The sequence below is a fragment of the Macadamia integrifolia genome, chromosome 8 (assembly GCF_013358625.1).
Source record: "Macadamia integrifolia cultivar HAES 741 chromosome 8, SCU_Mint_v3, whole genome shotgun sequence".
NCBI classification, from domain to species: domain Eukaryota; kingdom Viridiplantae; phylum Streptophyta; class Magnoliopsida; order Proteales; family Proteaceae; genus Macadamia; species Macadamia integrifolia.
The window spans coordinates 12,281,236-12,343,322 of NC_056564.1; the positions used below are offsets into that span (position 1 = coordinate 12,281,236).

Below are 62,087 nucleotides of genomic sequence, written 5' to 3' on the forward strand. Positions count from 1 at the left end.
ATCTGTGAAACGATCAGAATCCGAGCTGTTCACAACACTCGAACAGGGCATTTCCAGCCAATCCTCGAAAGGATCGGAAATAAGATGGCGTCACCTTCTCTTATTCGCGGCTGCAACACCTCATCCCCCTATGTTCCTCCCTCAACCCCTGCTTTCACGCCCTCCGATGCAACCCAACCGTACCCACCGCCCTTGCTCCCTCCTACTTGCTCCTACAACTCGGTTTGGTTCGGGGGTTCTTGCAGAACCGCATGGATCACCCCCTTGCCGCTGCTACTCCCCACAAACCCAACCCCTTAAGAAGTGGTCATAACATAGGTGATGAATAGCAGAAAACCCACAAAGATTATGTAATGATTTGTCAACCATTATCTAATGCTATGTCAAAGGCTTTTGGGACTTAAGGGTTCAAATGCTGCTATTGTTCTTAATGCTTTCATAATTTTGTGCTCGGCCGGGTGTGAACTCTAACACCTTGAAATCTTATCCGGGAGCATTTTTATCTTTTGACCATTATAGGATTAGGGTGACTTAAAAGTGGAGATACTAGATCATGGAGGATGCATAAATATTTGATAAGTGCTAAAAACCATTCATTAGATATAACTATATTGTAGAATAACTTTAGAAATTTTTGCCCTGAGAATTACCATTTTACTGTTGGATCCTGATTTATCATTTTGCCAGTGCATCATAATTTAAGTTCTCTTTTTTATTTTTTGATTTTAATCTTCAACCTAATATTGACTTATTTAGTTAAGAATAAGATTTTATATCAATTCTAGTGGGTCACCGTTAGATTTTGATTAAAACATCCTTGGAGCGCAAGCTTTAGGATTTCCGGCGAGTGTGTCCTGTTGTTCTCTTGGTTTCCAATTGTTCGTCCTTTTTCTTCCGTTCTCTAGTCCTCTTTTTTTGTCTGGCTATACTAAGGGTGTTTCCGGACGTCCTTTTCGCTCCTCTTTTGGAGTCCTATCTGGTTTATTCCCCTTTCTCGTGTTCCTTTTTGCTTGTTCTTCTGTCTCCCTTCTCTGCTTCCTTCTCAGCGCCTCCCCAGGCCATTCAGGTTTGAAAATTTCTGGTTATTGGAACGATCCTTTCAAAACATTGTTTCTCAAGCTTGATCAATTTCATCATTTGGCTCGCCATCCTCAGTTCTATGTAATAAGCTTCTTTTTCTTAGTAGTGCGTTATATCACATTGGAATAAGCACGCGGTTGGAAATTTACATTTGAGAATCAAGAATTTATGTCTTCAATTGGATTCTCTTCTTGATGTTCCTACTTATCTTAGAGACGAACATTGGTATACAAATGAGAGTTACTTATCTTCTTCTCTTCGACGAGCAATTCAACAGGAAGAGATTCTTTGGGAACAAAAATCCCACAGCAATTGGGTGACATATGGTGATTCCAAAACTCGATTTTTTCATCTCACAACGGTGAAAAGGAGAACTCGCAACCAAATCCGCTTTCCTAATCATAATGGGACATAGCATTTTAAGGAGATCTATACAGCTTCTGTGTCCAACTGGGACAATGAGTATTTTATCCCTATCAGGAACGGAGTGTCTCTTGATGATAATAATGCTCTTCTTCCTCCAGTTACGGATTTGGAAATCAAGAACACTGTCTTCAGTATGTCACCCAACAAGTCTCCTGGTCCAGATGGATTTTCAGGAGCATTTTTTCACAAGGTATGGGATTCAATTGGCCACTATTATTTCAACTGTTAAATCTTTTTTCACTTCTGGGATCTTCAGTAGGAAACTGAATCATACTTTCATTAGCCTCATTCCTAAGTTGAGTTGCCTTCTATCGATAGGTGATTTTAGACTTATAAACCTATGTAATTTTGTCTATAAGATCATTTCCCGTATGTCAATCGTTTGCGGCCATTGATTCATAAATTAGTCTCATTAAACCAAAATGGCTTTATAAAAGACCGTCATATTCAAGATAATGTGCTTATCTCACATGAATTATTCCATTATATGAAACAAAAGAAGAAAAGGAAGTTTAGTTGGATGGCCATTAAATTGGATATGTCTAAAGATTATGACTGGTTGGAATGGGGTTTTCTTCAACGGGTCTTAGCCAATTTTGGTTTTGCTTCTAGTTGGATTGATCTTGTCATGTTTTGTGTCAAAACTTCACAATACTCTGTTCTCTTGAATGGTTCTTCCTTATCTTTTTTCACACCCCTCAAGTGGTATTCGACAGGGTGATCCTTTATCGTCTTACCTTTTTGTATTATGTGCTGAGGTCCTCTGTTCCCATTTGACTCTTGCACAAACTCAAAAAAGATTAAGGGGATCAAAATTTCATGTAGGAGTGAAGCAATATCTCATATAGCCTTTGCCGATGACTTAATCTTATTTAGTAAAGCTAACTCCAAAGAAACTAGAGCTTTTCAGTTAATCCTTGGTAAATGCTGTCAATTTTCAGGTCAATCTATCAATTTATCCAAGTCCTGTGTTCATTTCATCCCAAATGTCCCTTCTTTCGAACGGCAGATGAAATCCCACTTTGGCCTTTTCTCCCATTTCTTCAGTTGACACTTATTTGGGGATTCCTCTTCAAGGCAGCTGCCTCAACAATATTCAATGTCAGAATCTTCTTGTTAGAGTCAATGCCAAAGTGGGTGGAAATCAACACTGTTGAGTATTGCAGGAAAACATACTCTCATCCAATCCACTTTAGCATCGAAGCCACAATATTACATGTCTTGTTTTAGGTTTCCCCACTCCATCCACAAAGACCTTGATTCTGCTAGTCGCAATTTTTATTGGGAAAATGGTGATAAGAATCTTGTTCATACTATTAGTTGGAATTCTATTTGTCGTTCAAAGAAATCTGGTGGTTTAAATCTTAAGCTTTCCTCACTTATGAATGAAGCACTTCTACGTAAGAAAGCATGGGAACTGCTAAATCACCAAAACTCGTTATGGGGAACGATGATTAAGTCCAAGTATTTTCCTAATATTGATTTCCTCCATGCCACATGCCCTTCTAATGCATCTTGGGGTTGGAAATCCATGTTCCAAGCACGTTCTACTCTATTGAAAGCACTTTTTTTCTTTTTTATCAAAGTTGGACATGGTCGATCTATCAATCCTTGGACAAATCCGTGGATTCCAGGATTTCCTCCTTCAAGTTCACCATTTCCTCTTACTCAAGGTGCGCCTCTAAGGGTTGCTGAACTTGTCGATTCACATGGTCATTGTTGGAAGTCTGATCACATATTTTTAGCTGAAGCAATTTTATCTATTCCCTTGCCGCTATTCCCTACTGAAGACACATATATATATATGGGCTCCTACAGCTAAGGGCAATTTCACTGTCTCTTTGGCCTATCGACTTGTTCTTCTGAGTCACGTTTCCAACTTCAACACTATTTGGCAGAAGACATGGCATATAAAAATGGCTCCTAAAGCAAGATTTCTTATTTGGAAACTAATGCTTGATAGAGTGCCACAGTTGGGTTTGCTCACGAGTTGGGGCTTTCATTTGGATGGTCTATGCCCATTATGTTCTTATACTCATCTAGTCACAACAGATCATTTATTTCTTCGTTGCCCTCTTGCACTAGCCCTTTGGATGGCTTATAGTTTTCAGTTGAGCAGTTCTTTTAACAAGATTCAGGATTGGGTGGCTTTTATATTAAGTCTTCAAGAAATTCCACCAAAACAAAGATGTGTGGAATCATGGCGAGCTTATTATGGCATATTTGGACCTCTTATACTACTGCATCGTTTCGCCAATCCATTCCTGATGCTTCTGCCCTCTTGAGACTAATGAATACATTTATGGCTACATATCTATCTTCCCAAAATTCGCCTTCACGATCTAGTAGGACGATCCACATTTCTTGGAATCCACCACCATTTAACTTCATCAAAGTGAATATAGATGGTTCTTGTCTAGTTTCCCTTGGTCCTGCTAGCATTGGTGGATTTTCAGAGACTCTAATGGACGGTTCATCTCATGCTTATCAGAATTTATTGGCTTTTCATTTGCCTATGTGGCTGAAGCTCTAGCAATATGACAAGCTATTTTTATTGCAGTCTCTAGGAACTTCACTCATCTAATTATAGAAAGTGATAATTTAGGAGTTATTTCTTTATTGTGACCGACCGCTTCTACACCTCCTTGGAGAATATTAGTAATTATTGATGATTGTTACAGATTAGCCTCACAACTCCAGTCAGTTATCTACGCCCATGTTTACCGGCAAGGCAATCAAGTGGCTGATGCTTTAGCTTCTTTTGGTTCTTCTAATCATCTTTTTGTAATTTGGGATAACTCCCCACCTGCATCCCTCTCTTCTTTATCATCTTTGGATTTTTGTTATACTTTTTTTCCCAGAATTGTATCTTTCCCTCCTGTAACATAAGTTTATATCTACTACCAAAAAAAAAAAAAAAAATTATATCACAAGTACAATTAACTAACAAGTGGATAAGACTTAATTAACTGACAACCTTAATTGACTAATTGTTGTGAATTAATAATAAACAGAAGATGGCTGTCCTAATAAAATCATAGACCTTCATTTTGAAATTTAGACAGCCTTGAGCATCAACGGAGATAAAGTAGAAAAATCGTGGACCTCCTAAAACTTTCATTAAATTCGGAGTTAATTTGATACACCAAAAAATGCATGTACTCGGATAGGTCACTATCAGGAAGTTTTCTATACTCGAGAATGAGGATGGTGGTAGAGGAATATAGATTTGATTTTTTATATGATTTTTTTATTATAACAACTTTTATGAGTCCTTTAAATTCGTAAAAAGTTAGAAGTGATTTGAGTTCAGGAAAAATGGGTTAATGAGTTTTTAAAATTTGTTGGACAAAATCTGTTATAGTGTGAAGACCATTTTTTAGGGGGATTGATACCTAACCTAAGAAGGTTTTTATTTTATTTTATTTTCATATGAGTCTTATATATATGAGTTAGGTTTCAATAGGATCTAATTTCAACTTATTTGGAATTTCAGAGATATTTATTTTCTATTTTTCTATGTCAATAGGCAGAATAGGTTAAGGTAGAATTTTAATGAAATTGCATAGGAAGATACAAAGATTTTTCTATCTTGAATGATAAATGAAATCGATATTTAAAACGACATCAAGGTGAGTGGAACCTCTACCCTAACTTGCTTATGTTTATATTATTATTCAAAATAGAATCTTATAAACACTAGATCTATTCTAAACCTTTGATTTCATGGTGTTTTGTAATAATAAAAAATATGATTTTTCATAAGAGAATGAAATTTTGTTCCATGATTTGCATTATGTGTACAAAATCGAATTTTTCAAATTGAGCATTGATTACATGATGTTAATTACTAATATTATGTGTTAAGTTGTGATTATGATTACATTGAGCAAAGTACTATGTGCATCACATGATTTTTATACCACATGAGTTTTTGTTTGTGTCTGTGCTCTTTTAAATTTAGTTTACATAATTTTACTATTTTCATATATGAAATGCGTTGTTTGTTATGATAATAATGCTTTACATTGCCGACTTTGATTGAGGAGAGATGTGAGACTTCTTTGATCATTGATTTGTTATTTATAGTTGTTGTTTAGATGATTTTTAACAAAAATTGAAGCTGATTTCATGTTCACATAGGCTATGTCTGGTAGCCAAGAGAAGAAAAGAAAAAAGAATCTAGAAAAGAAAAGAAAAGAAAGGAAAAGAAAAGAGAAGAAAAGAAATAAAAAGATGAGAAAATAAAAAGAGTATGTATGTTTGGTTACTATTAGAAGAGAAGAAAAGAAAAGAAAAGTTTTCATATTTTCTCATGTTTTCTTGTGTTATTAGCAAGATTTTTTCTTGGGTAGTAAAAGAAAACTTCACAATTCCCAAGAGAAATTTTAAAATTTTAAAACTGAATTGTCTCTTGGTTGAAGACATACCAAGTGCAAAAAGAAATTTTTAAACCAAGAAACAAGTACAATTTTTTTTATTTTTTTCTTTTCTTCTCTTGGCTACCAAACATAGCCATAGAGATCGATTAGGATGGAATGAGAGTATTAATCATACTTGAATTCTAAATTTATTTGTATTTGAATATATGTTCCTTCTTGGATGACTTTATTGTTATTTGTCTTACCTTATCATTATTGGCGTTATAATGTTGTGGTGAGGATTGGTTTATTGAGCTTTTTCTTACTGGAACTATGGATTACTAGATGGTATAACCCACCCTGGATAGGATCTACCAATTGTTACTTAACTTTCAATTGGTATGACTTAGTCTTTGGGAGGTTAGATACTAGATAGTTTTTATGAATTCCTGTATGTTGAGTGGAGGCAATGTGGTACTATGATGCATTGACCATTTGTGGATGATATTGTCAATTCATTGTTTAGTTTTTTTTTTTTTTGAATTATTATGTGTACTTATGCGGTGATATAAATATAGCAATGTAAATATGTGGTGTGCTTTTTTTCTTGAAATTTTTTATATTATATTATGTATGTCTTTCTCGGTATTGGTTGTATGATCGTGATTTCAAATCTGTTTAGTATGGTGGTTCTATTTACTAAGTTTCTTTTCAGAGACTTACCCTCATAACTTATAGATGACGTTGGTGTGGGCTATTGTGGAGAGGATGTAAATGTTGAACCTATTGTTGATCAGCAAGAGAACATTGCTTATGGATTCGAAGAAGGCAGTGATTTTTTACTTTTAGATGATGTAAACTTTGATTAGACTTTGATGACGTAATTTAATTCAACATTATTTTAAGTTTAAAATTTGAAATTTATAGTTAAACTTTGAATTTTAATATTATATTAGTTTAGTTATCTCTTTCTTGCACTTATGTTGTGTGTGTATGCTACTCTAATTTATTATTGCCTAGAACTTAAAGATCCTGTGGACTGTTGATGTCTGAAAACCCTAGGTTGAGTTTGGAGTTGTCACATGAACTATTTATTATAGTTGATGGTTTCTAATAATATGAAATGTTTTCCAATAACTTGAAATGCCTTTTACGGTCTATATTGTGTTATACAATTGCTTTGTGGATTTTATAGTGAATCTTTATCTAATTCTTCAAAGCTATAGTGATGTTGATTATTGGTTGGCATTTGTTACGTCTTATTGTTCTTCCAAATGCTCAATCATGGCTCTTCTCTAATTTGATTTATTTCATCCTTTATGTCAAACCTGTTTAACAGTTCTACCTAGGAACCTTAGCAAAACCATTTGTGGTTGGTGCTACCTGATGCTCTGATAATTGTTCTTAGTGTCACATTACCATTTATATTATTGTGTTTATATTGTTGCAATTCCATTGATATAGAAACTGAAATGACAAGGAAGGGAAAGAACAATACCGAGTATGTGACATATTAACGGATTTGGCTCTTTTATAGCGTGGGGGTGAGCCATATATCATTTTGCTCACTACAGTAGTGCGAGACTTGGAATTTATTGATCCTGTAGTGTGGTTGGCTCAAACCTTAAGGAAAAACATATGTTGACGATACACCTTATCATCTTTTATAACCAAATCCCTTTTGGATCGATGCAAGTTTTTTATTTTTTATTTTACGAGAGGGATTGATATGCCACCAGTATCAAGTATGCTAGTGGATAGCACCAATAGGATCATATGATGGAGTATCATTCAGGAAGGATATGAGAGTCATTTCAGAAAAGGAAGAGAGATAGACACAATGGGTGCTAGCATACTTGATATCGGTGACATACCCAACCTTTTCCTTTTTTTTTTTTTTTAAACAAAATAGGGTTTGTCTGTGCGTGGGAATTTCTTCTCTACCTTTGGCATTCATCCCACCATTTCCAATAGACCATTAGTTCATCTCGTTGTCTCTAATAGGCCGCCGGTGACTTCTCCTTTCTTTGTGCGATTTTCATCTAAACTAGTGGTTCTCTGCTTTATTTATGGAGAAAATTTAACTCCCCTTCCTTGGCTATTTCATTTATTACACTCCCATTCCCTGGGAAGTTTAAAATTACAACCGTGCCTAGTAGTTTTAATACTGTTAGAGTTATCTGTTAAATGTCATTTTTATCCCACCCCCTTTGTTTTAACCTAGTCATCTTCTTCCCAAGACACCAGAAAAAGCTCTGGTTTAACCTAGTTCTATTCTTCCATATGGCCATACCTGATTTTTTTCTTCCCTTATTATGTTCTTTCCTCCCTTACCTGATTCTGATTTTCCATCTCTCACCTGATTCGGTTCCTCCCTCCATCCCCTTGGTTTGTCAAGAAAAATTGGAAAAAAAGCAACTAACATGAGTTTATCAGATACACCATATTACCAAAGGAAAACATATCTCTTTGTATTGTTGGTTCCAACCTGTTGATGATGATGTGAGGTGCCTTCGTCCTCTGTGAGCTTCGCATCCATCCTCATGTATTTATAGAGAACTATTGGGAAATTGGATCGAATATTGTCATTGTTGGCAACTATTTTGGAACTATTGGTTCAATGGTTCAATGGTTAATTGAAGAGAGTTGATGTGGTTCGATTGGTTTAATTTCAAAGTGGAACCGGTCTGGTTTAATTTAGTTAGATCAATATAGCCAATTACATGGTGATGATGTCAACATGCACTATAGTCCAAGTCTTATATGGAATCAATATTTCAGTAGCCTAATTAGTGTAGAAGTTGTCACACCCCGTTCACACAGAACCGGACCAGTGATAGGGTTAACTCCGGTTAACCCAAACCTGCCAGGATCATTTGACACAGTATCCAACCACAACACAGACACAACTAAGAAAATGTTCAACAGTTCAGTGGAAGACTTAATTTACCTGTAAATATCCCCAATATACTTGATACCCAAATTGTAATACATAGTTAAATACATGTGGGCCCACAGGCATGATATTTACATAAAAAGAATACAATTTACATATCAAGTACACAAAAGGGATCATCAAAAGAATAAAAAAGTAACCCTATATGGAGTCACTGCTGTGGTCCCACAGCACAACCCTCGCACGTGGGATGAGTTCACTAGCTAAAAGAGGTGCACACGTGGGATGAGCTCACTAGCTCAGTAAGTGAAAAGGAGGACCACACAACAGTCCACACAACAATCACAATCATATGCACTACATGCTATGTAATCCATTTTTCATCACATCCACCTAAACCACATTACTAAGTCTTTGGTTTAGTGCTACTACAACCACAGTGCGCGTATACTCCAGGTACGAGCCACGAACTCCATCCCGCAATACGCCCATAGCGCTGTCGGAGAAGGCCCACCATGAGTACTTAGAAAAGTAAAACATGCCTACCACCGGCTCTCAACATGAAAGTAAATGATAGAAAATAAAGGTGCTGACTCCAGCAATTTAAAAGCAGTACGATTGACCCTCTTGAATATACCACTGGGGTTACCGACTGTCCTAATGACCAGCCGGGCATATGTCTAACCGCCACAGTGACCCGACAACCACGACCACTGCTTCCCCCCAAATGGTAACCCAACACCTCAACCCCTGTTGGGAAGGGTCGTAGCACGGGAAGATGATAATCCTACACTGCATGCTTCTATATGACATAATACGATTGCATAGTGCCACCGCGTCCCATTCCACGGGCCACCATTGCACTCATTTCCAAACCGACTACGGCATCTAGTCTATTAATGCATTATGCACAATGATGTCAACATTCATCATATAAGCACATCACCATTTGATATTGAGAAAATAAACACAACACGAATGGCATAAAAATATGAGGATGGCTAAGCTACATAGCATTCGCATGATGACATGGCTCGTCTATATACAATTAAATGAATGCCAAACAAGCCTTGAAACAAGGTCAAACGTCCTCTCCCCACTTACCTGTTGTGTACAAAGATTCGCGCCCGGTACGGGTGAGATCCAGTGCGAGAAGCGTAAGTTTTGGTGAACCTATCATAAGTGAACGGGGTTAGCATTTTGCCACTTTGGGGTCAAAACTAACAAGATTTAATGACAAAATCATGTTTAGAATCCTAAAAGAAGGTCGCACGTCCATTTTGGGTCCGTTCGGACGTAAAAATCACGTTGGGAGTCTCTCAGGTGGGTCGGACAGCCCACCTGTCTTGACCCACGAACCTGCAGGTAGGTCGACCCACCGGTCCTAACCCACCGATTATGACCAGCGGGTAGGTCGGCCCGTCGATTGGTCCCGAGGGCCTGCTAAGACCGACGGGCAGGTTGGCCCACCGGTCGGCCCGTCGATAGGGCCCGTCAGTTGGCCCTGCTAAGACCGACGAGTAGGTTGGCCCGCCGGTCGGCCCACCAGTTGGGCCCGTCGGTTGGCCCTGAGGGCCTGCCCTCTCAGGCAGGTGCCCTCAGGCGGGCCATTTGGCCCACCGGTCTTGGCGGGAAAATGTAATTTTTTCCTAAAACCTTACCCAACCTTTGGGGAATCAAATGGGGCTGTTCCAAACCCATTCTCCACACATTCAAGATCTAGGTTAGATTTAAGGAATGGAAGCCATCTTACCTTCTTTGCTCAAGAACTCGTTCAAAAACCCCAAAATCACTTCAAATCACCAATGCTCCTCCAACCGTGGAAACACTTCTTCCAATCCTTCAAAATCAACACATAAACCATCTATTAAACCTTAGATTCATCATCTCAAGGGGGATTACAAGACCTCAAGAAACACTACCCCAAATCAAGGGTTTTACTTGGGTATGGTAAAAGTTTAGGGAATATAACCTTCGCTCACCTCTAAACGCAGATCTCGCATTGGGGATCACTCTTCCGGCGTCGGAATGAGAAGATCAAGCCTTGGCACTGCTTAAATCCATTCCTTCTTCCTCTTCCTCCCCTTTCTTCTTCTCCATTCTCTTTTCTCCCTCCTTTTCTCTCTCCTCTTTACTCTTTTCACCAACCACCCGAATGTCATAAATGAGAAAATAAAAAACTGATAAATGCTATTTATACTTTCTAAAATAACTAAGTAATCACATGGGTGGGTCATTTTGGTGGGCGGGCGCGCCCACCTGTGACCGCCCACCCGAGGGCCGAAAATTGGCCAATAAGTGAGATTTTGATGGAATTCGACTCTCGGCACGAATCTCACTCTCGGCATAAGGTATATTATACGTATACGCTTTAAGATACGGCTACATACTTGCTTTATCCATACATGGCCTTATGATATGTGCATGTACACGGCTTAGGTACACCCATCTCCTCTGGCACTGACTCGGACTTATCTGGCCAACCGGTGTTCAAGGTCACCCTTGCCATCATGGTCCATAAGGAGCCCACCTTAACCCTCTCCGGTTCGGGTCCTGCATGGTTAGACCGGTTCAACCGTGTAATCAGACCGGGTTTAAGAAGTAGGGTATCACATTTACCCAACTCTTTCTGAAAATTTCATCCTCGAAATTGGCAAACTTGGTTGTTAGAAAAGATGAGGGTACTTGGCTTGGATTTCAGCCTCTTTCTCCCAAGATGCTTCTTCAAGTGAATGATTAGCCCATCGCACCTTTACGAAAGAAATGGAGTGGTTGCGAAGGGTTTTCACCTTTCGGTCCAAGATTTCAGCTGGCTGCTCTGTATAGGTCATATCAGCTTCTAGATACTCTGGTTCCACGGGTAATACATGAGATGGATCATGAACGTATCGCTTCAGCATGGATACATGAAATACGTTATGAACATTCCCGAGTGAAGGTGGCAGAGTAAGCATGTAGGCTACTGAGCCAACCCGAGCTAAGATCTCAAATGGGCCAATGTATCTCGAGCTCAACTTTCCTTTTCTATGAAATCTTTGCAACCCTTTAGTCGGAGAGATCTTGAGAAATACCTTTTCTCCTGGCTGAAATTCAATGTCTCTCCTGCGGTTGTCCGCATAGCTCTTTTGACGAGACTGAGCTGCTTTAATCTGCTCTCGAATAACATCGACCTTGTCACATGTCATCTGTATCATTTCAGGTCCTAACATTCAGCGTTCGCCTACCTCATCCCAATACAAAGGAGTCCTGGACTTCCTACCATATAATGCCTCATACGGAGCCATCCCAATTGTAGCTTGGTAACTGTTGTTATAGGCAAACTCCATAAGGGGTATATAATCTTCCCAACTACCACACATTTCCATTGCATATGCCCTGAGCATGTCTTCCAATATCTGTATGGTTCGCTCCGATTGACCATCCGTCTGTGGGTGGAAAGCAGTACTCAAATTCAATTGTGATCCCAAGGCATGCTAGAAGCTTTTCCAAAATCTAGAAGTGAACCTCGGGTCCCTATCTGATACAATGCTCACTGGCACTCCATGCAAGCGCACTATGTTATCCATATAAATTTATGCTAATTTGGCCATAGAGAACTTGGTCTAGATGGGAATGAAATGAGCAGTCTTAGTAAGCCGATCAATGATCACCCATATCGCATCCATCCCCTTAGGTGTGCATGGTAATCCGGTGACAAAGTCCATTGTAATCCTGTCCCACTTCCAGTCTGGTACTGGGAGTGGATGAAGGGTACCATAAGGTCGATGCCTCTCAGCTTTTACTTTCTGGCATGTAAGACAAGTCACCACATACAGAGCTATCGTGACTCTCATGCTTGGCCACCAGTAATTTTGTTTGAGGTCTTTGTACATCTTTGTACTTCCTGGGTGGAGTGAGTACTCGGAGCTATGTGCTTCTCGCACTATCTTGTCTTGTATATCCAAATCATCGGGCACACACAACTTACCTCGAAACATCAATGCCTCATACCTGGCTAAAACAAAATCAGGGTCGTTCATTGTTTGATCTTGAACCTTAACTCTGATCCGCTGCAATTCAGGATCCAAAGGTTGTTTCATTATCACCTATTGTCTAATAGTCGGATGCATATGTAGAGCCGCTAGGGATACAATCAACCATTTAAGGTTTTCTGGTTGACGTTCAGGCTCTAAGGTTGCTCCTTCATATAAGAGGGCTTCATCCATTAGCGTTGCCTCCTGCACAAGTGATGGGCTGACTGCTAAGTATGAGAGTGACACAGTCTGTGCCTTCCGACTCAACGCATCTGTCACTACATTAGCCTTTCCAGGATGATACTGGATGTCGCAGTCATAATCCTTCATGAGCTCAAGCCATCTCCTCTGCCTCATGTTCAAATCTTTCTGGGTGAAAAAGTACTTAAGGCTTTTGTGATCACTGCATATCTCGCACTTCTCCCCATACAAATAGTGTCTCCAAATCTTTAGGGAAAAAATGACTGCAGCTAGTTCCAAGTCATGAGTGGGGTAGTTCTTCTCATATTCCTTTAGTTGTTGGGATGCATACGCTATCACCTTACCGCGTTGCATGAGAACACAACCCAACCCCACCTTAGAAGCGTCAGTATAGACTGTCATTCCACCTGTGCCTTTGGGGATGGTCAACACAGGGGACACCAATCTTTTCTTCAATTCTTGAAAACTCTTGTCACACTCCTCTACCCATTCAAATTTCACACCCTTCTTGGTTAACTTGGTCATTGGTGTTGAGATCTGAGCAAAATTCTCAATGAAGCGCCGGTAGTACCCAGCCAAACCCAAGAAACTTCGAATCTCAGTAACATTCCTAGGGCTTTTCCATTCTACTACCGCTTTCACCTTGTTAGGATCCACCTCGATTCCGGCCTTAGACACTACGTGTCCCAGGAATCCAACTTGCTCAAGCCAAAACTCACATTTACTATATTTGGCAAACAATTATTGTTCTCTCAGCCTCTGTAACACCATCCTCAAGTGTTGAGTGTGCTCCTCTTCTGTCTTAGAGTAGATCAAGATGTCATCAATAAAAATAATTACCTATTTGTCAAGGACATCGTGAAATACTTGATTCATTAAATCCATGAACGCTGCCAGTGCATTGGTTAACCCAAAAGATAACACTAGGAACTCATAGTGACCATACCGAGTCCTAAATGCTGTCTTGGGTATGTCGCTGCTCTTTATCTTGAGCTGATAATAGCCTGATCTAAGGTCTATCTTTGAAAATACCCTTGCACCCTGCAGTTGGTCAAACAAATCATCAATGCGTGGCAATGGGTACCAGTTCTTAATGGTTAGCTTATTCAATCCCTGTAATCAATGCACATACGCAAGCTGCCATCCTTCTTTTTTACAAATAATACTGGGGCACCCCAAGGTGAAACACTTGGGCGAATAAACCCCTTCTCCAACAATTCTTGCAACTGCATCTGTAACTCCTTCAGTTCGGCTGGTGCCATCCGGTATGGGGCTTTAGACACTGGAGCTGCTCCAGGAACCAAGTCTATGGCAAACTCCAACTCTCTATCAGGCGGTATATGCATCAGATCATCTGGAAAGACGTCGAGAAACTCTTTAACCACCTTTACCTCTTCTAGAGGTGTAACCCTTGCATCAACATCAAGTACCAATGCTAAGTAACCCTGACATCCACTTTCCAACAACTTTACCGCTTGAAGAGCGGAGATGAGGACCTTTCTCACCCGTTTCATTTTATCTGCTCGGTAAACCAATTCTTTTCCTTCATCATCTGTCACCCTAATAAATTTTTCAGCACACATCACATTAGCCTGATGAGCCGACAACCAATCCATGCCTAGTATAACATCGAAATTCTGTATATTGAACTTAATGAGTTGTGCATCCAATTTCTTCCCACTGATTTCCACTGGGCACGACCCATACACCTCCTTCAACTGTGTAACTTTACTAGTAGGCATACTAACAATCATCCCATGATATAGGGTCCTTGGTGACATACCAAGTTTCCCAGCAAATCTCTTAGATACGAATGAATGTGTAGCTCCTGAATCGAATAAGACATAGGCTGGTATGCCCGATATAGGTAGAACACCTAGTGTAACAATGCATATAAGTACAGCAGGTTATCAATAGGTAACATAAGGAATTTCTTAAATTTAAAATGTACCTACTACCACCTTCATGCTAGCCTCGGCTTCCTCAGCTGATAGGGTATACATCCTTCCCTGCGGTTGATTCCCCCGAGTTAAGGGAGGTCGGTACGCAGAGGGCGGACTGGAGGGCAAGGCTGGTCTGACCCAACAGTCCTTAGTATAGTGCCCATAGGAATGGCAGTTAAAGCAACGGATCTGAGATGTCGAAACTGGGGCAGGGCCCCTTTGCACTTGACCCGCTGTAGATGGAGGTCGGGGCGGCCTTGGGCCTGTAGGCACCGTACTAGTGTTCGGGCGAAAAGATGTAGAGCCCGAACCACCGACTGGTCGAGGAAGGTAGCCAGATGGCCTATAGGGCTGCCTATATGTAGGCCCAGAACTGTACGACCCACGGTATGCCTTGGAGCAGTTGCCCATGTCTGAAAATGGATTTGATCTCTTCCACAACCCTAGTGTGAGGGACTGTTCTCCCTTCTGCTTATCTTCCATGGTCTTGGCCTTTTGCACAATCTGGCCATAGTCTGTCAAATCTAAGACCTCAAGTACAGACCCAATGAACACCTTTAGTCCCTTCAGAAATATTGCAGCCTTTTCTTCAGCTGTCCGCATATGCCTAGGGGCAAAATGGAACAAGCTCTCAAACTGCTGCTAATACTCAAGGATAGTCTTACTCCCTTGAGTTAAGGCCATAAATTCGGTCTCCTTACAATCTCTGAAACTACGGGGGTAATGATTGGCCAAGAACAACTCCTTGAACTGTTCCCAGGTGGGTTCCAGATGTGCGGCCAACAATATGGGCTTGGAGGCTTGCCACCAAGAGTTGGCCTCCTTCTTGAGTTGCAACCCCGCACAAATAAGTTTCTGTGCATCAGTGCACTCAATCACCTCAAATATTTTCTCCAGCTCTTGGATCCACTGGTCCGGCTCCAGAGGATCACTCCCCACCTTAGAGAATACAGGTGGCAAGTTCCTCTTGAACGACTCCACTACCCTCGACGTATTATTCGCCGATGGGTAATTGGGAGCATATGCCAGATAGTAAGGGCATGGAGGGGGCACCACATACGGAGGAATGCTGAAGGGTGGAATTGGAGGTGTACCTCCCACTTGTGGCCCAGTACCAGACCCTACAGGTGGGTCCTGTGGAGTAAGTATCCGAGGAGGTTGACCCGTTTGTGAAAGGTCTAGCTGTTACTGTATAGCAGCCATAAATGCTTGCTGCTGTTGAAGCATTTGTTGCTGGAAAGTCTGCTGTGACTACTGGATTATGGTAGCAACATCCCCCGGAGTAATGACCGGTGGAGGGTCAGAAAGTGTAGTCATAGGTGGGTCCCCTGGTGCCCCACCCTGACCAAAGGTCTCTGGGGGTTGTGGAAGTGGGGTTTACCCCACAGAGCGGGACCTCTTGGGATTCGGTGGTCGACCGACCGGACGAGGACCGCGCGGGGTACCTCGTGCATTGCTACCTGATCTAGTACGTACCATCGTATCCCTGTACCTGGAACATATCATACACCACATTGGTTAAACACCATAGAATTGATATCGGCACATAATTATATGCCAACACGCAGGGTATTATAGTGTATGATAGTTTGCAACTAACCATAACTTAATTCCGAAAATATAGGGCTAGTGCTTCAACAAGTAGGACGATGGTCCCACTCGACCATATATATATTATTGTACCGCCACCTTTCCCTTTTTATTATTATATATATATTTTTCAAGTTTTCTCTCAACCGACGGGCTGCCACCGACGGGCAGGTTGGTCCGCCAGTCGGCCGGCCGGTCCGACCCGAGCGGAATTATGAACAGGGCTTTTAAGGCCTTATTCCTCATTTATTTTATTCCTTCCCCCATTCTCTCTCTCTCAAGCGATTTTTAAGGGTCCCTTGACACTTCCACTCGTGATCCCACTCAACGATCCGACGGTTTTGGGAAGATTCAACTCCTCTACTTACAAGTAAGTCTCTTCCCCATCTTTTCTTCTCAAAACGTGTACTTTGGAGGTAGAAACCAAGTGTATTCTTTAATCTCGATTCTTTTCCGTGTTTCTTTCCATAGAACAGTGATTTCATGTGAATGTGATGTTTTCTCTGTGATTTATTTCTAGTTTTAGGATTTACTTCTCAATTTTTTGAGAGAAAACCCCAACCGTGCCCTAGTTTTCTCAAATTTGGGGATTTCTTCAATCTCTGCTCTTTTCTTCCCAATTAATAACTCAAATGCAATGCCTTATATTTGATTTATACTTGACATGTTGTAGAGATCATAGAAAGTCACGTATGCTTGAAATCCCATTTCTTCCCATGAAAATCCATCTCTTTGTGTTGGGTTTCTTTGATTCTCTTTCCATCCCTTCATACTTGTGGATTCCTTTCACCTCAATATCATAATAGTAGATGTTTTTGCATATTCAAGATTGTACTACGATGGCATTTCAATCTTAGACATGTAGCTTCAAGCTTTACTCTATTGTGAGTCTTTTAAATTTTTCTTAGATTGAACTTGCACATTGAGAATTGGGGTCTTTCCATTCCTTAGTTGCGATGCTTTATATGCCTTTTGTCACTTTTCTATTTTGCCATAATTTCTATCTTGTCACTAGCCATGCATTCCATCCCTAGACCTTTTTATCATTCCTCGCTTGTCACATTTTTTTGATTTGCAAGACTTGGGTTTTGGGGCTTCCTCTTATTGCTCACCCATTCTTTCTCCTCTTCTCTCGCCAGGATGTCTTCTAGCAAAGGCAAAGAGCCCGCATCTTCTTCCACTCGGCGTAAGACTACCGCTTCCAAACGGAAGAGTACGGAGACTAGTTCCCCAGCCACTCGCACAGGGCGAGCCGGACCTGCCCCTATTGATCCTTCCAACTATGACGAGGAACTCTTCCGCTGTTCAGAGGAAGCAACCAATTGGCAGGCCTTCCTGAAGAGGTCTGTGATGATGGAGAAGACTGTGGTAGTTGACGACTTCCACAAGGTTCAACTTCAGGAGAGGTTCACCGCACTGGGTTGGCAGTCTATCCTCCACATAGACTGTCCGTGCTACGAGCAGCTAGTTCATAGATTCTACTGTAACCTGGAGGTTTACTACCAGTACGGAGAGTATGCGATAACTAGTATGGTGAAGGGGGTGGACATTCAGCTGACCGTGGACACCCTGGCTAGTATTTTGGGTATGTCTTCAGCTGGGCACCGTTTCTACAGTCCTCCCAAGAGTAAGCCCATGGGCCCGTTCTTGAGTTCGAAGACACCGGACCACATTTATGAGACCATCTGTGGCAGCAGGGAGCGTCCGGATTTTGAGACATCATTTTTCCCAGAGGTTCGTGTGTTTTCCCGTTTGGTCCAGTTCAACTTGCTCCCCAGAGGAGGTCACCGGAACCAGGTGGGCTTCATGGCGGCCTTCTTAGCCTTCTGCATTTATAAGGCTTTAGAGGGGGTGACGAGCACTTGTGCTTGCCTTACATCATCCTCAAGACCATGGAGCACCATACTTCTCACCCCGAGGATGGAGGATTTCCATATGGCAGGATCCTCACCAGGATCTTTGAGTTCTTTGGGGTGGACCTGAGTGGTGAGGAGGGGAAGATGCCAGTAGATAATTTTGACAGGGGAAATCTATTGAGGATGGGTCTCCACACTCTCATGGATGTACCTCAGAGAGCAGGAGCTCAGAGAGGTAGGGATAGGAGGGTTGCCCATAGGGAGGATGTTCCCATGGAGGAGGAGACCAGTGGGAGGATGAGGACTATGTTCCTCCGTGCGAGGAGGATTTTGTAAATGAGGATATCCTCGAGGAGGAGCCTCTTGAGTCGAGAGGTGCTGACCCTGGCTTCACAAGGGTTGCAGGCCCACAGCATAGAGCCCCACCACCTCAGAGCAGTACCTTTGATTTTGAGGGCATGATGACTACCATGAGGGCCTTGAAGGAAGGGTAAGATCAGCTGCTAAGAAGACTGGATGATAGTGCTTCTAGGGAGGAGAACATCCTGGAGAGGCAGGCTACCTTAGAGAGTTCCTTCCTCAGGTTGGGCCAGGACTTGGATACGACAGCCAATGCCATATCAGTAGATTTTGCCCGACTTTAGAGGGATGTACAGCTGGTGAACTCGAGATTTGATTACTACGACCGTCGACTCAACGTTAACTCTAGACCTCAAGTGAACGGAGTAGTAGTATTGGACGATGACGATGATCAGTGAGGACTTAGCTCGTCCGTCCACACCAGCTTCTCACCTGTTTCATGTTGTTGATCTTATTATATTTTTCTTTCTTTTCTCATTCTTTGTACTTTCTCTGTAACTGGACTTATTTGTGGGGTGATGTGTTTTGATGGTGGCTTTGTGGTGAATTTGTTAATTATGATCATTGATATATATATATATATATATTCTTTATCAGATGTTTGTGTGAAAAATTTTTGGAAATCTCATTTTACGCCGTTATGCTACCAAATTTCGTTAAATTCGTACTTGATGGGTTATGACCTCAATTAATTAATCTTTTATTGGTTCCAAGTCATTTTCTCTATGCATGCCATGAATGCAATAACTAACTACAACCATTATTATTGCTTTCTTTCTTTGGCTTTTAACTCTTTAAGGTTTTTACATTTACCCAATCCCATTTCCTATTATAGATTTTAGGGGGTCTAAATGGTATGCTGTGAGTGAATAGAGTATCACGCTCTGATACCACCGTTGTCACACCCCGTTCACACAGAACCGGACCGACGATAGGGTTAACTCCGATTAACCCAAATCTACCAGGATCATCTGACACAGTATCCAACCACAACATACACACAACTAAGAAAATGTTCAACAATTCAGCGGAAGACTTAATTTACCTGTAAATATTCCCAATATACTTGATACCTAAATTGTAATACATAGTTAAATACATGTGGGCCCGCAGGCATGATATTTACACAAAAAGAATACAATTTACATATCAAGTACACAAAAGGGATCATCAAAAGAATAAAAAAGTAACCCTGTATGGAGTCACTGCTGTGGTCCCATAGCACAACCCTCACACGTGCAATCCATGCCGTGCTCATAATCCTCAGGGACCCTCCAATCCTCCTCGGGGAATTCCACTGTGGGGCCCGACCCTTGATCCTCAGGCTGGTGACCTGCAAAATCGTCTAAAAGAGGTGCACACATGGGATAAGCTCACTAGCTCAGTAAGTGAAAAGGAGGACCACACAACACTCCACACAACAATCACAATCATATGCACTACATGCTATGCAATCCATTTTTCATCACATCCACCTAAACAAAATTACTAAGTCTTTGGTTTAGTGCTACTACAACCACAGTGCGCGTATACTCCAGGTACGAGCCACGAACTCCATCCCGCGATACGCCCATAGCGCTTTCGGAGAAGGCCCACCGTGAGTACTCGAAAAAGTAAAGCATGCCGACCACCGACTCTCAACATGAAAGTAAATGACAGAAAATAAAGGTGCTGACTCCAGCAATTTAAAAGCAGTACGATTGACCCTCTTAAATATATCACTGGGGTTGCCGACTGTCCTAATGACCAGCCGGGCGTATGTCTAACCACCACAGTGACCCGACAACCGCGACCATTGCTTCCCCCCAAATGGTAACCCAACACCTCAACCCCTGTTGGGAAGGGTCGTAGCACGGGAAGATGATAATCCTACACTGCATGCTCCTATATGACATAGTACGATTGCATAGTGCCACCGCGTCCCATTCCACGGGCCACCATTGCACTCGTTTCCAAACCGACTATGACATCTTGTCTATTAATGCATTATGCACAATGATGTCAACATTCATCACATAAGCACATCACCATTTGACATTGAGAAAATAAACACAACACGTATGGCATAAAAATATGAGGATGGCTAAGTTACATAGCATTTGCATAATGACATGGCTAGTCTAGATACAATTAAATGAATGCCAAAAAAGCCTTGAAACAAGGCCAAACGTCCTCTCCCCACTTACCTGTTGTGTACAAAGATTCGTGCCCGGTACGGGTGAGATTCTGTGCGAGAAGCGTAAGTTTTGGTGAACCTATCATAAGTGAACGGGGTTAGCATTTCACCACTTTGAGGTCAAAACTAATAAGATTTGATGACAAAATCATGTTTAGAATCCTAAAAGAAGGTCGCACGTCCGTTTTGGGTCCATTCGGACATAGAAATCATGTTGGGAGTCTCTCGGGTGGGTTGGACAGCCCACCTATCTTAACCCACCAGTCATGACCGGTGGGTAGGTCGACCCACCGGTCCTAACCCACCAATCATGACCGGTGGGTAGGTCGACCCACCGGTCCTGACCCATCGGCCATGACCGATGGGCAGGTCGACCCACCTGTTGGGCCAGCCAATTGGTCCCGAGGGCCTGCTAAGATCGACAGGCAGGTTGGCCCACCGATCGGCCTGCCGGTAGGGCCTGTTGGTTGGCCCTACTAAGACCGACAGGTAGGTTGGCCCACCGGTCGGCCCACCGATTGGGCCCGCCAGTTGGCCCTGAGGGACTGCCCTCTTAGGCGGGTGCCCTCAAGCAGGCCATTTGGCCCACCGGTCTTGGCGGGAAAGTGTGCAATTTTTCCCCAAAACCTTACCCAACCTTTGGGGAATCAAATGGGGCTGTTCCAAACCCATTCTCCACACATTCAAGGTCTCATAAGATGGTTCTAACCTAGATCTAGGTTAGATTTAAGGAATGGAAGCCATCTTACCTTCTTTGCTCAAGAACTCATTCAAAAACCCCAAAATCACTTCAAATCACCAATGCTCCTCTAACCGTGGAAACACTTCTTCCAATCCTTCAAAATCAACACATAAACCATCTATTAAACCTTAGATTCATCATCCCAAGGGGGATTTACGAGACCTCAAGAAACACTTCCCAAATCAAGGGTTTTACTTGGGTATGGTGAAAGTTTAGGGAATATAGCCTTCGCTCACCTCTAAACGCAGATCTCGCATTGGGGATCACTCTTCCGGTATCGGAATGGGAAGATCAAGCCTTGGCGCCGCTTAAATCCATTCCTTCTTCCTCTTCCTCCCCTTTCTTCTTCTCCGTTCTCTTTTCTCCCCCCTTTTCTCTCTCCTCTTTACTCTTTTCACCAACCACCCGAATGGCATAAATAAAAAAATGGAAAACTCATAAATGCTATTTATACTTTCTAAAACAACTAAGGAACCACATGGGTGGGTCACTCAGGTGGGTGGATGCGCCCACCTGTGACCGCCCACCTGAGGGCCGAAAATTGGCCAACAAGTGGGATTTTGATGAGATTCGACTCTCGGCATGAATCTCACTCTCGGCATAAGGTATATTGTATGTATGCGCTTTAGAATATGGCTACATACCTGCTTTATCCGTACATGGCCTTATGATATGTGTATGTATACGGCTTGGGTACACCCGTCTCCTCTGGCACTGACTCAGACTTGTCCGACCAACCGGTGTTCAAAGTTACCCTTGCCATCATGGTCCATAAGGAACCCGCCTTAACCCTCTCCAGTTCGGGTCCTACATGGTTAAACCGGGTCAACTGTGTAATTAGACCAGGTTTAAAAAGTAGGGTATCACACACCTTCTCCTGTTCAGCCTGCCAATATCATTGGGGAACTCATCAGGAGGTGTGGATAAAGAGGTAAATTTAATTATAAGACCAAGTACAGCAAAAAAAAAAAGGTACGACATGAGAACTTCCCAGGGGGTCAGCCATCATAGTACTACTCTCACCGAAACACGCTTAACTGCGAAGTTCTGATGGGATCCAGTGCATTAGTGCTGGGTATAATTGCACCCCAACTGGTAGGTCCAAAATCGACCAATCGATTTTGCCTTGCTGACTGTAATTTTTGGATTTTTGCACTGTGGGGCCCACCTTTGTTGTGTAAATTTCCATTTTTCCCCTATAGAAAGAAACCTAATTGAAGGTTAAAATACATATTTTATACCAATAAATAAAAAAGGAAATTTAAATTTACAAATTTAATGACATATTAATTAAATTAGGTATTACATGTAAAAAAAATTGGATTTCGTGCTGTGGGGCCCACACCCCTACTGTACAAATCCCCATTTTGCCCCTATGTGAATAAGCCCAGATAAGGTATGTAATGTATATTTTAGTGTCAATAACTAATGGGAGAAATAATTTATTTGCTTCACTAAATTCTGGATTTAGTGTACACATAAATGTACTTGTAGGGCCCAACTCTGTTTGGGCTGCCCTATATAAGGGTTATAAAGGGCTGAGAATTCATCAAAATCGTGGTTGCTGTTACAGTAAGGAGAAAAAAAAAGAAAGGAGAAGAAGATGAAGGAAAGAGAAGGAAGAAGAGGAAGAAAGAGAAGTGAGGAGGGAACTCACTCACCTTAAGTTACTCCTAGATCAACTCTGCAACCAGGTAAGTGAACTTACTACTGCAGCAAGGTTAATTAGGTAATTTCATGTAGATTGGGTAGCTAGGGTTAGGATTTTACCCAATTGTTTATTACCAGGGAATCCCTGTAAGCAGAATAGCTACCCAGTAAAGAAAGCCCTAATTTCTGTGGACTACTAGGGATCCAATTGGTAGAAACACTATCCCTGCTATACCTTAGAACATAGGACAATTTCTTTTTTCAGTAGGGATTATGCAATAAGGGCTGGAATAGGGTTGATTTGGTGGAAATTCAGCCAAAACCCTTGGAACAGAATTTTATTAAAGCTGGAATTATGCAATAAGGGTTGAATTAATTAGATTAGGCACGTAGTTATAAGTAATTCATCCCGATTAAATACCCTAATTCTGTAGATTTCTCTAAATTCCTAAATTACTTTAGAATTTCTACAGGAATGGATATGACAGACTTAGGTCAGTTAATTGGAACCCAGAAATGGATCAAACCTGACCTCTAACACTTCCTCTACTGACCTATTGTGAGTAATAGCAATTTGGAATGAGGAATTGACCCAAGTTTGAGCCTAACATCAAGAGTAACACAGGGAACAACAAGGGCAGAAGTATTTTCTGCAGAAACATAGGAGCCAATATGTAATACCCTACTTCTTAAACCCGGTCTGATTACACGGTTGACCCGATTTAACCATGCAGGACCCGAACCGGAGAGAGTTAAGGCGGGTTCCTTATGGACCATGATGGCAAGGGTGACCTTAAACACCAGCTGGCCCGACAAGTCCGACCCAGTGCCAGAGGAGACGGGTGTACCCAAGCCGTTAACCATGCACCTATCATAAGGCCATGTATGGATAAAGCAGGTATGTAATCGTATCTTAAGGCGCATACGTATATTACATCTTATGCCAAGAGTGAGATTCGTGCCAAGGGCCGAATTCTGTCAAAATCCCACTTGTTGGCCAAGTTTTGGCCCTCAGGTGGGCGGACAGGTGGGCGCATCCACCCACCTGAGTGACCCACCCATGTGATTACTTAGTTATTTAAGAAGTATATATAGCATTTATGTTTTTCTTTTTCTTTTCTCATTTATGACACTCGGACGTTGGTGAGAAGAGTAAAGAGGAGAGAGAAAAGAAAGGAAAGAAGAAGAGAAGAGTAAAGAGGAAGAAGAGATGGATTTCAGTGGCGCCGAGGCTTGATCTTCCCATGCCGACGCCGAAAGAGTGATCTCCAACACCAAATCTACGTTTAGAGGTGAGCAAAGGCTGGGTTCCTTAAACTTTCACCATACCTACGTAAAACCCTTGATTTGGGTAGGGTTTCTTGAGATCTTGTAAATCCCCCTTGAGATGATGAATCTAAGGTTTAATAGATGATCTATGTGTTGATTTTGAAGGATTTGAAGAAGTATTTACAAGGTTGGAGAAACATTGTTGATTTGAAGTGATTTTGGGGTTTTGAAGGAGTTCTTGAGCAAAGAAGGTAAGATGGCTTTCCATTCCTTAAATCTAACCTAGATCTAGGTTAGAACCATCTTATGAGACCTTGAATGTGTGAAGAATGGGTTTGGAAAATCCCCATTTGAATCCCCAAAGGTTGGGGGAATGTGTGAAGAAACAGTAGTTTTTCGCCAAGACCGGTGGCCATTTGGCCCGCTTGTGGGCACCCGCCTAAGAAGGTAGGACCCTCGGGCGCAACCGGTGGACCAGACTGGTGGGCCGACCTACCCGCCGATCAAGACCGATGGGTCTGACTGGTGGGTCAGACAGGTGGGCTGTCCGACCCACCCGAGAGGCTCCCAACGTGATTTTTACATCCGATTGGACCCAAAACGGACGTGCGACCTTCGTTTAGGATTCTAAACATGATTTTGTCATTGGATCTTGTTAATTTGATTCCAAAGTGATGAAATTCTAACCCCGCTCACTCATGATAGGTTCACTAAATCTTACGCTTCTCACACCAGATCTCATCCGTACCGAGCGTGAGTCCTTGTTTGGGGAGGTGTGGAGGTCAAGATTCACATCCATACTCAATTTACCCTAGCTCAAAATGAAGAGAGAGAGTGGTAGGAGAGGTGGCACTTACCTCTGGCAAGGATTCTAACAACTAAGCGGACAACCGGCACCAAGGTGAGCTCCAAACTCCTTCCCTTTCCTCTTCTCTTTCCTTCCCTTCCCTACCCTTCTCTCCTCCTCTTTCCCACTCCCACAATTGTACAAGTGAGAAATGAGGAAAAATGAATCCTCATTTCCACTTATATAGTAGCCCATTACTAGGGCCTGTTTGGTTGGGTCATCTTTTGTCCAAATAGATTATTTCGCGATTCAGGACACGCGGGCCCATCTCTTTGAACTCATCAAAATACAAGTCACGAAGAAGGTGTGGGGGAGTATACGGAATCATCTGGAATCATTCTTGATGCAGGTGGTGGGGTCCACAGGCATCGAAATCAGTTCAGTGGCATAAGTGGCCATCGGATTTAGCTCACCGGATCTAGGCCTAGGTGCTTCCGATGGTCAAGATAGTCAGGTGTCTTGACTGCTTCTTGTCCTCTAGTAGGTCTCCCATAGGTGGTTGCCCTAGGTCTTAAGTATGGTCTTTCGATAGTTTTGGTGGGTGCTGGGATTTTAGTGTAAGAGTGTTAAGTCACTTACCTTCTGGGATCAGAAGGCTTGAATCCCCTCCAATTGGATTGGCAGGCAATACATGAGCAAGTGGGTCATCTCTCCCCCTTTTACAAGGGACTACCGGGAGCCAAAAACCAGGTGGTACTTACCACTTCCGGTCCGAGACCTACCATAGCAGTTCAAATTAGACCGGGTTAGGGCACAGGTGTAACAATGTGTCTCCAAGGATCTCCATTGCAGTCCTTGGATTTTGAGGGTGGATCATTTCCTAGCGAGCCGTAATCCTTTACTCGTCGCTATTCATGCAGACGACAAGTACCACAACTAGATCCATTCTGCTGTGTGGAAAGCTACATTGAGGTAATACCTTTGATCCTCTGTTTATTTTCCATTTAACGTTGGTATCAGAGCTAGGTTAGTTTTACTTTAGTTGCACATCGACGTGTATCGTTGCACGAAGCCATTCTTTGTTGCTCTCCACTATGGCTATGCTGCATCATAAAATCCCATGGCTCTTTTTTATGCTTATCATGTGCATCGCATCAACAATAGCAGTTGTTGTCGCTGATCCCCTACAAATGCCTCTCGTGGCCTGTTGCAACATATGTCTTAAGTGTGAAGATGGCCGCTGGCCGTCGCACAACATGCTGCATTAATGCGGGCTACCAGCTTATACTTGGTCTAAGCTAGCATATGGGTAAGGATGTGAATTTGAAACCGAAACCATTTACCGAAACCAAAATCGAACCTAGTCATTTACATCGAAATCGTAAAACTCTTTAGTAAATGGTTCAGTTCTGATTTCAAGTTTCAGGCTGATTAATTAAACGAGTCAAAACCGAACAGAGCCGTTTAACCTATTGGTTTCAAATCAAATTGAAACCATGAAAACCGAACCATTTAAACCGTCAAAATTGATCCGATTAACCCATTTAACGATTAAATAAGGTAGGGGCAGAATCAGTATATCACTTCCAAAAAGAGAAAAACCCTGAAGTAAAAATGATTGGGATTTTGAAGCTTTGGTATGCTTGCGCGATAGGAAGTATGATGCGACTTTTGGGGGTAATATTTTTTCTTTTAACCTCGTATGAAATTCTTTGGATATTAGTTTCATATTCTAAGTAATTGTTTTCCTCCTTTATGTAGCTGATACAGATGAAGATGAATTATTTGAAGCCTTGGAAGATGTGTTTTCAGAGCCTTCTATTCCTAATTAGCATCATCCACCACTACTACTCGTGTTCATTAGTATTTAGTAGTTTTGTTTGCATTTCACTTCTCAATGTAATATTTTCTTTTACTTAGTTGTTTGGTAGTTTTAACAAAACATAATGGTTTGCATTTCACATTCTCAAGATTGAATCATTTATCACCAAAAGCAAATTTTAGTAAATATGCGAATAAACTAGTAAACCGATTGCTAACCATTTAGAAACCGTATGGAATAAACCGAAACCATTTAAAATCGTGAAACCAAAACCATTTAAAAACTGTGGAACTGAAATCATTTACTAAACAATTGCGATTTCAGAAAGTACAACCATTTAGTAAATGGTGTTGTTTTGGTTTCACCCAAATAAATATGAACCGAATTGAACTGCACCATTTAAACCGAAACTGAACCGATTAACACCCTTACATATTCTTTTATAAAATTCAAAGTGTTTTTTTTTTTTAAATATTCTATTATTAAGATATTTTAAATATCCAAAGTGGTTTGAGAAAACCATACCACTTTATTAAACGGAATAGATCTGATGAGAGATTAGTATTGGATCGGATCAGATTGATTCGGTATTGGGTTTTTTTTTGTTTCTTCTTACTCCTCGCATATCGTATTGAGATTAGTTTGGATCGACAAGTATTGGAAAGTTTAAACCCTTGTTTGCATTTTTTTTTCAAACTTAGGTCAAAAGGGAGGGTACTTTATATGATTTATTTGAAGTTGTTGATATGCTGATGTATATTTTTGTTCTTTGCTTTACATTATCAGGATTATTGGCATGACTCGAACCTATGACCTTACGTTATTAGAACGACACTCTAACCAACTAAGCTAATAGGCCAGATATATTATCGCTTTGAAATGTGTTTTAGCATATATAATGTGTATGTATTGGCAAATCATCATACCCTCCCATGGAAGGTATGACTTGAGACTGTCTCCACTTATTGGGATGCATGGTAGATCTCCGCCCATTGACCCATGGTTGTTTATTCTTATTTTGGATTGAAGATCATATTTGGTATTTAATTTAAGTGGGCATGTTCATAAATATATGTCAGAGGTAGTGCTTTGTTATGACCGTTTGTGAGAATGATTGAATGGATCCCTTCTTCGTCACTATGTTAGTCACTTGGATCAAACTGAGTTGATCCTTTAGATACCCTCTACTTGAGACCATATCATGAAGAGAATGCCCAATGATGCTACTTTGATGTGCTCCTTAGGATCATGGATGATGCAGTCCAGTGGAACACGATTGACAAAGCGATTGAGAATAGTCGGATTGTCATGTGGGCTTAGGAAAAACTATTCCAAATCACACTCTTGTTTTTTGGCTTATTGCTCAGGTGACTTATTGTTTTTATGCTTCAACATAGTCATATGCACATTACTCAGCACTGCTCATCATGAGGTATTGAGAATGCTAGATTTGGTGCAGTTGAATTGTTTAAGATACCCCAGATTATTTGTGAGTGATGTACTATATTGGTTAGATGGAAGCTTGATATAACACTCCTACATTCGTAACTATTTTGTTAGGTTGTATGCTCCATTTCCTGTATGATGAGACACATATGATAGAAAGACTTCTAGATTGGACAATTAAGTATGTCTGCCTTACGTGGGCAAGTGGGAGATGTTATTTATTTCGGACTGAGTCCAGACCCAGTTCCTTTATGGGTCACCCACTTGAGGTAATCATAGACTCATTAGGATTAAGAACCCTAACTGACCAATTCTCTATAAATAAGAGGGTTTTGGCCACAAAGCAAGTTAAAGTTTCTAACCTAATCCCCCCCTCTCTCTCTCTCTCCCCCCTAATCTCTTCTTCCCAATTGAGAGTGTGAGTCTCCAAAGATCTCCATTGCAATCCTTGGATTTGGAGGGTAGATCATTGCCTAGCGAGCTGCAATCCTTTGTTCGTCGCTATTCGTGGGGATCGAAGGGTACCACAACTAGATCCATTCTGTTGCGTGGAAAGTTATATCGAGGCAATCCCTTTGTTCCTCTATTTACTCTTCGTTTAACACACAATCGATAATGGTCTTATCAATATAGTTCTAAATAAAGAACTTATCCTTGAATTTCTTAGTGTAGAAACTCTCATAATATCATTATTAAGTCCGAAAAATTGAGGTTTTTCATCCTCAAGGACGGACATTAGACCTTCTCCAGTTAAGAGCAACTTAATGCTCCTCCTCCAATCAATTTAATTGGCTTCAATTAAAATATGATCTATAATGAGGGAACTATAATTTATTTAGGAAGACAAGCGGATGTTCTAGAATGATGTACAAAAACTAAAAATTAACATGATGACGACCATTGAATAGAAAATAAACAAATCTAAAACAATGGTTTCACACATCTTAAGCTTTTTTCATTGCTTTGAGGTATGTATTGGAGGTACTTTACCCCTTATGTGTGTGACTTATCCTATCGAAGTTCACCACATACATATTGGCTAATTCGATTGATTCTTTCCGTTATGAAGACTTCCAATATTTTTAGCCACTGAGTGTCATGTACAATCCTATTGGCTAATATACACTCAAGTTAAGTGCATACCCGTGGTCTCAGAGTGAGGTAACCCACTATCATTGTCACACCCCGTTCTCACTGAACCGGGCCAGTGACTGGGTTAACACCAGTTAACCCAAACCTGCCTGGATCATCAGATACTGTATTCCACCACAGCATACACACAATTAATATAAGCTCATCAGATCAGCGGAAGACTAAGTTTTACCTGTGAATAATTCCATAATACTTGATACCCGAATTGTGATACAATAATTATATACATGTGGGCCCGAATTGTGATACAATAATTACACAATAAAAGTACAATTCATATATCAAGTATGTAAAGGAAATCATCAAAATAATCAAAGTACACAGCTCGGCTCGGCAACAAAGGCTAGAGCTCAGCTCGGCATCAAGGGTTGAGCCCAGCTCGGCATCACATAGTAGAGCTCAGCTCGGCCTCCGAAGTGGAACTCAGCACGGCCTCAGAACTGCGGTCCCGCAGCACAGCTCTCACACGAGCAATCGACGCCGTGCTCTAACTCCTCAGGGGTCCACCAGTCCTCTTCAGGAAACTCGACTGTGGGACCCAACCCGTGCTCCTCAAATGTATGACCTGCAAAATCATCTAAAAAGGGGGTACCCGTGGGATGAGCTCACTAGCTCAGTAAGTGGTAAGATGGACCACACAGCAGTCCATCAAATGTATGACCTGCAAAATCATCTAAAAAGGGGGTACCCGTGGGATGAGCTCACTAGCTCAGTAAGTGGTAAGATGGACCACACAGCAGTCCACACAGCAAAACACATCATATGCACTACATGCATGCAATACATTTTAAATCACATCCACCTAAGCAACATTACTAAGTCCTTGGTTTTAGTGCTACTACAGCCACAGTGCGCGTATACTCTGGGTACGAGCCGCGAACTCCCTCCCGCGATACGCCCATAGGGCTGTCGGAGAATGCCCACCGTGAGTACTCAGAAAAGTAAAGATAATGCCATCCACCAGGCTCTCAACAGAAATGTAAATGACTGAAAATAAAGGTGCTGACTCCAGCAATTTAAAAGCAGTACGATTGGCCCTCTTGAATGTACCACCGGGGTTGCCGACTGTCTTAAATGACCCGTCAGGCGTTATGTCTAACCGCCACAGTGACCCGACAACCGCGACCACTTCTTCTCCCCAAATGATAACCCAACACCTCAACCCCTGTTAGGAAGGGTCGTAGCACGGGATGGTGAAAATCCTAATACCGCATGCTCCTATATGACAACAGTACGATTGCATAGTGCCACCGCGTCCCATACCACGGGCCACCAATGCACTCATTTCCAAGCCGACTACGGCATCTAGTCTATCAATGCATCATGCACAATGATGTCCACATTCAACATATAAACATCTCATTCAATTGGCATTTAGAAAGTAAACATAGCACACATGCATAACAATGTGAGGAATGACTAATCTACATAGCATATTCATGATGGCATGACTAGACTAGATATAATTAAATGAATGCCAAACAATGCCTTGAAACAAGGCCAAACGTCCTCTCCCCACTTATTTGTAGCGTACAAGGATTCCCGTTCAGTACGGGTGAGATCCGGTGCGAAACGGGTAGGATTTGGTGAACCTAACATAATTGAGCGGGGTTAGTACTTCACCATTTAGAATCAAAATCAACGAGATTTGATGACAAAATCATGTTTAGAACGTTAAAAGAAGGTCACAAGTCCGATTTGGGTCCAATCGGACATAAGGATCACCTTCGGAGCTACACAGGTGGGTCAGACAGGTGGGATGTCTGGCCCACCGGTCCTACCCACCGGTTTGGACCGACGGGTAGGGGTCCGCCGGTAGGGCCCATCGGTTGGGCCAGGGGCCTCTGCTAGGATCAGCGGGTAGGGTGGCCCGCCGGTTGGCCCACCAGTTGGGCCCACCGGTTGTGCCCGAAGGCCCCTGCCCTCTCACGTGGGTGCCCACAGGCAGGTAGGGGCCCACCGGTTCCACCCACCGGTCTTGGCGAGAAAGACACTGTTTCTTTCCAACTTTCTCCATTCTTTGGGGATTCAAATGGGGCTTTTCCCAACCCATTCTTCATACCTTCAAGGTCTTATAGGATGGTTCTAACCTAGATCTAGGTTAGATTCAAGGGATGGGAAACCATCTTACCTTCTTTGCTCAAGAACAACTTCAAACCCTCCAAATCACTTCAAACCCACAATGCTTCTTCCACCTTGTCAATACCTCTTCAAATCCTTCAAGATCAACACATAAATCATCTATTAAACCTTAGATTCATCATTTCAAAGGGGATTTACAAGATCTCAAGAAACCCTACTCGAATCAAGGGTTTAAGCTTGGGTATGGTGAATGTTCAAAGAACCCGACTTTGCTTACCTCTAAATATAGATCTAGAGTTGAAGATCACTCTTCCGGCGTCGGAATGGGAAGATCAAGCTTTGGCGCCACTGAAATCCTTCTCTTCTTCCTCTTCCTTCTCTTCCCTTCTTCTTCCCTTTCTTTTCTCTCTCCTCTTTACTATCCTCACCAACGTACGGGGGTCATAAATGAAAAGAAAAGAAAATCATAAAGCTATATATATAATTCCTAAATAAGTGACCAGTGCACATGGATGGGTCACTCAGGTGGGTGGGTGCACCCACCTGTCCGCCCACCTGAGGGCCAAAACTTGGGATTTTGACAGGGTTCAGGCCTCGGCACGAACCCCACCCCTGGCATACGATGTAGCATACGTATATACCTTAATATCGGCTACAATACTTGCTTTATCCATACATGGCCTTATGGTAGGTGCATGTACACGGCTTGGGCACTCCCGTCTCTTCTGGCACTGGCTCGGACTTGTCAGGTCAGCCGGTGTTTAAGGTCACCCTTGCCATCATAGACCATAAGGAACCCGCTCTAACTCCCTCTGGTTCGGTTCCTGCATGGTTTAACCGGGTCAATCGCGTAATCAGACCGGACTTAAGAAGTAGGGTATTACAATCATAGTATACCCTCATTGACTATATCCATTTCCTATCTTGTAGGAGATGAGTGCAAACCATCTTGTGAACCTATCACAGGCAATATCCTATCAACATTTGCCAGAATTGACCCACAAAACCTTTACACCCACCAACTACAGTAGGCTATGGGAATTCCACCTATTAGGATTTCCCATCTCACACTTGCTTTAGGTTGAGGAAAAAGGGGAATGCACACCATTTAATTAACGCAATGAAACAATATATCGTCATACATCATACATTAATTAGTGTCTATCGCGCCACACATCAAAGCATTTATCTAGACGTTATATAAAATAAAGCCTTAGTGGTTATGGAATAGCAATTGGAGTCAAACTGACTTCGGATCTGTTGCTGCCAAAAATCCGTATGAGCTGACTTGCACAAGCACAGGCGGCAGAGGCCCGGAGCTTTGTCCGGGGTTAGTCCTCCAACGCTCAAGTTAGGGATTGGCTGCACAGTTTTTGTATAGGAGTAATGGTGTGGGTATTGATGCTTACCTCCTTCTTTCCTCTCGGACCCTCTTATATAGCTCTTAAGGTTTAGGGTTTTCCCTTTCCTTCCAAGAGTCCTTCTCGGGTCCACGTTCTTCCCTCTTAAAGTTCCACTCGTCCTATCCTTTTGGCGGGGAATATTCTCTTCACGCAGGTTACGTGGTAGAGTCCTTGCAATCCCTATCTGGTGGGCGACACGTGTCCCGATGGGCGATGTGTGTCCTTACCCTACTGAGCGATCGATTTGGCCGTATCAGGATCATATGCAAGTCATTTTGATTTTAAGATGGATAGGAGTAACATAATCTTATTAGCTACTCCCACTAAATTTGGATGATTATGTAATTAATTAAGTTTTGTTACAACCCATGTAACCACTAAAAAAGTGATAAAATAAATAAGAAGACTTGATCTTCACCGCTTCTTACAACATATCAACATCTCCCACAACCTTCTCTAATGGATCATTATATCTGGTCTTCTCTTGATCAAATAAAATGAAAAAAAACCTAATTTATAATACATTTTATCTAAGATAAAATAAAAAAATCAACCCACCAATTACGCTACCTGAGGGGATACAACTATTTAAGGGGACATGGGGAAAATTATACATCACAAATGCCATCCACATGATTTATTTATAAAAATATATCCTATTTGATCATTTTAATAGCAACTATAAAACCCACATATTAACCAACATTTAATTAAGAAATATAAGATAATACGTAATCATTCCATGCATGCATGGTGAACATCTCACATTCATACACATTTTCATACCCCCAACAAGTCACAATATTAAATATAATTTAGAGGAAATACCACTCCCCTCCCCCAAAATACGAAGATTCTATCTATCATCCCCAGCCATTTGAAAGAGCTGTTAAGTTGGGCAAATTTTTTCCGTTATACCTAAACTACCCCCATACCCATTTTACCCTTTATGAACTAAATCTCCTTTCCATCATAATCGATCATAACCCCTCTCCGTGCTCTATCCTCTTTCTATCTGCATCTCCTCCTTCGTTCCATGGATCTACAACCACTCGAAAGGCTGGATCATCAACTCATGACCACCACCTTCTAGGATTTCCAAACAAGAGAAGAGATTACAGGGTTTTCGAAATCTAAAATTAACCGCAGAAGAGGCTGTAGGACAAAGAAATCTAACAGATCTAAAATCAAATTTCATTAATCCAAAGGCTTAACAACAAAGATCAAAATATCCAAAAAGTACAATGGTTCAAATATTAGGATCTACACATCCACAAAACCCATACCACATGGTGAGAAAGAGTGGATTTTTTTTGGGTTCTCGCCCAATTAAGCCTTCTTAGGAGACTTGGTGGCCTTAGAGGGAGACTTTGGCTCTTTGGTGGCGACCTTGGACATTTTGGGCAATAGGATTGATGTTGGGAAGAACACCTCCATCGGCATTCGTTATACCAGCTAGAAGTTTTCCAAGCTCCTCGTCAATCCTCACAATAGTTATTAAATTCTGCAAATAATTCACGTGAATTATTCGTCCGAATAGAATAATTCCGAATAATATGAATAATTCTATCTGAATTCGAATTTAAAATAAAATTCTGAAAAAATACAAAATTTTTGAATTTGATTAAAAACGTGAATAATTTGGACGAACTGAATTAAATCCGAATAATTCGGTTCAATTTAAAAAAAAAAAAAAAAAAAAAAAAAAAGATCGATTTGGAGATTTGTCTCTCATCAAAAACCCTGTAGATGTTCACTTATAGAAAGTTGCAACTTGTGCTGGCACGTGTTGGGATTTTAACCCGGGTATCTTCCCACATGTAATATTCGTAAATCAAGACCGTCCATTTGTTAGAATACACAACCATAATGTTACAATGTTTGTTAACCATGTCAACATCTCATTTTATCAGTATCCGCAGATTCATATCGGTTTTGGCTGTGACCGATATTAGTACTTAATCAATATTGTATTGATGGTATCTAACTAGGGCAGGGTAAAATGGTAAAAAGATTAACTATTACTTTTTGGGGAAAGGATTCCCTAAACGATAGCGTGGGGGCCAATCGGACCAATGGTAGCACTAGTAGATCTGATTGACAATACAAGTACAAAGTCTAATCGACAATACACAACTAAATAAGTCAATAACTCATCGGGATATGGGAATCTCTTTAGGATTTGATGCATATCACGTGTTCGATAGATGGATTGTCAGAGTACCCTCTTAAACAAAACATAACTCTCAGGTTAACTATGAAGTATGCATGCTCTCTTAAGGCTTTGAATCCTTTGATGCCTATCACACGTTTGATCGATGGTCAAGGTACCCACCAAAATAAAATATAGCCCCACCATGCCCCATGTAAGGAGAAACCCAATTTAAATATGGATTCTAACTTCCTGGTTTGGTTTGATGGGTCGAATGGAAAAGTAGCTTTCTTCAACATGTGGGTTGCCTATCATTGAATCAAATTCTCATTTTCAGGAAAGCTTTCAAGGGCAAATGCTTTGATATGGTAACTGAGTTGATTGTTGAAGTGTACCATAAAGTCATGAACTTTTTTTTTTCCCACTAAGAGAAAATTAAAGATCAAAGTAATAGACTTGATCATATTCATACTCTTACTGAGTTATGCAAACAGATCGGTCTGAGATCTGGGAAGGATCCATATCCCAAATGCGTGCAATTCTCTTTGCATAGGTTGGTTAACCTTCTGTATTAATTAACCCAACATGCATGGAAATTGAGAGATTAATCCAAGGTAATTATTAATGAAAAATTATGCATATATCTCACATATTTAAATTATAAAAATAATATCCGAATTTTTTACCCGACTTTTATTTTAATAAAAGAATAATTCCCAAATCAGGATCAATATCTGAATCCGGATTTTATTTTGTCCACTTTTTTGACCCAAGTCGTTAATTAATTAATCAAATTATTCCGAATAATTCCCGAATCCAAATTTACAAACTATGGCTCAGAGCAGAACGTTGGTGTGAAACTCAAAGAAAACTTCAAGCTTCGAGTCATTTTTTTTTCCTTCTTCATTTGTCTCTCTATATCTTACTTCATCTCCCCTCTTTCCACACCTTTATTGGATTGAGATGATGAAAGGCTCCTGAAATCATGAATATCTTTATTTGGATGAGATTGCCCTCTGTTCGATAATAGCTCATTTTTTTTTCTTTTAAAAAGGCATCTGTGAGAGAGAGAGAGAGAGAGAGAGAGAGAGAGAGAGAGAGAGAGAGAGGATCAGCGACCCATTATCATCATTAATATAGCAAAGATCTTTGCATCACTCTTTGGGGTTGGGGATAGGGTTTGGATTATTTGCTAGTTATCACTAATTATGGAAAGAGAAGAAAGAGTGGAGGAGTGGTTCATTTTGTTTGGGTCTGTACTTTTGTGGAATGGAAGTGAAATGGAGCTTCTAGCAATCAGTTGGGGGAAAGAGTTCATAGCAAGGGGGGTTTGGAGGAGCTGTAGGCGTCATCTGGTTACCCTCTGGACACGCTAAGAATCTGTCTTCAACAACCTTCCAATCCCACCAGATCTGCCATTGGCCTCTTGAGCCAGATTCCCCCCCCCCCCCCCCCCCCCCCCCAATCTGAGGGAGCTTCCCCTATACCGTGCCATAATCAGAAAAGTTTGAATCCCCTAAATTACTGAGAGGGAAAGAATTGATGTTGCTCCTCATATGCTATCTCTACTCAAAATGTTTGAACCAGTCAATTTGAAAAAGTTTAATAGGTTATTAAAAAAGAGCAGAGGAGAAAAAGATGTAAGAATCCAAAAACAGGGGAGTATCAGTAAAAAAACATAAAAAATAGAGGAGTTTTAGTAAATATAGGCCAAGAGGGTGATTGTAAATCCCCTTTTTAAAAATATATATGGCCTGACCATGATTGGATACTACCAGCTTAGGCCAGTAGTAGTCGAACATGGACACCTTCCCAGGGAGCAGGAGCTACAGGGCCAGGAGCAGAGGTTGGCCTGCATTGCAAGCCGTGGCTTCTTGTTGTGGGCTCACTCCATGGCCAACAACTAGTGAAAGAAGGAAGGGGGCATGGGGCTAAAGAAGAAGAAGATGCAGGTCTTGAGAGCCTACCTAGGTTGCAGGTGCATGAGACAACATGTGAGCTTGTCACGAGGGCAGGATGGGTTCACCTTCAAAGCGAAACTTCCGTGACTCCTAAAAACAGTCCAAAACATCTAATTGCATGCACGACTCTTTTAACTTATTTGAATGACTCAAACCAACACAATTTCTGACACTGGAAGAGGACTAACTTTAGTGACAAACAAAGAATAAACACATTCTAACAAACAGAAAATAAATAACTAAATAATTACCTATAGCTCTCATCAGTTATTTACTAAATTAGATTTATTTTTATTTATTTTTTTATTTTTTTAATTTCAGGTTCAAATGATGGAGCTTCACACATATTTTGACATTTTAACTTAATTAATCATGCCTCCGAGCAAGTGTTTTAGCCTTACTCTTCTCTCTCTCTCTCTCTCTCTCGGTAGGGTTGAAGGAATGAGGGTTGTGTTGGTAGAAGACATTGCTATGTTTCCAAGGGATGTGTCTTCAGGGAAATTTGAGGTTGAATGTATTGTTCACTTTAGGAGTCTCTTTTCTTCGATTTTTGAGTATACTAACTTTTGTGAGTTACCTTCATGGGTTTTGAGTCCAGAAGCTTACATTAAGCTTCTCAAGACATGCATCAGTCTAATATATATATATATATATACACACACACACACACATATTCATTCCCACAGATGTTTGGAATTGAAGTTGGATTCCAATCTACAAGGATATAAATCAGTGATACAAGCTAACAAAGAAACTGTTAAATGGAAAGCAAAAGGTGAATTGGGAATTACCTCGATGTAGCTTTTTATGCAGCGGAATGGATCTGATTGTGGTACACGTCGATCCGCATGAACAACGTCGAGCAAAGGATTGTGGCTCACTAGGTAATGATCCACCCTCTAAATCCAATGATTGTAATGGAAATCCTTGGAGACACGCACTCTTAATTGGAAGAGACAGAAGAGAATAGGGAGAAAATAGAGCTCTTGAGATTAGGTCAAAACCCTAATTAATTTGTGCCAAAAACCCTTTTATTTATAGGTAATTGACCAACTAGGGTTCCTAGTCCTAGTGGGTCTATGATTACCCCAAGTGGGCAACCCACAAAGGAACTAAGTCAGGACCCAATCCAACCCAAATTAATTAACATCTCCTACTTGCCCACGTAAGGCAGACATACTCAATTGTCCATTCTAGAAGTCTTTCTACCATAGCTGTCTCATCATATAGGAAATAGAGTGTGCGACCTAAAGAGATAGAACGAATGTAGGAGTGTTATATCAAACTTCCATCTAACCAACATAGCACATCACTTACAAATAATCTGGGGTACCCTAAACAATCTAATTACACCAAGTCTAGCACTCTCGATCCCTTATGATGAGCAGTATTGACCTTAAAACATTCAATGTGCTCATGACTACGTCGAAACACAAATACAATAAGTCACCCGGGCAATAAGCCACAAAACAAGGGTGCAATTTTGAATAGTTTTCCCTAAGCACACATGTCAATTCGATTATTCCTAATCGCTTTCCCAATTATGTCTCACTAGACCGCATCATCCATGATCCTAAGGAGCACGTCAAAGTAGCATCATTGGGCATCCTCTTTATGACATGGTCTTAGGTAGAGGGTATCCATATGATCAACTCAGTTAGATCTAAGTAGCTCACACAATGACGAAGAAGGGATCCATTTAGTCACTCTCACAAACGGTCGTAACAAAAGCACATACAATATAAAATGTATGCTATGGTGCAACTCCCACTAAGGTGGGCATGTCATTCATAAAATAAAAAAAAGAACACCATACGAGTCTGGGTTCAGTCGCACTTTTAAGTGCCTAACCTGAGTCAATCAGCCTAGTCGCCCCATGGTGCCTGCCTGAATTCTCACACTCGGCTATAAGTAGGTTATATTAAGACGTGAGATCTATGTGTTTGATTATAGAAAGGTCTAATATTAGCTCTAACTAAGGTGTCACTTAGCTAAAAAGCTGTCTTGATCTCTATCTTTAAGTGTTAAAGTGAATTTGGCTCATCTTGCTTGTTGTTTCCAAGCGCCAAAATGAATCACCAGTGTGATTGGGTCGATTCAAGCCTAGTGACATATTTATAAAATAAAATGTGAACACAGATTAATCACCCTAAATAATAATGTGTCTCGTATAAAAATCAAAGAGTGATAACAATAATATCTAAAGAAAATGTTAAAATTCAAAATACAAATCATCCACGTCCAAGTCCTAAATTCCTAACACGAGTAAGGAAATTGTCCCGACCAATAGGCTTAGTCAGCCACCATGCTACTCGTGGAGATATGCTTCAAGACAACTTCCCTTGCACAACCATTTCTCAAATGTAGTGATATCTGATGTCTATGTGTTTGGCCTTCCCATGAAACTTGGGGTCCTTAGCGAATGCCAAAGCTGCCATACTATCACAAGCACCGGATCTCCTGAATGAGCGGTAAAGCCAAGGCACTAGGAATCTCCTTAGCCAAATGACCTCCTGAATGAGTGTCGAGTATGCAATGTACTCGGACTCCATCGTGGATAGGTCGATGCAAGTCTGCTTCTTGCTACTCCAAGATACAACCCCATCTCCTAGGACAAATGCATATCCTAAAGTAGATTTACGCTCATCTTTGTCACTAGCCCAATCATTACCACTGTAGCATCTCAATCTTAAATTTGAACCGCTGTAGGTGAAGGTGAGATTAATGGTCCTACGAAGGTATCGAAGGATTCTTTTCACTGTCTGCCAATGGTGTGGTCCTGGATTACTTTGGTAACGATTAACCATACCAACTGTGAAGCATATATCTGGACGCGTGCACATTATCGCTTACATCAGACTATCTATCGCTGTAGTATAGGGTACTTTGGACATTTGATTATTCTCCTCATCAGTCTTAGGGCACTGGTCAAGGCTCAAAGCATATGCCTTGTTTATGGGAGTGTCAATGGGTTTAGACTTATCCATGTGGAATCGTTCAAGGATCTTCTTTATATAAGTCTTTTGAGACAAACTAAGAAGATTCCTAGAGCGATTCCTAACGATATTAATGCCTAATACAAAGTTGGCTTCATCTATGTCCTTCACCTCAAAAGTAGAGGACAACCACTCTTTAGTGGGGATAATCATCTCGATGTCATTCCCATCCAATAGAATGTTGTAACATATAAAGATAGAATAAGAAAATTTCCCTTGCGCCGTTTCACATACACATAGTGGTCCTCTTCAATCATTTAAAAGCCAATAGAGATGATGGCATGATGAAATCTAAAGCGTCACTTCCTAGACGATTATTTAAGGCCATATATAGAATGTTTGAGACGACAAACTTTGTGCTCTTGTCCTTTGACCTCAAAACCCATTAGTTGATCTATAATGATCTTCTCGTCTATTTTTCCATTAAGAAATGAAGTTTTAACATCCATCTAAAAGAATTCCAAATTCAATTTTACGACAATGGATAGAATGAGGTGAATTGAAGCAATTCTCACCACAAGGGAGAAAGTCTCATTATAGTCTACACCCTCCCTTTGGGTATAGCCCATCGCCACAAGGCGTGCCTTATACTTGTGAATTAAACCATCCACCTTGCATTTGACTTTTAAAACCCATTTGTTTCCAATGGTCTTACGCCCAAGGGGTAGGTCAACCAACTCCAGTACCTAGTTCTTACTCATAGAACTCAGTTCATCCTCCAAGTAGCTTACCACTTATCCTTAGCAAGTGAGGAGATGGCCTCTCGTAAAAAAGTGGTTTCATCCTCATCATTTGGAACACAAATGAGAGCTTTCCCTTCAATCTCAAAACGACGATAGAGAATATGCCCACGAGTGCTCCTATGTGTGAGGGAATCCTGATGATCGTCTAGTCGTACACTCCCACTAAGTTGATGATCAATCTCACTTTCTCTGGCGATTCCAAGGTGAGTTAATTACCCACCCTCGCCAAGAGTAGGTGAGATGCTTTCCTCATCCTCTATCTCAACAAATTCGACATTGTGTGACTCTATCTCGATCATTCCTCAGTCAAGGTGTTCACCATACATAACGTAACCCTTCGAGTTGTCGAAATATCTTATAAAGACGTGTTCCTAGCTCTAGGGCTAGGCTTCCCAAACTTATGGGAAGTGTTGTGAACATAACCTACTGATCCCCATAGTCGCATATACCCTAAATTTGACTTTGCATTCTTCCATAACTCATAGAGAGTCGAATAAACTGCTCAGTTAAGGATCAGGCAATAGTCAAAAGAGCATCCTCCAAAAAGATATTAGGAGGTTGGTTTGTGCCATCATCGACCTAACCATATCTAAGAGTGTCCTATTCCTCCCTTTCGCTACACCATTTTTCTGTGGAGTATGAGAAATAGTCAACTGCCTGCGAATCCCCTTCTCCTCACACAGTTCTTTAAACTGGTTAGATAGATACTCGCGTCTCCTGTCACTGTGCATGGGTCCCACATAAGAACCCAATTGGTACTTAAAGTGGCATATCGAGATAGTGTAACTGCATAATATGCAGTGCGAGGCGATTTCCCTTTACAAGGCTTCTCAAAAATTAATTACATTGTTCCAAAAATAATTGCATCCTTTAAAAGTCCTACTATATCAATATACTAAGTAGGGAACATCGCACTTTACATCGTGCACGAAGACTACCTTTAACGTACATATAGGAACATGCCCACTTAATTAAAGTACCAATTATGATCTCCAACCAAAAAAAATAAATCCATGGTTCAGTGGGTGGAGATGACCATGCATCCTAGCAAGTGGAGCGAATCTCGAGTCATAACCGTCATGGGAGGGTATGATGATTTGCCAATATGCTACAACATATTTAAAGCAATAATAACATGAAGGCTGCAGATTCGAGTCACGCCAATGATCCTGATAATGTAAAGCAAACAACATAAATATGCATGATCATATCAACAACTTCAAGCAAATCATATAAAGTACCCTCCAATTTGACCCAAAATCATTAAGAGAAAAAATGTAATTTGAGGTAGGGTTACACAAACCGAGGACCTAGATTACATCAAAATATATTACTTTGTTACCCTTGAGTAGGGTTCAACAAATAAACCCTAAATCACAACCAATACTTATTGATCCAAATATATTTAAACAAGTAACATAACATGCATTATCACAACAATCAATATTGCATGAACAAGAAGTAAATCACATGAAGTCTACCTCTAAAGTCATAAGGGTACAAAATGTAATTTTGGAATAGGGTTACACAAACCCTAATCCTAATCAGAACAACAACATCCTTATAAGTTCTAACAATTGGATGTGATAGGTATTAACCCTTAACTGATCCAAAAAAAAAAAACCCCTTAACTGATCCATTGCACAATTACCTTTTTAAAACTAGATTATATATTGTTCGTACTGTATCAATCATAAATTGGGATCGATCAACATCAATACCGATCCCATCTATCCCATTGAAGCCGATATGATCCAAGGTGATACAATCCAATCCATCAAGGAGCCCACAATTTGTGTGCTGGTGACATCACACACTGATTTGTGAATAGTCACAAAACAATGACTGTTTTTCAATTCTTTTATTTAATGACATAAAAACAAGGGAAAATGACAGGAACGCTAGCGTAGTACCTAGGAATTAGGAATGCTAGCACTTGTTAACCGTTAGATGAAACATAAGTAATCTCATCCGTTAATACTCATTGTCTAACATAACCTTCCCACCACTGACGCTCTACAATATCTCTTCTTCTACTTCTCCGTCTCCGTCTCCATTTCCGGCTCTCACTCCCTCCCTTTCTCGTCTTCTTTGTAGAGTCATTGCAATCCACCTCTGCGTCTCCTTCTCCCTCTCTAGCTCCCACCCCTGATCCATCGTTCACCCCAACCTCTCCCCTCCCAATTCACCGAGCAGCAAACCAGCGATGGGCGACCAACGAGTAGTGAGTAGTGAGCAACGACCAACGAACGGCGAGCAATGAATAGTGACCAGCGACCAGAGAGACCTATGAGCAGCGAGCTAAATCATTATAACGTTTAACCTACCTCCACTTACACCGGAGCTACCTCCCTTTCTCTTGTTTCGAATTTCAAACCAGAACAATGACGGGCAAAGGTGAAGATCCGGTGATCGGTATCGATCTAGGAACTACATACTCTTGTGTTGGAGTATGGTAACACGATCGTGTTGAAATCATAATAATGATCAAGGTAACAGGACTACTCCTTCGTACATTGTCTTCACGGATTTAGAGCGTTTGATCAGAGATGCAGCGATGAACCAAGTGTTGATGAATCCGATCAACACCATTTTTTATTAGTTTCCTACTATTTTCTTTCTTACCCAATCCATATCTTTTTTTTTCCCTTCTTCTTCTTGGGGGTTGAATATCTGTATCGTAATAGAACCGAATTTGCTTCAGATTTGGTGTTTTGATGTAGATATATGTGTACTTTGCTGGAAAATTATTTCTTTGTTATATGCTCTGCTGGAGATTTTGCTTGTTTCCTCATATGCGTTTGTTCTTCAATTGGTTTTCTTCTTTCACTCATTTTCATTGATTTAGTGTTGCCTTTGTTCAAAGTGACATGAAGCTATGGCCTTTCAAGGTTACTACTAGCCCCATTGACAAGCCCATGATCGAGTTGGAATACAAGGAAGAGGAAAAGCAGTTCGCTGCCGATGAAATTTCCTCCATGATCCTTATAAAGATGCATGAAATTGTTGAGGCCTACCTTGGTTCCTGGGTGAAGAACGCCCAAGAAATTTCCTCCTTTTCCTCCATTTTCCTTTCCTGGTTCTTGCTTGAATCTGTGGTGAAACTAGTAAAGTTAAATGTTTTGACATTCCTTTCCCTGGTGATGGTGGTGAGAGAGAGAGGGCCATTGAAAAGCAAACAAGAGGTGTGATACTCGAGCAGGAACAACACAGCACAGTTGTAGGGGCGGGGAGAGAGAAAGAGAGGGAGAGAAAAGGTGTAGCAGTGGTGGAGTGAGAGTTTGGATTTGTTATCTCCATCCAATGATTACATTTAGGATGAACAAATCTTACGATTAATATCCCGCTAGCATTCCTAATTTCTAGGTATGCTAGCATACCTATCCCTCTCCCCAAAAACAATTTGAGAAATCGCAAACAATTAAGTTGAACAGTGCAATATTGTTCACTTACAATTCATTCTTACTTTTATCATTGAAAAAGTGTATCAATCAAACAACAAAACAAAGTGTGATGTCACTAGTGAGCACTATTATATATGTAATCCTTATTTCAAAGAAATTTTCAATTGCTTGAGGCTCATGGTTATAATAGTCGGCAACAACTTGTGTTGCCGTATTGTGCATGAAACGTAAACAATGTGCAAGTTTAAGGCACGAACACGTATCATAGCCACGCAAAGGGGAGGAGTCTGTGCGTGCGACATCGCTGTCCACAATTTTCAGCAATTCTAAAAAAAAATTGAAAACACAACCTCTCCCTAACAACCGCAATTAGCCTAATGGCTCTAATGCCAACGTTAAAGGGAAAGCAAAAGGTGAATTATGAATTACCTCGATATAGTTTTTTACGTAGTGGAATAGATCTGGTTATGGTACACATCGATCCACACGAACAATGACGAGCAAAGGACTGTGGCTCGTTAGGTTATGCTCCACCCTCTAAATTCAAGGATTGCAATGGTGATCCTTAGAAACACACTCTCAATTTGGAAAAACAAAAGAGAATAGGGAGAAAATAGAGCTATTGAGATAATGTCAAAACCCTAATTAGCTTTGTGGCCAAAACCCTCTTATTTATAGAGAATTGGTCAGCTAGGGTTCCTAATCCTAGTGAGTCTATGATTACCCCAAGTGGGCAACCCACGAAGGAATCGACTCAGGACCCAGTCCGAACCAAATTAATTAATAGAAACTCAATTTGACCTTATGACTTGAGTTTCTTTTTCCAATGACTTGGAACTGTTTTCTCAAAGTTTGTCAAATCTAAATCCATTGTTTCTCTCTATTGCTTTCTTTTGAGGTGCTGAATTAATTTCTTTATTCTGTTTTCTATCTTCTATTTTGCTCAAAGTTCTTGCAAATGATGTGTTACGCTTGATCTCTGAACTTCAGGTAAGTTCAGGTGTAGACAAGTTTATGTTAAAATAAAATAAAAACAAAAATAAAATGGAATGAAATAAAATGATTTACTGCAAAATCTTAAAACAAGAGAAAATGGAAGGGGAATCTAAAGAATTCAACTTTGGGGATTCCCATATACATCCCAAGTTCATATCCAATCTAAGCCCCTTACTTTCGTATCACTTCCTCCTCTCTTCTCTATCCTCCTTATTCTGCAACCACTGACTATGCTCTTCCCTTATTATATATTGACTATTATTTAGGCCTATTGAGCATCCTGAAATTGCAATGTTGGGACCCAATAAAAAACCTGATTTTCTGCACATTATCATGTGATTTAGACCTGGAGGGAATTGGATTCCCAGATGATGAAGCTTAGGGTGTTGAGAAGCAAAGGAAAATTTTGGGCTGCTGATGGGATTAGGTTTCCTTAGGTAACTTCGTATTATTTGCAATTAGTTTCAAATTGTGACACCACTTCAGTAGTAATTAGTATCTCAGTTATGATTGTGAAGTGAATATTTGGGTTGATTGTGGGATTAGAGTTCCCTCGGTAAAGTTTTGCGTTGTTTCATGGTATTATGTATTTAAAGCACTTAATCAAAGCATAATGACATTTAAAGGATAAGAGGGGGAGTGAGGTCGCCTTATGGCTAAGGCAGTCAATTTTTGATATATATCTTTTTAAGCTTTATATGATTTTTTTTTCTACCAATTTCTTCCTTCTCATTGGCAAGTGTATTCTATTAACCTACACCCTGCTACATGGGATCTAAACTACAAATAAAAAGAAGGAAAATTAACATCTACCTCCCCTCGTGTTTGCCTTTATTACGTCCTCCCCCCTTGAGTTTCGTTTATTACAATTGAACCCACCAAACACCTTACACTATGATAAAATCTTTTGAGGGCAAGGATTAAAGTATTGGTATCGGTCGCCGTATCGGTCAGTCAAAATTAAGATACGAATCGGAGAGTATCGTATTGTATCAAAGATACACTAAGATACGCTAAAAATACACACATAAATGGATAGGAAACATTTTTTTAAACACTTTTGCATAAAGAGTTTGTTAAAAAAGTTATTGATAACATGTATTATGCATAAACACTAAATTGAGGGTATCGTACTAAGAATTAAAGGTTTGTAGTTGTCCCATAAATGTAAAATCCTTGTTCTCAACCTTGATTTCCACTTTAGTTAGAGAGAAATATGGCTGACAGCAACTTTGGAACAAAATCCCTCCAAAAAATCGTGTTTTTCTGAAAAATTACCCATCTTGGCCATTATATGACCATAGCGCACTGTATCGGTATATACCGATACTCACCAATACGTATTGATACTCACCGATACGTACCGATATTTATCGATACTCACCGATACGTGCCAATATATACCGATACGTACCGATCGATACATACCGATACTCACCGATATGTACCAATACATACCGAAACGTACATTTTACCTCAATTTTATAATTTTCATTGTCGTATCGAGGCATATTGTATCGTATCGATGTGTATTGGTGGTGTATTGATGCATATCGGTATGTATTGTAGGATATATATCGATACGAAAGGATTTTAAAAATTTCATGTATCGTATCGGTCGGCTAAATTTAAGATACGTATCGGAGGGTATCGTATCGGTATCAGAGATATTTAAAACCATGTTTGAGGGTCAGTCCCTTAAGTGGACCTATTTTTCATTGAGTACCCATTTTGTCCTTATTGGGTTCAACCTACCAATGATGAAAAGGGTTTGAAACACAATGATGAAACCGACTATGAAAGGGTTTAAATCTCTCTGACGATTGTTGTTTTTTTTCGTTAGTACCACAACACTCGAAAGGAGTAAGAGAAGCAGTTGTTGAATCTCTCTCCACTTCATCTAAAGCGGTTGACTAAACATCTACTTGTTCTGCTTCTCAGTTCCATCATGATCTCTCACCAACATGTGGTCCAACTAAGTTTAGAGAGAGAACAACAAATGGATTCTAAAGAACCAGCAAAATTGGTTTTGGTTTTTAGATGAAAAAAAAGAAGAGAACTGTCGAAGTTTTTTTGAGGCTTTTGAAGATGAAAAGAAATTGTTAAAATGAAACTTGAGGGGGGAGGACGTAATAAAGACAAACACGAGGGGAGGTGGATGTAAAATTTTCTTCTTTTTATCTGTAGTCTAGATCCCATGTAGCAAGGTGTAGGTTAATAGAATACACTTGCCGATGAGAAAGAAGAAATTAGTATAAAAAAATCACATAAAGCTTAAAAAGAAATATATAAAAAATTGACCGCCTTAACCCTAAGGCGACCTCACTCCCGCCTTACCCTTTAAATATCACTATGCTTTGATTAAATGCATTAATTACAAAATACCATGAAACAACGCAAAACTTTACCGAGGGAATTCTAATCCCACAATCAACCTAAATATTCACTTCATAACCATCACTGAGATACTAACTACTACTGAAGTGGTGTCACAATTTGAAACCAATTGCAAATAATACGAAGTTACCTAAGGAAACCTAATCCCATCAGCAGCCCAAAACTTTCCTTTGCTTCTCAACACCCTAAGCTTTAGCATCTGGGAATCCAATTCCCTCCAGGTCTGAATCACATGATAATGTGCAGAAAATCAGGTTTTTTACTAGGTCCCAACACTCAAATTTCAGGATGCTCAATAGGCTTGAATAATAATCAATATATAATAAGGGAAGAGAATAATCAGCGGTTGCAGAAAAAGGAGGATAGAGAAGAGAGGAAGAAGTGATATGAAAGTAAGGGGCTTAGATTGGATATGAACTTGGGATGTATATGGGAATCCCCAGAGTTGGATTATTTAGATTCCCCTTCCATTTTCTCTTGTTTTAAGATTTTGTAGTAAATCATTTTATTTCATTCCATGTTATATTTGTTTTTATTTATTTTAACATAAACTTATCTACACGTGAACTTACCTGAAGTTCAGAGATCAAGCGTAACACATCATTTGCAAGAACTTTGAGCAATATAGAAGATAGAAAACACAATAAAGAAATTAATCCAGCACCTCAAAAGAAAGAAATAGAGAGAAATAATGGATTTGGATTTAACAAACTTTGAGAAAACAATTACAAGTCATCGGAAAAAGAAACTGAAGATCAGAAGATCAAATTTAGTTTCTGTTAATCAATTTGGATCAGGACCCAAGGGTCGGACTGGGTCCTGACCCGATTCCTTCGTGGGTCAACCACTTGAGGTTATTATAGACCTACGAAGATTAGGAACCCTAGCTGACCAATTCTCTATAAAGGAGACTTGGTTGAGGTTTTCAAGGTGGAAGAGAGGGAAAGAAAGAGAATGAAGAACACAATGTTGCTTTATGGAATGCAAGAAGAAAAAAAAAACCCATTTTTGAGTATTGATGGAGCTTCGAAAGGCAAAAACAATGACATATACATTATAGTGAAACAACAAGAAGATAAAAAAAATTCAGTTGTTGACAAAACTTTGAGGATAAAGGAGTTGTTTTACTTAAGCGGAAGGAAAAATGATTTTCCACTTCTAATATCAGATATCACTTCATTGTTATGACCATTTGTGAGAGTGATTGAATGGATCCCTTCTTCGTCAATGTGTGAGTCACTTGGACCAAGCTAAGTTGATGTTTTGGATACCCTCTACCTGAGACCATGTCATGAATATGATTCCCAATGACGTTCAATGACACTACTTGGACGTGCTCCTTAGGATCCTTAGCGAATGCAGTGATCTCTGATATCTATGTGTTTGGTTTCCTCATGGAATTTGGGGTTCTTAGCGAATGCCAAAGCTATCGTACTATCATAGTGTACAAGCACCACATTTCCTTAGTGGGAGTTGCACTATAGCATACATTTTATATTGTATGTGCTTTTGTTACGACCTAAGACCTTATGCAGAGGATTCCCAATGACGCTACTTTGACGTGCTCCTTAGGATCATGGATAATGCAGTCTAGCAGGACATGATTGGGAAAGCGGTTAGGAATAGTTGGATTGACATATGAGCTTACGAAAAACTATTCAAAATTGCACCATTGTTTTGTGGCTCATTGCCCGGGCGACTTGTCGTATGTGTTTTGACGTAGTCATGAACATATTGTATGTTTTAAGGTCAGCATTGTTCATTATAAGGGATCGAGAGTACTAGATTTGGTGTAATTGGATTGTTTAGGGTACCCCAGATTATTTGCAAGTGATGTCCTATGTTGGTTAGATGAAAGCTTGATATAACACTCCTACATTTGTACTATCTCGCTGGGTCACATGCTCCATTTCCTGTATGATGAGACACTTATGGTAGAGAGGCTTTTAGAATGGACTACTGAGTATGTCCGCCCTGCGTGGGAGAGTGAGAGATGTTAATTGGATTGAATCGGACTGGGTTCTGACTCGATTCCTTCATGGGTCATCCACTTGGGGTAATCATAGACCCACTAGGATTAGAAACCCTAGTTGTCCAATTCTATATAAATAAGAGGGTTTGGCCACAAAGCAAGGTAAGGGTTTCTAACCTAATCTCAAGAGCTCTCTCTCTCTCTCTCTCTCTCTCTCTCTCTCTCTCTCTCTCTCTCTCTCTCTCCCAATTAAGAGTGTGTGTCTTCAAGGATCTCCATTGCAATCCTTGGATTTGGAGGGTGAATCATTGCCTAGAGAGCCGTAATTTTTTGTTCGTCGTTGTTCGTGCGTATCGACGTACCACAACCAAATAAAGCTACATCGAAGTAATCCTTGATTCCCTATTTGCTTTCTTTATTTACATCCGGAAACTTCCCTTCACTTTGTCGGAAAATGTAGCGACCTCCATCTTCACAGGACAAGGTAAACTCTTCTCTTCTCTTTGGTTGGGTAGGATTTTGGGGATTTTAGGTTTTTTTTTTTAGATGGGATTTTAAGAGTTTTAATTTTATAAAAGTAAGAAGGGGTATTGATACGGCCAAATCGATCGCTCAGTAGGGTGAGGACACGCGTCGCCCACTAGGACATGTGTCACCCACTAGATAGGGAGTACAAAGACTCTATCACGCTATATCACGTCACTTGCATGAAGGGAATATTCCCCACCAGAAGGATAGACGTATTCGAGTGGAACTCTAAGAGGGAAGAATATGGACCCGAGAATGACTCTTGGAAGGAAAGGAAAAACCCTAAACCCTAGGACTCTTAGAAGGAAAGGGAAAACCCTAAACCCTAGGAGCTATATAAGAGGGCCTGAGAAGAAGGAAGAAGGTAAGCATCAATACCCCCACCATTACTCCTATACAAAAACTGTGCGGCTAATCCCTAACTTGAGCATCGGAGGACTAACCCCGGATAAAGCTCCGGGCCTCTGCCGTCTATGCTTGTGCAGGTCAGCTCATACGGATTTTTGGCAGCAATAAGTATATTACGAATTTAAGGTTGGGTTTATATGAATAGGGGTAATTTTCTTCTTTAGAAATTTATTACTGTCACTAGTCTCACGGTCTCACCGTATAGATTTCATCATACCAAAAAAAAAAAAAAAAAAGTATAGATTTGATGGATTTAAATGTAGTAAACCAAAGTCAATGGAGAGAATTTAATAAATGCAAACGTAAGGGGACGTGAACGTAAATTTTCCTAGAAACGAAAGAAACCTGAAGTCTTTTCTCTTCTCTGATCGTGCGATTCTTTGAGACCGGAGCACCTAACCCTAAGGCCACTTGCAGCACCGGCAGAAAATCAGCAAAGCCACAAAGCTCCCTCCCTCGATACTTGCTCCGGTGGACCTCGCTCCATCGTTTTTGACTCCGTCGAACCTCCCTCCCTCCCTCCCTCCATTTGGGCTTTTGTGAAGCCTCTGTTCTGCCAAGGTAAGCCCTTCTCCACTTCCTCCTCTCCTTTCTTCTTCTTTCTTCTTCAAAGACCGTTTCTGCTTGAATATAAAAGATTGCAGGATGAGCTGTGATCATGTACGGGACCTAGAAAGTGCATAGGATTTACATTGGCTGTGAAAACTAAGGATATTGGGTTTAGGGTTTTCGATCTTTCTTTGCAAACTTGGATTAAGGACTGGGGGGTTGACGTAGGAATGATTATAGGGAAAATCAATTTTGAGACATGCTTTAAGATGGATTCTATTTGGTGAAATTTGTCTTAAGATTGCTAGACTAATAGTAAAGAGGGATGCAGTAATCAAGTTAGTTATTGATGGTGGAGTGGTTTGGTATATGATAGGTTGGCGATCTTGAACTCCCCTAGGGAAGGCCGGGCGAGAAAAGCAAAGCTGCTACTTTTAAAATAGGCTCTTCTTTTTATAACCTATAAATTTTTGTATTTCATGATTCCAACTCGATATTTTCAGAGTAGGTTCTGCTCTTATTTGACTTCAACAGAGCAGTTTGAATGTTCAAGATGTTTGATTTATTGGTAGGCGTTTGATTAACCTTTTAGATGGCACCAAAATCAGGCCAGGCTGAAGTATGATACAATTATAATATTTATAATAAAATTAAAACTTCCAAACAAAAGTAATAACTTGCCATGTAGGACAGCCTAGAGTTTGGACAACTCAAGGACTCTACTAGTAGAACAATAGGTATTTATTTCAGGTTGTTGGAATCTAATTTGGTTGTTGAATTATGTCAAACATGTAGTGAGGAGAAGTTGGATTGACTAAACACCCACGCTGTGCTATATTAAGCTCATGCTTTAGACACTTGTATACATCTTATGTGAAGTTGAAGTTGGTGGTATTTTACACTGAGCTAACATTCTCTGGGTAAAGGTAATAGGTCTTTTTTGTGGAAAATTGCTGGTGGTGTTTGTCGGGTTCTTATGAACGTCTGCTAATGAGAATACAGTCAGCACTGTTTTTGGGATGATAAAAAATTGATTGTAGACCAGAATTCAAGAATTTGTCAACAGACCTGATGGATGTACTATTCTGCTATGAGGTTGATAATATAGCAAGAAGCTACTCTTCAAAAGATGAGCTTGATCTAGTGGTTGTATCTCAAGAACCAGAACTGTTACCAAATTACATACTCAACATCCTAAAAACTAGGAACTCAAATAGCTCACAAGATAATTGGCAGAAACTAATCAGCAAGAGGTATGATAACAGCAATGGCTTAGTGAACATATCTGGTTCAGAATTTTGTTGATACCAATTGATGTGTTCTAGGGGAGACAAGGTAAGATTAAAAGAGCATAATAACTATAGGACAGAAACACAACAATCCAAGTAAAACAATATGGCAGAATATATGGAATCAAATATTTCAGAAATTAATGCTTAGATGGGGCTGAGATTTGGATCAATTAGACCCCTCATTATGCTAGTCAATCCCTCCAAAGAACAAGCTGATGCAATGAGTGGATGCTATAACAATGTACAACAGAAAATAGAAACTTTAGATCAATAGAATTTAGTAACTCAAGAGAACAGAGATAACTCCCACTCTGTTGGTCTGATTACCCTCAAATTATGGTTGGATACAGTACTAACAGGGAGGAAAATATTATCAAAAGATGAGGTCAATCCAATGGCTGGATTGACCAGAATGTTAGCGTGAATCCCTGCAGCCAGAATTTGTAACACCACCAAAACAGAGAACTACTGATACCAGCAAATCAGTGTATGTAACAATGACAAAGTAGTGATAAAATGGTACGGAATGCAGGGAAAGAAAGAGATCAGAGGTAGCACCACCCAACCTCACTTGATGGAGGGCTTTAGGGAAGAAAGAAATCTCTGAGAGAAATCAGAGTTGCAGGGAGAAGAGAAGAATCACACAAAGGGGAAGGGGGAAGAAGGTCTCACGACCGAGCAAACCATAAGGTTTCAACCAATTAATTAATTCATCATTCAAAAGTCTGTCTACTAAATTGGGTTACATGCCTTTATATAATAAGTCAAAATTAAAACTTACCTAATTAAAATCTAAAACTAAAATAGCAACTACTAATTACTTCCTAAATTCTTACTAATAAAATTAGAAACAAAATAAAACTTAAAGTGGTAATTCCCTAGTTGACTATCAATTACTCAAATTAAAAGATTGCAAATAATTCCCAAACAAAATAAAATCCTAAAGATCCTTAGGAATCCAAAAATCCAATCGGTCCCGGTTCATCTCGGTTGAGATTGCTCGAAGGGTCAACCCGGTTCAACAACATCAATTCCCTCAATGTTGAGAAAAACTCATCCACGAGTTTTAAAGAATGATAACAATAAAACCGCACGACGGGGTGAATTGCTCGTCGTCTGCATCGCGAATAAAATCCGTGATGTGAAGTTTTGGAGGTGCATTCAAGTCTGGAAAATCATGGGGAAGAACGAATTCATGATGCGGAACAAGTGGCACTGCATTGATATCCTTCATTGCTTGATCCACAATTTTCTCACTTTCTGTTGTCATCACCTATTTCACAATAGGACAGTCTTCCACTTGTGTTGATGCCTCTAGTTCATCTTGTAGTTGTACTGGGGGTATCACTTTCTTTGACTCAACCAGTCCATGAAGATCAAATTTTTGACGCATGTGGTAAGCCTGGAGGGTACACACATTATTGTCACGATCAAGAATACCGTCCTGTTGTTCCAACTAGCCTCGATCTAATTTAATGATGCACTGAGTAGAGTCAAACACTTCACAAAAAGCACCATCATAACAAGGAGGAACAGAAAATTCAATAAATACATAATCCTCCGACTAAAATAAAATCTGACTGGTCTTTGACAACATATCCACCATAGATCTAGAGACAAAATTGTCATTTAACCGCTCATCAATTAACAATTTAGCAAACTTCCCATTTGGCAACCGCACTCGAAACTTGAACACAAAGGAATCCATGACCAATCTTGTGCCGGTATTGCTTATGGACCCACAAAAGAACAAATAATTCAACTTAAACAAACCAGTGGCAATATTGTAATTTCTGGTACAATTTAAAACCCTTTTAGAGTGAAATAGCTTAATGGGGACCGATCTGGAATTTGTCCTAAAGGAAGAGTTCAATTCTGGAAATAACATGGTGATGAGGTAAAACTGAAATAAAGTTTAAATGCAAGGGTTCTATTGTAAAATAAGAGACATGGGCTTAGGGGTAAATAAGAATTAAACAAGGGCTTATGTGGGGTTTAGATACTTGGTTACCATCAACCTCACGACTCCACCATGGTGGAAAAACTTGCTGGTTTCAGTTGATGGAACTGCTCCAGCAGAACTTCGATCCATCCTGCATTTCGGAAGAGAGATCGAGGGTCGAAGCACTCTGGTTTCCAACTGCTTTCAGAGCAGAAGAAGATGCAATAAGCTCCGAGGGAAATCCAGCGACCTATAACTGGCGGAAAAAACTCAGATCTGATATCTGGTTTCAGATCTGTTATCCTCTGAGTTGCAGGAGCTTGGGATGGAGCTTAGGGTTTCGATCGCCCCAGGTAGGAGAGTTTATACCCCAAGTTTCAGACTGGAAGTTGTAGAATCGAGGGAGCTCGAACCCCCTTTCACTGGCTGCAAGTACCGCCTGGAGCAGAACCAGAGAGAGAGAGCAGGGAACAAGGAAAAAAGAAAGGAAAGGGGAAAGAAGAGAAGAAGCTCATTGAACTAAGAGATATGTACTAACGGCCATGGTTTCCAAACAAAAAAAAACTAGTCAATCAATTTTCCTCTTCCTTCTCTTCTTGTCGTCTTCTCTCTGCTGCTGCAATTCTTTTTTTTTTTTTTCTGCTGAATGTTGTTCTCAATCTTGTCTTGATAGAAATCAGAACTGAGAATGGGAAGAAGATAGGGAAGGAAAAGAGAATGACGGAAATGATCCTTCAGATCTGATACCGCTTGATGGAGGAGGGCTTTAGGGAAGAAAGAAATCTCTGAGAGAAATCAGAGTTGCAGAGAGAAGAGAATAATTAGACAAAGGGGAAGGGGGAAGAAGGTCTCATGACCAAGCAAACCACAAGGTTTCAACCAATTAATTAATTCATCATTCAGAAAGCTGTCTAGTAAATTGGGTTACATGCCTTTATATAATAAATCGAAATTAAAACTTGCCTAATCAAAATCTAAAACTGAAATAGCAACTACTGATTACTTCCTAAATTCTAACTAATAAAATTAGAAACAAAAAAAAACTTAAAGTGATAATTCCTTAATTGACTATCAATTACCCAAATTAAAAGATTGCAAATAATTCCCAAACAAAATAAAATCCTAAAGATCTTAAGGAATCCAAAAATCCAATCGGATCCGGTTCATTTTGGTTGAGATTACCCGAAGGGTCAACCCGGTTCAACAGCATCAATTCTGCATCAGATACAGTACTAACAGGGAGGAAAATATTATCAAAAGATGAGGTCAATCCAGCCAGAATTTGTAACACCACCAAAACAGAGAACTACTGATACCAGCAAATCAGTGTATGTAACAATGACAAAGTAGTAAGAAAGAGATCAGAGGTAGCACCACCCCAGTGACCGATGGTTGCTAAGCTACAGCCTAAAACAGAAACCAAAGTGACAGAAACAGAACAATGGAGGTGATTCTGTGTTGGAAACCTGCAGAAAACTCTAGAAGATGATAGATATGATAAAATGGCAACTAAGATTCAAAGATAAAGAGTGAAAATACCTAGAGGAAGGCCACAGTAGAAAGAGATCTCCCACCTGGCCTTGTTGGAATCCCACCAGCTGTATTGGAATGTCACCAATACGGTAGTGGAGTCATACAAACAGAATCTGAATGACACAGACCATGAACGGCAAAAGGCCGTCTCTTTATTCATCAAAATCATATGGAGCTCCATGGCTCTTACATCAATATATTGAAACTAAGTGTACTTACAAAATTTACAATGCTGACCAAAAAAAAAAAGTGTACTTGAATTAGGAAAGAAAGAAATAAGAAATTCTATCCATAACAACAATAGATGTCCCTTATAACTAAAAAAAGTATCTTAACTAGTTAGAATAGTTGTCCTACATGATTAAAACTCTATTCGAAGTAGGAATAGGTTTTCTATTCATACAAGACTCTTATCATATCCTTAGGAACTAATTAAATAACAATTAGGCTGCTGTTGGTAGTCATTCAGTTCCAGAAACGACGTTTCGTGTCAAAAACAGAATTTTCAGTTTTATGTCAAAATGCCGTCTTTAAAAAAAAAAAAACGGTGTTTGGTGAACCTGTTTCTGAAATGATTACCTAGTTCACTTTTTGGAACAAAACCGAAATGACGGAATAAAGTTTTGTCGTTCCATCGTTTTGTGTTTCTAGCTTTTTTCCCCCCTTTCGTACCAAAAAAATCGAAAAACACTAAGTTGACACCAAACGCTTTACTTTTTCTGGATGACTACCAAACGTAGCCTTACTTATTGCAATAAAACAACTCAGACTAACCTAATAAAATAAAATCCTATATTCCCACCACCTACCCATAATATAGGCCCATTAAAGTGGCCTATTACAATGAAAACCCATTGGACCACCAAATGCCCAACACACATAACCCCACCCAAAGCTTATTTCTAATAAAATAAGCCCATTTATGTGATTTATCTGCATCACCTTGGCTGTCTAGGAATTCATTTGGATTGTGGACATGATCCAAGTTATGGCTGTGCCTAGGCTTGGTGTATGGAAGATCCAGTTTTCACCACTGTTGCATTATTTTGGTTAGTTTCATAGTCGCTAGTGAGGTCTTGTGGCAAAAGATTGATTAGCTGTATGGGAAAAAATACAAAATGCTTAAGAAAATGTTGAGGAGCCAAGTTCATCTGTCATTTCTGTGTTATGTAGTGATGTTTTAACATTGTCTAGAATTTTCTTGCCTTATTGGGTAGAGAAAATTTCTGATGTTGTTTTGACTTTTGAATGCCTTCATGATCATTGACTGGTAGTTCACTGCATTACAGCAGAACTTGGTGTTGTTTCATTGATTTGTTTGTGCCACACCACGAATGTAACCATGCATTTTGGCTTGTTACTTCATGCTTTCATAGAACTATGTATTTTTGCTATGACAGTTTTCCCTTCTTTAATAGTATGCTGTTGGAATTTCATCTGATGCAAAGATGAGGAAATATGACATGGGTTGTGCGCCTTCACTGCAACAGATTGTGGTAAGTAGTGCTATGTACATGTCAGTTGGATATGCTCTTTAATTTAGGTTATTGTCCAACTGATATGGTCTCTTGGATGGCCATTGGCCGAAGAACGTTTTTTACTTGGCTTGGACTTTCAGTTGGGCATGTGTGATAGCCTTTAGGCTGTGGTCTATCCAAGAGGCACACTGTTGATTGATCTTTTCATAACAGGTGGTGAGTTGAGGCTCCATTATCCCTTTTTAGGGTGCTGCCTCATGGTGTACTGCTCATGGTGTATTTCCTCATTCTTTTCTAAGTCAGTCGGTTTCTTCTGTGTAAATTACTTAGATTAGGTTGGTAAAGTATGAAATAAACGCCTGAGAATGGTAGGAAGAGGAAACTAGAAATTAGGAAGTCGTGGGTTGGGTCTGGTTTTATTAACAGGGTTAAGTGGGGAATGTTTTCTTTTTTGGGTTTGGATAGTTGAAGGGCAATGTTGGGAAGCGGGGGGGTTTCAGACCGGTACGAGGTCGGCTCAAAGAGACAGAGAATGATGGAATCAAATCCCTACTTCACAGTGAGCAGTGCTGCTGAAAGCTTCAAGCATTACAACTATGGTGGCGGGTTCCACCCTACGTTCCCTGTGGTACGTCTCAGAGGTCTCCCTTTCAACTGTACTGACATTGACATCTTCAAGTTTTTTGCGGGTTTGGATATTGTGGATGTGCTGCTGGTCAACAAGAGTGGACGTTTCTCGGGGGAGGCATTTGTCGTCTTTGCAGGCCCCATGCAAACCGAGTTTGCTCTACAGAGGGATCACCAGAACATGGGACACCGTTATGTGGAAGTCTTTAGGTGCAAGAAGCAAGATTACTACAATGCTGTAGCTGGTGAGGTAAACTATGAAGGCATTTATGATAACGATTACCATGGTAGCCCACCTCCGTCTCGTGCAAAGAGGTCTGTTGACAAGGACCAGTTGGAGTACACTGAAATCCTAAAGCTCAGAGGCCTCCCCTTCTCTGTGACCAAGGCTGAGATCGTGGACTTCTTTGGTGAGTTTGGGCTGACAGAAGAGAAGATACATATCGCATGCAGGCCAGATGGTAAAGCAACTGGTGAGGCATATGTGGAGTTTGCTTCAGCTGAAGAGGCAAAGAAAGCAATGAGCAAGGACAAGATGACAATTGGTTCGCGGTATGTGGAGCTGTTTCCTTCATCTGCAGACGAGGCCAGGCGAGCTGAGTCTAGATCAAGGCAATAAACTAGTTATGATGCCAAGTTGCAATCATCGTAGCCGTAGTCTGCTGTGTCTTTACCAAGCCATAATGTTTACTCTTGGTGTGGCTGGGTTCAACTTCGTATAAGTTTGCCTTCTTTGAGTTTTATTGTGATGATAGGATCTTATTTCTTTTCGATAAGAGTAGAAGTTTTCTGAGAATTTGTTAATTTCTTACACTTTACACTTTTAAGATACAATGGCGAATTTTTTTAGTGCCCAAGGCAATTAGCGCATCATTACAGGATGATTGATAAAATATTTTTCCTCTTAAAAGAAATAAAAAAGATATACTATTTTTCCCGATGCATCATGGATTTAGGAATTAGTTTTGGCTGATCTGTAATGGCATCGATACATGGGATTGATACTCAAAAAAAAAAATTGGTATTAGAATCTTGGGAGGCAAAATTGTTTCGATTCGTATCGTTATCATTTCAATTGCTATTAAGGCTGATATGAAGACCCTCGTTGGTTGTTATGAAGGTGCGTAGGGAGGTGTTAGTTTACTCTACACGAGCCTGGCAGTGTTATTTTCTCTATGCCAAGTCTGGTAGTGTTATTTTCTCTATAGCTATCCGGTTGTGCGCTCTATGCCCAGAACTGATTCATAAAAAATGCATTATAAATATATATATATATAGGGAAATTGTTTTCTCTCCTCTGCACACACGTAGGGTCACGCACCTCCAGGTAGGGGCATGGTGGTTATTGCACACTCACTGTTTGTGGTGTAGGGGTCTCTCATAGACAGGAAATTGCCCCTATATATATATATATATATATATAAAGACATAAAGAACTGTACAAGCTAGTGTGGCTTTTGTGTCAAGACACATGAGAGGTCAAAATGACCATCATGCCCCACACGAAACGTGGAAATCCACCAAGTATAGATGCTTTGACATGTACTCCTATGGTCAAGGATTAAAGTATTGGTATCGATCGCTGTATCGGTGGCCAAAATTAAGATACGTATCGGAGGGTATCGTATCGTATCGGAGATACACTAAGATACACACATAAATTGATAGGAAACATTTTTTTAAACACTTTTGCATAAAGAATTTGTTAAAAAAAGCTATTGATAACATGTATTATGTATAAACACTAAATTGAGGGTATCGTACTAAGAATTCAAGGTTTGTAGTTGTCCCATAAATGTAAAATCCTTGTTCCCAACCTTGAAAGAAATATGGATGACAGCAACTTTGGAACAAAAATCCTTAAAAAAATCGTGTTTTTCTGAAAAATTACCCATCTTGGCCATTATATGACCGTAGCGCACTATATCGGTACATACCGATACTCAACGATACGTATCGATACTCACCGATACATACCGATATATATATATATATATCGATACTCACCGATACGTGTCGATATATACCGATACGTACCGATCGATACATATCGATACTCACCCATACGTACCAATACATATCGAAATGTACATTTTACCTCAATTTTATATTTTTCATAGAGTCGTATCGAGGCATATCGTATCGTATCGATGTGTATTGGTGGTGTATTGATGCACATCGGTATGTATTGCAGGATATATATCGATACGAAAGGATTTTAAAAATTTTATGGATCGTATCGGTGTGTATCGTATCAATCGATCAAATTTAAAATACGTATTGAAAAGTATCGTATCGATATCGGAGATACTTAAAACCATGCCTATGGTCCTTTGTTTAGACACAACGGACCTTCCCGTTGGCCAACACGGAACGGTCTCTTGCCCATATATTAGCAATAGGGGGAAGTGTAGTTGGTTTCAAACAAGACATGTTAGTACAGACTACAGAGTCGTCATGGACTCTCTGTCAGAAGTCAAGGTATGCAATTGTTTGTAATTGCTCCCACAGTCCCATCATATTGGATGCCAACGTCAGGGTAATCCAGCACAGTTCATAAGACATTAAAGGGTATGCAATCACAATTCTCCTTAATCATTTAGGCTCCCCAAAGACCAGAGGCGGGCTAGGTACTCCGTCAATCACCGAGACGCAATTTGGGCTCAGTTACTCAAATCAAAGTAATCTTCGCAGTGAGTTTCATTAGATGCCGAAAAATGCACACACTTTTCATGGACTTTTTGAGTCTGGAAAATGATTATTCCAACTTTTCCCTTGGAAACATTTATGTAAGCTCTAGTTAGCCAAACTTTTTTCTATTCTTTAGAGCATTCAAGATAATCTCCCTTCTAGAGTAAACTTAGGCAAATTTAGTGAGCAAGAAAAGATTTGACATTCAACATTTCAAGGAGTGGACATTCAATTTCTGAGAACGCATCAATTTTTCACACACAGAAGGATACAATATTCTCATAAAAGTTAACAGGTGGTACAATGGAGGATTTTTTTTTAGTGCCCAAGACAATAGGCGCATCATTTCAGGGTGACGTAAGTTCCTATCCCACATTTATTGGCTTGCCCCAAAATGGTCAGTCGATAAACTATTTTTCTCACGCATCATAAATTAAGGAATCGGTATTGACTGATCTGTAATTGCATCCATACCTGGCCAATACCGGATAGGTGCTTGAAAAATGGGAGGGCAAAAAAGTTATCAAAATCTTGGGTAAGGCAAAATTGTTCGATTCATATGGTTATCTTGGGCTCTTTGGCAGCCCTGGCTGTTGCCGATCTCTGGTCGCTGGTGTGACCTACAATAGGGAAGAATTAAATAAAAAGAAGAAGAAAAAGAAGGGTGTTTGAAACAGAATTTGAATCTATTTTTTATGTTGAGATTAAGTGGGAGAGGGTTGTTATTCCATAGAATTTCCACAAAATAAGATTTTTTTAAAAGAGTTTAAGAAGAAAGAGGTGGGTGAAGATTTTTTCTTCTAACTTCAGAAGAATTGATAGATACTACAGGGGAAGAGATGCTCTGAATCAATGGAACTTGGAAGAATTGATAGATACTATGGGGGAAGAGATGCTCTGAATCAATGGAATTAATTCTTCATATTAAAAAGAGAAAAAAAGGAATAGAGTAGTTTGAAACATTGGAGCAAAAGTCTGTATTTATATGAATAGAATTGTTATTCCATAGAATTTCTACAAAATAAGATTCTTTTAAAAGAGCTTAAGAAGAAAGAGGTGGGTGAAGATTTTTTCTTCTAACTTTAGAAGAATTGATAGATACTACGGGGAAGAGATGCTCTGAATCAATGGAATTAATTCTTCATATTCAAAAAAGATCATCA

At 40.2% G+C, this 62,087-nt stretch overlaps 1 protein-coding gene, 2 non-coding genes and 1 pseudogene across 11 annotated transcripts; 2 read left to right on the forward strand and 2 right to left on the reverse strand.

Annotated features, from left to right (window-relative positions):
• Positions 1-22,613: 22,613 nt before the first annotated feature.
• On the reverse strand, positions 22,614-22,733 carry LOC122087831 (annotated as a pseudogene).
• Positions 22,734-45,474: 22,741 nt separating this feature from the next.
• Positions 45,475-45,530, forward strand: LOC122087781. Its single transcript, XR_006142852.1, has one exon. It is a non-coding gene; the product is annotated as a small nucleolar RNA snoR101 (small nucleolar RNA).
• Positions 45,531-48,447: 2,917 nt separating this feature from the next.
• On the reverse strand, positions 48,448-48,503 carry LOC122087780. Its single transcript, XR_006142851.1, has one exon. It is a non-coding gene; the product is annotated as a small nucleolar RNA snoR101 (small nucleolar RNA).
• A 2,607-nt stretch (positions 48,504-51,110) lies between these two features.
• Positions 51,111-59,090, forward strand: LOC122086495 (heterogeneous nuclear ribonucleoprotein H2-like). Of its 9 annotated transcripts, none has more exons than XM_042655326.1 (3): positions 51,111-51,373; positions 57,529-57,624; positions 57,820-59,090. In XM_042655326.1, the coding sequence occupies exon 3, from the start codon at positions 58,082-58,084 to the stop codon at positions 58,850-58,852; it is 771 nt and encodes a 256-aa protein (XP_042511260.1). In that variant the 5' UTR covers positions 51,111-51,373; positions 57,529-57,624; positions 57,820-58,081; the 3' UTR covers positions 58,853-59,090. The 9 variants fall into 9 exon arrangements, with proteins under 9 accessions (XP_042511260.1, XP_042511264.1, XP_042511259.1 ...); XM_042655330.1 differs by having other exon boundaries at positions 58,072-59,090; XM_042655325.1 differs by having other exon boundaries at positions 57,547-57,624.
• Positions 59,091-62,087: the final 2,997 nt, after the last annotated feature.

Bases quoted from the DNA above. Each gene is read 5' to 3' on its own strand.
- LOC122086495 (XM_042655324.1), top strand. From the start codon at position 58,082: ATGTTGGGAAGCGGGGGGGTTTCAGACCGGTACGAGGTCGGCTCAAAG.